Genomic DNA, 72,089 nt, shown 5'->3' with positions numbered 1-72,089 from the left:
ATATGTTGATTTCAATATATATACATATGTTGTGCTAATCCAGATTGATTTTGTAGACGAGATAGCCTCCCTTGAACTTCACTGAGGTATATATATTATGTTTATATTTGGTTTATCTAACATGGTATGTTTGTAGGAAGAATAAGATCAAGATGACTAGAAAAATGGTGGACTAAAGTTCACATTATTCTCCTTACATATCAGATGAGAAACATGGTGATGAGTACTCCCCTGACATAGTAGATACATTAAGAAGCTTGAAAGTAGAGATCAAAAGTTATAAGACAAATAATGACAGGATCATTTAGTCATAGGAAAGACTTGCCAAAGCACAAAAGAAGCAAGCGAAATTTAATGCATTCATCCTTCATAGTTTATCATATTTGTAGAGACAATGACCGCTTAAGATTATTCATGGACAAGAGGAAAGGACTAATGTGGCATATGGAAGCAAGTCTCAATCATGATACAGGTTTGACAAGGATGACACAGTCATAGATGGTAGGTTCTTGGATACATATGATAGAAGGGGTAATGATCATGGGTTCTATTCTCGTTTTGGTTCAAAGAGACATCATCATCATCACTGTCACCATACACATAGGAGGAGTGAGAAGCAATACTTTCCATAGGAGTTCAAGAAAGATAAGCCTCCTACATTTGATGGGGAAATGAAGAAGTCACAAGATGTAGAAGCTTGGTTTCTTAGGATGAATAAGTTTTTCATATTGGATGGTTATTCATAAAATATGAAAGTTAGAATAACTACTTTCAATCTTAAATGGAAAGCAAACATTAGGTGGGAAGATGTGAAGAATGTCAGAGGAATTAGAGAGGAATTGACTTGGAGTGAGTTCAAGGGACTTTTCAGGAAGAAGTATCTATCTGAAATATATTATGATGACAAGTAAAAGGAGTTCTATGAGTTGAAGATGGAATCTATGATTGATGAGGAGTATACTAGCAGATTCTTAGATTTGTTGATATATGTGCCTTATCTTAAGGAGGAGAAAGAAAAGATTCAGAGATTCATCAGTGGGTTGTCGGTATCATTCAAAGATAGAATTGAGTTTGATGAGCCTAGATTTTTGGAGGAAGGAATCATAAAATTTAAGCACTATTATGAGAAATCGAAGCACAAGATTGAGTCTAAGTAGGATTGGAAAGGTAACGAGAACAATAAAGGAAAGTGGGCTAATAAGAGATGAAAACCTCAGGATACAGATGATAAGGAGAATGTAGTGTCGCAAAATAAATTCAATGTAGTTGACAAAGGATAGGGATTTCAGTCTGAGGAGTAGAAAAAGGGTGATGGCAGGAAGCCTTTACAGTGTTGGACTTGTGGAAAGGATCATCGTAGGAGATATTTTCCACAACATTAGGGTGGCAAACCATAGATTTATAGTGCTCAGGAGGCACAAATAGTTGGGGATGTTGGATAAAGTATTCCTCGGATTTATGCAGCAGTTGATGATAGGCAGGTTAATAATTAGGCATATATTATAGAGATGGAAGGTAAGATTTGTGATCAAGTTGTTTCTATTTTGATTGACCCTGGACCTAGCTATAGTTATATCAGTCCTGACCTGGTGGATGATTGTTTCTTGAATAAAGAATTCCATGCAGAGTCTTGGTTGGTGCAGTTGGCTATAGGTACTAAGAAAATAGTTCATCATTGGGTAAGATCTTGTGCATTTGAGTTGAATGGTATGTCTACATCAGTGCATCTAAATGTGCTTCCATTGGGATCATACAATATGATGTTGGGTATGGATTGGTTAATAGGACTAAGTTCGATTGATATGATAAGGATATTGAGTGTTTAGATGATGACAGAGAGAAAAGAATCTTATAGGGTAAGAAGAATACTACATTAGTGAGAATGGTTATAACTGTGTAGGAAAAGCATAGTAGCGGGAAAGGATATGTATTATTTGTAGTTCATATTTCTAGTGACAAAGGGAAGGATGTTGAGGATGCAGAAGTCTTGAAGTGGTATTTGGTTTTACAGTAGTTTCAGGTTGTATTTCCATCAAAGATTTCAGAGTTTCCTCCTCGTAGGGAAGTGGAATTTTCTATTGCGTTGATGTCGGGAGTAGCACTAGCATCGAAGGAACCTTATAGGATGAGCACTCCAAAGTTAGTGGAACTAAAGTTGCAGTTGAAGGAAATTCTTGACAATGGATACATTAGACCAAGTTTGTTTCCTTGAAGTGCACCAATATTGTTTGTCAAGAAGAAGGATGGTACTCTCAAGTTTTATATTGATTACAAGCAGTTGAAAAAGGTGATGATCAAGAACAAGTACCATTTGCCGCGGATTGATGACTTGTTTGATTAGTGAAAGGGAGCAACAATGTTCTCAAAGATTGATTTGAGATTAGGATATCATCAGGTATGGATCAAAGAAGAGGACATATACAAGATTTATTTCCGGACTAGGTATGGGAATTATAAGTTTTTTGTGGTTCCTTTTGGTTTGATTAATGCTCCAACTACTTTCATGTGTTTGATGAATAATGTGTTGCATCCCTATATGGACAAGTTTGTGATAGTATTCATTGATGACATATTGATATATTCTAAGAATGAGGAAGAGCATGTAGAACATTTGGTAGCAATGTTAAGACTGTTGAGAAAGCTTCAGTTGTATGCAAAACTTAGTAGGTGTTGTTTATTTCAGACAAAAATTCATTACTGGGGACATGTTGTCTCCAAGGAAGGTATAGCAGTGGACCCAGAAAAGATAATTGCTATCATGGAATGGGAAACTCCTAAGAATGTGGATGAGGTCAACCCATTCATGGGGTTAGCATGTTATTACAGGCAACTTATCAGGAAATTATCACAAATTTCCTATCATATTACATCTTTACAGTGAAAAGGAAAGATGTTTGAATGGACAAAGGAATGTGCAACTAGTTTTGAACAGTTGAGGCAGTTCTTACAAAGGCCGTAGTCTTGAAGATCACAAATCCAAATAAAGAGTTTGTGGCATGTATGGATGCTTATAAGAGAGGACTTGGTGGAGTCTAGATGTAGGAAGGATATGTAGTATGATACAAGTCAAGGAAATTTAATGAGCATGAGAAAAACTATGTGACTCGTAATTTTGAGTTGGAAACTATCATTCATGCATTGAAGATGTAGAGACACTATATTATTGCAAGGAGGTTCATCTTGACGAGTGATCATAGTGGAGTGAGGTATTTGTTTGACCAACCTAATCTGAAGCTAGACAATCTAGGTGGTTAGCTACTCTAAGTGAGTTTGATTTCGAGATCAGGTACATCAAGGGAAAGGAGAACATGGTCTCATATGCTCTTAGCAGAAGAGTGCAGGTAAATCACATTGCAGTTATGAGTTCATATGGGATAAAATTGCAAGAATGGATCTTGTAGGCAGGATAACATGATGACAGGTACCAACAGCTTGAGCACAGGTTACAACAACATGGTACATGTGAATAGGATGTGGATTATCATCTCACGACAGATGGTTTGGTCATATTTAGGGACATGCTCTATCTATCGAACAACATCGAGCTAAAGAAGCTTATATTAAAGGAATTTCATCTCAAGTCGTATTTAGGCCACCCAAGATATCAGAATACATTGACAACAGTTAATAAGTTCTACCATTGGCCGAATTTGAAGAAATAGGTGGTTGAGTTTGTTGCGAAATTCTTGGATTATCAACAGGTAAAAGCATAGTGTAAGAATCCAGGTGGTTTATTGCAGCCAATTTCGATTCCAGAGTGGAAATGGGAGGTCATTTCCATGGAATTTATTATAGGTTTGTCGAGGAAATCTAAATAACATGATTATATTAGGGTTATGGTTGACAAGTTGGATAAGGTAGCTCACTTCATTCAAGTCAAGTTTACAAATTCAACTGGTGAGTTATCTTAGGTATTCTTCAAGAAGATTGTGAGGTTGCATGGTATTACTAGGAAGATTGTGTCAGACAGATATGTCAAGTTAACTTCCAAGTTTTGGAAAGAGTTGTTTGTAGGTTTGGGGAAAATGTTTTCCTTTAGTACAACTTATCATCTAGAGACATATGGACAGACAGAGAGCATCAATAGGATTCTTGAGGACATGTTCAGGATGCATGTCATTCATAAACAACAGAAGTGGGAAGAGTATCTTCTACTAGTTGAGTTTACGTATAAAAATGGGTATCAGGAATCTTTGAAGATGATTCTGTTTGAGGAACTTTATGGGTGGAATTGTAATACTCCCATCAGTTGGACAGATTTATTGAACAGGGTATTGATTGGACCGAACATTTTGGCCAAGATGGAACAGGAAATGCAGGTTATCAAGAAGAATCTAAAGGAAGCACAAGACATCCATAAGAGTTTTGCAGATCAACACAAGGTATTTAATAATTTTTAGGTTGAGGAACATGTGTACTTGTGAATCAATCCCAAGAAGAGATCCTTAAGGATTGGTTCATGTGCCAAGTTGGCACCTCGATATTATAGGCCTTTCAAGATCCTTGAGAGGATTGGACCAATGGCCTACTGACTTGCACTGCCTTCGACAGTGAAATTCCATAATGTTTTCCATGTGTCATTGCTTAAAAGTATGTGAAAGATGTTGATCATCTGATTAACTGGTTTGTATTGCAGTTGGAACCAAAAGGAAAACTCCAGTCGGAACTTGAGTGCATTTCGCAGTGAAATATGTGCATCTTCTTGAATTGAGCAAGTTAAAGTGAAGTGGAAGCACTCTAGGCCTAATGAAGCTACATGGGAGATTGTTGATTAGATGCGGGCTATGTACCCTTCTCTAATTGTTGGTGTAGAAGATGTATTCTGATATATGTTTGATGTTGTGTTTTGGTTATGTCTATATATGCATATGTATGTAAATACTACATAGAGATGTGTTATAAAGCTCCAATAAGCGGTATGATGTTCATGGTCTCAATAATATGATATGATGTAAATGTTGCATCAAGATATGCTATAAATCTCCATGGGAAGCATGTGTTTTGTTGGTTCATAAGTGTCATTGAACACTGACTTGGACGGTGTTCCCCAAAGGGGGAGGGGTTTGTAACAACCCTTGATTGATTTTATATGTAAATAAAATAAGACCAAGGTCACAAGACACATATTCCAACTTGAATGTTCATAAAAACATAGTGATGGGGTATCACTTCTGATTAATTATGGCTATGGAAATTGGCAAAGGCAAAGTGGAATTAATTGGCATTTTATTTTGAAAATAAAGGACAATAGGAGAAAATGAAGGTGAAAGGTCACAGATTTTCATGAGAGGGAAATTGAAGGAAAATTGAAGAAAATAAAGGCCTCAATGATAAAAATGCTTCCGAGGATTAGTTCATAGCTTTTGTCAATTGAGCTTTGGTCAATTTAGTCTTTGGCTCTCTCATTCATTCCCTCATTCGCTCATACTCTTGCATACTTAGAGCATTCTTAGAGAACTTAGGCATACTTTGGATTTGGAGAAAGAAGGAAAAGGAAAGTAGGAAAGCTCAAGGGAACAAGTAGATCAACAACTACTAGATTTCTTTACAGGTAACAGGTTGCATGTGTGATTTCCTTGTTGATTTATGGATGCATGGTAAATGCATGTGGTTTTTGGTTATGTGTTGTCATTGGCATGGAGGATTGATTGGATTGATAGTGGTTTAAGCCTTTCCTTACCATTTCATGGATAAGCATGTCATTGTGGGTTTTCCACTTGATTGCTTTTTTGGTTGGTGCTCATAATTCCTTATGGCTGTGGGTTGGAAAAAATGGTTTGGAAGCCCTAAAACAACTTGGGTTGAGTTACTAGTCCTAGAGCCTAGGTTGGGACAAACACTTTGGAGCCCTTGGTGGGTGGAGTTACTAGTCCTTGGAGTCGGGTTGGAAAAATTCTCTGGAGCCTTGGAAGGTTTTCGATTGAGTTATTAGTTCCTAGAGCCCTAGATGGCTTGGGTAGAGACCGATTTGGTTGGTGTGAGTGATGTTTAACCATGAGGTGGAATCACTGGTTGAGGATTGAGGTGGTTTGGCCTTTGGAAGCCATGGTTTGGTTTTCTTTGGTTTATTCCATGAGATCCCACATTTATGCTTCAAATATGCTGTGAGGGTGATTGGATGAAAGAGAGATTTAGTTTAGCTCAATCTATGGTCGGGTGGTATGTGGAAGTCCCTGACTTGGTTAGTATTTTCATATCTTAATATTGGAAATTTCCTTATGGCAATCTATGCGTAATTGTAGTGATTATATTGGTGATATTATTGTTGGGTTTTCATTATTTATATGTTGGTTATATATTGTTCATATGATGTGTATCTTCTTTGGATCTTGTCATGAATTGTTTATCTATTAATCGATTAATGAATGTATGGACTAATAAGTGTTATTGCAGCTATTTGGAGAGGGCGTAGGGCCTTCTCAGTGATTATCAGATGAATCTCATACTTTTATGATTAGATATGCATTCATGACCTGTAGCTTACATGTTTTCCATGTGTTTGATGAAATGTTTGTTATGTTCTAGGTAGTATAGGTCAAGTTTTGCCTTCAAGTTTGTATGTTTAGCCTTGTTTTCATGTCATTAATGATTCTGAGAAGTCTCAGGAAGTTTTGGGAAGTGGTCTAGAAGCTCACCTGGAATTGAGGCTCATATCTCAGGACCACACCCTCTCAACTGGACAATTTGGGTCACAATCGCACTTAGGCAAGCTTGTGAGTGTGATTGGAGGAAATCAACCACATGGAGGCCTTGTCATGCATGCGGTTTGGGGTTAAGTTGTGTGAAAAGGAGCCCCAACTCAGGGTTTGGTCACCTGGGGTGGTTCTTTGGACCCTTAGTGTCCATGTAGCCCTGAGGAATGTTATGAGTTGTCAGTCGGTGGTCAGTTGTAGGCCCCACTTTCTTAACTAGAGCTAGGAGGTTGGGTCATGTCATAGTAACTCTGGTCTCATGTTTACCCTGGAAGGTCGATGAAATTAGGTAAATGTGGGAGGGGTGGTTACATCCTGCAATGTGACGATATTGGTTGGATATGCCCCTTTTTTTATTAGATCTTGGATCTGCCACTTGATTTCCTCATTTTCCAAAAGGCAGTGGTAGCATATTGGACCATTAAGGTAAAGGAGTTTCGGGAGTCAAATTGATCGAGGGCTTGACGTGACAAGAGATGGGTACTTCTGTGGGTGAGGAGAATATGTCCCTATCTTGTTCAATGACCTTATCAACTTGCTTCTACTACATAGAGGGACCCTTTCTAGGGGCCATGGATGTGGCCATAATCTTCCCCTTACTTTGAGAACGAATCAAAAAGAAAAAGAAAAAAAATCCCAATCTAGGAGACGATCTTACTACATTTCTTAGTAGAGATCAAAGTGATAGAGGTAGGCAGGTATACCTTTGCTATCCTATATAGTTTCCTAACCAAAATAATAATAATAGTGTGAGGCGTGGACTCATCCACAACATAACGCTTCCACAATTATGGTTGGCTTAATAAAACATCACAAACTTCAAGAGGAGCAACATCACATAGTACCTCATCCATGAAGGGTTTGATGTTGTAGGGAAGGCGACACTGTTGGCTAACATAAATATATCGTCCTTGGTGAAGCCAACCGATGGTATATGGTTGTGGGTGTGGTGTGGTTAGTATGACCAACCGCTTAATGACCTCTATTGAGATGAGGTTCTTTTGGCTCCCACTTTTGACAATGAACTACAATGGAGAACCCTTCACTCGCATTTGTGAGTGGAAGAGATGCTCTCCCTCCTCCGGATCTTCGTGCTTAGTCTTCTATACCTTGGTGTTGGCAACGGTGGACCTAGGTTTTGCATCAATAATCTAATTCCTCTTGTCATTCCCCTTATTGGGTTCTAACTCAGAAGCAGAACATGCATTAGACTTTGAATATTTTAGCTCGACCACCAATGATTTCTTGGCATGACACTCATTTGTGTTGTGAGTGGGGCTCTTGTGGAACTCACACCATTTTCCTGTGTCCTTTTTCATCTTCGTAGTGTTATTCTTTGCTTGTGGCTTCAATGGGTTGTTCCACCTTGGATCTCTCCTTTGTTATGTTGTTATGTCTTGGCAGCATATCGATATGTTGCACCAAGCAAGGATATTTTCAACAATTTCAATTCTTCATGAATGTATTTGTGCAGAAAGTTGTGGTACTTGAGCACAAAATGCTTTTCAGAATATTTGATACCCAACTTTGTGTGTAGAGTATGAAAAATATTTGTGAAATCATGCACATCTTGGTCACTTTGTTGTCGTAGTGTGGTCCATTTTATGCACTTGTCTTCATAGCTCCCCACAGGATAATATTGTTCCTTGACAGTGTCTCAGAAAGAGTTCCAAGAGGGTGCAACTATAAACAGAGAGGGTTCCTTGTCCCTTTTCTCACAGTGATTTTCCCACAAGTCCCTGACATGGGTGGAAACCTTAAGCAATGCAAAAGTAATATTTTCCTTATCAGAGAAACTATGGACCGAAAAATAACCTTCCAATAGATTCAACCATTTATCTACAACATATGCATATAACTGACCTTCGAATATAGGGGTATCAAAGTTAACTTGTACCTTGAAAGGGGAAACACCTCCGAAGTGACTATTGGATGAAGATGTGTCACTTTTTGGCATCTGCCAAAGGATATGGGCAAAGTTGTCAATAATCTTGTTCATTTTCCGCTCGAGGGCTTCTTCGAGCAACAATTTCATAGGATCTCCTGCTCCCCCATCTTTATTTTATTTTGCAATTGGAGGTTTTCGATGTCGATGGGGATGGTCTAAAAAGGGTTCAACTAGTTCAAGTCCCATCTCCTTATACAATGACCTCATTGTGGACATGCGCCAAAAAAACAGAGAAAGAGCATACCACTCTGATACCACTAATCCAGGTTTATGCAAGAATGAAATGAAATACATATTTAAATAGAAACATAGATCTATAATGAAAAATAAACTTCCATTAATTAATAACAAATACTAAAAATTATTTACATACAGAATGGGAACAAACTAGCTTGGGTGATGGTAGCTTATCTCTGAGAAGAGATGTGACGGCTACATGCCTTCTAAACTATGTTATAGTCAAGCTCTAAGGCCTTATTATTATTGAGAGATAATGCAAAAACCTAAACATCCCAAAACTTGACCCTAGGAGATGAAGAGCCAAATGTTTGTGGGCCCCTTTAGGGTTAGTTCGTACTTGAACTTCCTCAGGTCATAACTATGGAATACGATCTCTGTTTGATGCGTAGAATACCTCGTTAGAAATATATATTTGAGGACAACAACTTCAGATTACAAACTCTTTCTATAAGCATTGGGTTTGACAGTTTTCCAAAAAAAATGTCGTTTAGGGCTTCTAAACAACTTAGGAAGTTTATGTCCCAAAAAACTACCAAAAATAGTAAATTATGCTAGAATTAAGGAAAATGAAAGAAACAATGTTGGGGGTCCAAGTGGAATAGTTGGATGGCCACCAATATCCACCTTAATCAATGTCATCCACAGGGGAGAATATCTTTGGAAGGAAAAGAAGAAAACTACTTTTTTTAATCATATTTTTGACTTATCTCCTTGTCGGTTCACTCAAATTTCAAGTGGGTACATTCGTTGGATGCGGGATTATATTTTGCATCCAAGGAGCACCAAATATGCATACTTTTTAGTAGATCCACATCAATAAAATTTCAAAATACATGAAAAACGATGTTTCAAACACATATTTTAATGTATATCAATTTTTTCTCAGCGTGGATATACTTTATGCAAAATCTAACCCCACATCCAACAAGTGTACACACTTGAAATTTGAGTAAAGCTATAGGGATATAAGTTGAAAATACAATAGAAAATTGTAGTTTGTTTTATTTTTCTTTAAAAATTCATGTCTTATTTTATTACTTTTACTATTATTTTATTATTTTCCTTAGGATGCCCATTTTAGACCTCAGAAATCCCTTAATGGTCATCTGCTAAGGGACAGGTTCCATAGACACATCCTCATTTCATAAGCACTTACTAGGGTGCAGTAAGTACTACATTTTGTGTTGAATAGTTGAGTTCACAAATGCATATTTATTTTCAAGGTCAATATTCAATGATTATAATTTAGTGGGATATTCATTGCTATTGAAAAAGGAGAAAACCTTAATTATGTAGCCTAATAGGGTGATTGTGGGAAATGGACCTATTTTTGGGTGTGTATTGATAAAATATTTCTTAGGAGCCCTTGTAAAGAAGGTGAAACACAACTCCGCATCTTGGGAAAATTATCAACATATTTTTGTTCCTAAAGGTGTTCTCTTGAAAAGGGAACCAAATGAACCCTTAAGGATCAATGTGTTATTAAAACACATTCAGGTCATGCCAAAAAAATAAATTGTTGTAATTGTTGAAACTAGTGAATCTTTGGTGTAACTGACATGGGCTTAAATTGCCAAAAAAGTGTGAGTATGAGTTCCAAATGCAGTATCGATCAATTGGCTCATATATATAGGATCAACATTGGGATATGATGTAAATATGATAAATTTGGATCATGAGGAGCTATTCCCTTCAACTTCACCAAGGATTTTTATGAGGAATGATAGACATTTTAGTTGATTGCTTTGAAGTATATCAATGTGACAATGATGTTGAGTTCAGTTGTGTTAGGATGGTGTTGAAGATGTATGTTGGAGTATTCTACAGACATATTTTGTATCTTGGTATTGATATGTAGGTTTTGGATTGCTTAAGGGAAAGTAATCTTGGGAAAGGAGGATTTTAATGTCCTTTTCCAAATTATCACTTTTGGATAATGACTTAATAGCCCATTTGATTCCCATAGGATAGTTAGTAAAAAGGGGATCAATTAATTTAATTGTTTAAATGTCATTTTGGTGCAAAAAAACATGTAAAAGTGACATTAAATAATTAAATTAAAAAGGTGTTGTTAAGTGACTATGGGAGAAAAAGCAATGAAAACTTTATAAAGTCACTTTATGTTATTAAGCGAGAAAAGGTTAAAAGGTGAAATAAAGGGTCAATTGGAAGAAAAATGTTATAAAAGAGAGACTCATGCTATTCTAATGACCCATAGTATTATGATGACCCATAGTGTTCTGATGACCCATAGTATAGACCTATGGTATTCTGATGATAAAAGAGAGATTGGATCTCACTCTTGGGGCATGCATGATTATTTTCTCAAGTCGATTTGGAGAGACCTTGTAGCTTGTGTGTGTTGAGGGGGGTAAAACCCTTAAGAGAATCAGTTTTGATAGTGAAACAAATCCACCCTAATTAATCATAAGGAAGAATCCCTTAGATTCTTCATAGGAATTCATTGTTGAAGAATGAGATTCAACTTTTTGGTCAAAATGATGGTTCAACTAGAATCTAAATGGATTTTGTGTGGATAAATTTAGCTATCAACTATTCATGGAAGCCAGGGGAGGTTGATTTTATCAGTGTATCAACATTCAAAAGGTTGTGTGGGCCAATTTAACTATTAGAATTCCATGGCATCAAGAATGGAGGTCAAATATGCTCAACAAATTGTCCCAACAAAGTGATTTATAGTAGTTTGATAGGAACATTTTAGAGCTACCATCTTCTTCTTATTCCATAGAAAAAATGTTCCATTTTCTAGGGCCATTCACAAGTTCCTAGAAACTGATTTTTTGTATTAAAAAGGGGTTACCTTACATGTTAATAAATAAAATTTAAATGGATGAGTTATTGTTGTGAAAAATTTATTTGTTGGTTGTGTTATTATTGTTACTATGGTAGTTTTTCTTGTGGTATGTTTCCTATAAATGCTTCATATCTAATTACATGTAAAGTTTTTTATGAAAGATGTTATAAATCCTTCATATTTGTTTACATGTAAAGTGTTTTAAGAAATGTCTAAAAGCTAAAGTTCAAGGAATGGCAAGTTTGGTTAGTATATTTCAGTAAGGGATGTTAGAAATTGACCCCTTCATCCTTTTTGAAAATATTAAAATGACATAAATCCTTGCTAGCTTCATGTATAAACATTATTTTCTTTTGTTATTTTTTAGGATCACTTGAAAGGTTGGTTTTTTCTCACTTGGACACTTAATGATTTTACGAAAATGGTTACAACCCTAAGACGTCATGTTAATCCATTTTTTTGTCTCTTTAGCCTCTAAATCATTAACAATAGCTTGGTTTATCTCCTCCACCATGAAGTTAGATGATGATATATACAAAATAATTTGAAAGGTTGGATTCTCTTCAAAAATAGTGCACATTTTTTTTGGTTATTCCAATTGGTTTATATCTACATGACTAAGATTAAGCATGGAGGTATTTTGGGGAGGGTTCCCTCAGAGCCGTCTGCAAGGACTAAAGCTAAGATAACTATAGTTATGGGATTTTCCTCTAGATAGGTATAATATTTTAACTATGATATGAATATTTATGGCCCTTAGGGTCACCATAGTAACATAATAAAATCATAGAAACACTTTTTCCATGATTTCAAGGTCATGTCCTTGAACTAGGAGAGCATTACCAACATGGTAGTCTAGCACTATTGATGTAATCAACTTTCTACCTACACAAAAATTTCCCTATATGATGGTTGAAATTCCAATATTTTGATAAATGTATTATTAGGATTTCCCCTCTTCAAATTGGAGTTTCTATGTAAGTATTGATATAATTTTGAATGTTTAAAAGAAGCAATCCTTCTAATTTTATTTACACCTGATGCACTGGGTAGTTTCAATGTGACTAAATTATCCTAATGAGGATATTAATATTCCTTATTATTTGTATTGGTGGCTCCTTGCATTGGTAATGTGAATCGATAAGGGGCGACAAGAGAAAGAAGTGATATTTAATCTTGAGAATCAACTGGAATATAGATATGCTTGGATATTAGGATATGCAACCATTAATTTCATTGAAGGCTGCACTCTTTTTCAAGGGATTAAACAAGTTATAAAAATGAATACTCAATAAATCACTGTGATAGGAGATTCCCTCCTTATCATATCAAGGATAATAAAAACAAAACTATGCATCGTGATGTAAGACTTGCTCATATAATTACAAGAATTCTCAAGATTTTAAACCATATTCCAAGATCTCATTTATATAATGTGATGAGAGTAAATAGATCCAAAGCCGATGAAAAAGATAATCATGGGACTTTTCTACCTAAGAGAAACCTTGAGTGGGATGATAAATTCATACACAACCCTCCCCCCCAAATTTATTTCATGGATTTTTTAATAAGGTGGCATTGGGACCCTCCCTCCATGTGTATCATGGATATAGAATGCATGTACATGTGACATTTCCTAGAGTCAACACCTAGAAGTTTCATTGCAATTAACAACGGGAAATCTGTAATCATATTCAAACAAGGATTATATCTTACCATCCCCCATCCATTAGGAAGGACGAGTCAATGCATTGAATCTGTGTTGATCATGGAGAATCCAACCTACTAGTTTCTTACAGAAGGAGAGTCTAATTATTATGAATTGAGTAGTCTCAATTAAATAATTATGTAGAAGGAAGATAGTATAGAGAGGCATGATATGGTAAAGTAGTGGTAGTTGGTGAAGAGTTACAGTTGGCTGAATGAAACAGATATTAAAGGATTAGACCTTGTCTCTGCGAGTGTAATTGTTTTGACCTATCGAGTACAAGATCTGTGTTACAAAGGTACATACCAATCTGCTTTGTTACATATTACTATGTATGTGCATCATGATTTATTGTCATCCCCCTGGTGGTGCACTATTATTATTTATGTAGAAGGATTTTCTCTTTTTTTTTTGTCTGAGTTACTCCAGTGTTGTTGGTGTGAGTGGAACACACATGGCCTTCCTAAATCATTTTCTTTGGCTCCTCTATTTTATTCTGAATAGAGATGAGCCCTTGATGGAAATTTCAATCAGTTGCAATCTCACATCAGGACTGGAAATCTCTAGTCTAGAAAAATCAGTGGAATTTAAATTTAGGGGGGCCTTTTATGTGTAGTTTTAAGGCTAGGTCACCATATTTATACACATTACTTATAAGTAATTATCAATTGAAGTGAATATAACTTCATTTCATCATAACCAGGTAGAAAGGAAAGATGTCAAAATTGTGGAAGTCTCTCTAGTGAATGATGCAAAAATGCTCTCAAATCAACATCTATGAGACACTACTAAAGAAGACAACATATGATATGGTTTTCATTTTATCTCTAGCCTTTAAATGTATTGCTACTTTTTTTTCTAATAGATATTTTTTGGAGATGCTATATAAGTTTTTGTGGCTTAATTAGAAATGAAAATGTAAAAAGGAAACTTTTGCTAATAGAAATGGTAGACTTTTTGAACCAAGAATCATGAAGAGAGTCTCTCTTGATATGAATGAAATGTAACTTATGACTTTAATACATAGACTTTTAATATAAAATACTTGGTTATTGTTTAAAATAAACGTGAATATATAAAGATGAAAGATTTCATTTTGCAAATAAAGAAGCTAATGGAATAAATAACCAAAAATTCATCCTCTCATCTCTTTTGTAGGTATGGTGTTGACTAGAAAGTAGAACTATAGAGAATTGTCTGTAAAAGTAAGCACACCCTCATTTTTAATGACTTTTGGAATGGAATCTATGAAGGAGAGGAGCACAATGCACCTATCATGCCTACATCAGATAAGGAGCTAGTCATTTGGAAGAAAATGGATAACAAATCCTATGCCTTGATTATTGAATTTTTAAGTGAAGAGGTGAGCCATCATATTGTTTTCATTACAAATTGTTATGGTGCATTAAATAAGTTAAATGATCTAATATGAATCATAATCAAAGTTAGAGTTTGTTCAAGTGATGGTAAAAGTCTTCAACCTTGAGTTGAAAGATGATGATCCCTTGGCTCTAGGCTTTCAAAGAGAGCCACCATGTATGATATAGATGACACTGGATTTAATATAATAATTCCTCTCATATCCTTCATCAAGGCTCTCTACCCTACATACTCTCACTATCTTGTATCATTGTAAACTAGTAACTAATTAAAGGCCATGATTTTTTACTCTCTCGTAGAGAAAATTGTAGAATGAAAGAAAGATTTCCCGGAGGACCAAAAAAAAAAAATCCTCATCCCCTTCCAGAAAAAATGCTTCTCAAAAATTTAAAAATCAATCACATGATTCTCCTAAAGGAAGTTGTCAGACCAGGCAGTAACTCCTCAAAACAATTCGTTGATTTCATTTAGGTTGGTGTTTATTATATACATGAGGGAGACACTGTTCATTTCATCTCCTGGTGACTATTCATATTCTCTATTATTTATTTACATCATTTTCAGTTATTCACCCAATCCTGATGATTAGGTGTCAACATTCCCCCCATTAATCTGAAGGGATGTTCATGAGTCCAAGCATCATTCTGAATCCTTCAAGCTTTTCTCTTCCAAGTGTTTTGGTGAAGATGTTTGCAATTTGATCGTTCGTGGAACAATGGTGGATATGAATTGTTTTAGCCTCAACATGATGTCGAATCAGATGATATTTAGTATTTATGTGCTTCGTTTGATCATGGAACTTTGGGTTCTTGGCCAACTTTATTGCAGAGGTATTGTCAATCATGAGTGGAGTTGATTGTACTTGTTTTACCTGCAAATCTTTAAGAATTTTCCTGAGCCACACAATTTCTTTTTTTGTCTCAGCTACTGCCACGTATTCTGAGTCTATTGTGGAATCTTCTGGAATTGATTGTTTGCGTGATCTCGAGGAGACAGCTCTTGATCCAAGACTCATAGCATATCCTGAAGTAGATACCCCAGTTTCTTTGTCTCCATTGAAGTCTAAATCAGAGTATCTAATCAAGCTGAAGTCGTCCACTTGTGTATACTTGATTCCAAAGTCTTGAGTTCCCTTCAACTACCTTAGAAATATTTTTGCAGCAGACCAATGTCCCTCACAAGGATTCTTCATAAACTTGGAGAGGATTCCAACAACAAACGAAATGTATGGTCTGGTAGTAGTTAGGCAGTTGAGACTTCCTACAACCTGTCTATACTTTGTTGCATCGTCAAATTCTTTTCCTTCAATAGATGTGAGCTTTAAGTTTTGTTCCATTGGAGTAGTAAGAGGATTGCATTCTGTCATGCCAAACCTGTTCAACAGATCTCCAATGTACTTCTTTTGAGAAAGAAATATGGACTTCGGATGTTGAATTACTTCAATACCAAGATAGTAATGAACATAGCCCAAATCAGTCATTTCAAAATTTTTCCCCAATTCCTTCTTTATGGATGCAATGTAGCTTTCATTGTTCCCTATCATCAAAAGATCATCTACATATACCACAAGATATACAACTTTTTTGCCAACTTTCTTGACAAATAAAGTTGCATCATCAAGATCATAATTTTTGAAATTGAGTTTCAGAAGATGCTTAGTTAGTTTTTCATTCCAGGCTCGTAGTGCTTGTTTGAGGCCATACAAGGATTTCAAAAGTTTGAATACTTCATGTTCATTTCCTTTCATAGCAAATCCTTCAGGCTGGGTCATAAAAACATTTTCTTTTAGATCTCCATTCAAGAAAGCAGTTTTTACATCCATTTGATAGACTTTCCAACCGTTCTGAGCTGCTAGGGCAAAGAGTGTCCGGATGGTAGCCCATTTTGCTGTGGGGGCAAAAGTCTCTTCAAGAAGTCGTAAGTGTATCTTCCTGGGGTATTCAAACACCTCCAAAGCATACCATCTCCATGATGAAGTCAATAAAAAGTTTGTTGTATCTAGAGATGTAATTTTTCTTGAATCATCCAAAACTGACAATGTTGTTGAGCGGAAACTTGATCGCTTGGATAGATTCGCAACTGCAAAATCATTTCAAGAATTTGATAATTAGATTCCACATCTTGAAGGGGGGATTCCTATACTATATCAATGATCTGAATTTGAAACTACTTGTAAATTCTTAGCAAGGTATTCAATTCAGTAAACATACATGTTTAAGTGATGTACATGTCTTGCAGTTAAAAACAAATGAGTTTTTCAGCTGTTTATGACCCTTTTATGTGTAGTAGAATTAATTCATTTCTCTGTTTAACATACTAAAACAGATTTATTCAGGAAAATAACTCAACCACAGATGCAAAAGAAACTGATAACGCAGTTCACCCCTCCTGGGCTACATCTGCCGGGTCCAAGGCTCCCAAATGGGCATGTCCTTGATTTGATTAAAAGCTCAAAATGATTGTACAGCTGAATACAAGCCTCTACAGGCGAAATAGACTGTAAAAATGGATTCAGAACACTCAAATCCTTCAGGATTGACTACTGGTTCACCTCCAATGGGTACCTGCAACCCAATACAGCTCTCACAATGCTGGGCCCTGGTGGCTCCTAGAACTTCCATGGAGAATTTGGGCGGCCCCGCCATAATTGGCGGAGTTAACTTAACTTCCACTACAGTTAGCTGGAGTGATTCTAGGCCAAATTGGAGGAAATCTTCAATGAGCCATAACTTTGGCTAGGAAAGTCCTTTCTAGACAAATTTTTTATTTTATTTTGAGTATTCAGATGATTCTGAAGCCATTGGAACATGTGAGAGAGAAATCAGAGGTAGTTTGTAGGTGTATTTTTTTCGTGGAAGTTCTAGGAGCCACTAGGCCCCAGCATTGTGAGAGCTGTATTGGGTTGCAGGTGCCCATTGGAGGTGAACCAGTAGTCAATCCTGAAGGATTTGAGTGTTCTGAATCCATTTTTACAGTCTATTTCACCTGTAGAGGCTTGTATTTAGCTGTACAATCATTTTTAGCTTTTAATCAAATCAAGGACATGCCCATTTGGGAGCCTTGGACCCAGCAGATGTAGCCCAGGATGGGTGAACTGCGTTATCAGTTCCTTTTTCATTTGTGGTTGAGTTATTTTCCTAAATAAATCTATTTTAGTATGTTAAACAGAGAAATGAATTAATTCTACTACACATAAAAGGGTCATAAACAGCTGAAAAAATCATTTGTTTTTAACTGCAAGACATGTACATCACTTAAACATGTATGTTTACTGAATTGAATACCTTGCTAAGCATTTACAAGTAGTTTCAAATTCAAATCAAGATGGTATCAGAGCAGGTTGTTGCTTCTTTGTATCAAAAGCAGTCAAATAAAGCTATAGACAGAGCCTGAAAAGAGCCAGGAAGCCTTCGAAATGCTCTTGTTATACAATTGCAAAGTAGATAAACGCTCTTTTCAGTCAATCTCTGGTGTAGTTTTCTTTTGATTGTTTTTGTGCAAGGATATTTTGACTGTCTTGCAAGTTTTGATCACAATAGCTTGATTGTATAGCTTGAAAGGAAGATTGGGGATAGCCACTGAATAACTAAGTCTTAGAGAAGACAAAAAGGAATAGCATATATTTTCCTTACCCCAAGGACCTCAGGACAATCCGTGAAGCACAAGAAGTTTGATGCAAAACAGGTTGTTTGAATAAGAGTTTGACTCTGCAATCATTTGATTCAGGAATTTGTTAATAGATTCTGAATTTTGCTGAAGCTCTTTTGTTCATTTTTATAATGACAACTTCCATAAGTGAGTTTTCAAAATCATCCTCCTTCACAAGATTCTTTGATGAAGGCTTGAAGCAAGAATTTTTCATCATGATGAATATGGTGAGAGAAATGTATGAGGATGAAAGAAAGAGCTCTAGACTTCAAGAGCAGTTGAATTCCATGTGGGAAGAGAAGCAGTTGCTTTCTGACCAATTGCAGGAAACGGAAGGCCAAATTCATATTGCAAACATGAATCTGGAAAGGATGCATGAGTTGGAAACACAACTCCTTGTTGCCAAAGAAGCCTTAGCCAAGTATAAGCTTGAAGACGAGGTAAACAATTCTAGTTTGTCTTCAAATTCTTATAAGAATGTTTACGGTTGGTCAAACTAGCCGTTGGAGGCTCTGCTCGGTCTATTTAACATGCTAAGCTGTATCTGTTTCTTCAACTTGTCCTGACGATGAACCACACTGGTTGGTTCGAAACGCGTCGACAAATGAGATTCCATGTGATTTTCGCCGAAATTCTTTCTCTAACTTGATATGGATCACAGAAGCCTAAACTCGATTAAAGAATGTTTATGTTGGTTCTTTTGAGAAACATACCAGAGGCATAGGGTCCAAGTTGATGTCCAAAATGGGATATGAAGGAAAAGGATTGGGCAAACATGCACAGGGTATAGTTGAGCCAATAATGGTTGAGGTAAGGCCTAAGTATTTGGGTCTTGGCTATGGAAAATCTTATGAAGGAAGTTCCAAACCAGCCATGAAGGCAATTGAAACAGTTCCTAGAAGGAGTTTCATTTCAGGTTCTCTATCTCAAGGTTGTAAAGGTTGTATCCTTGAGGAATGCAATAGTTTGAAACATGCTTTGCAGGAAGAAGGTGTGCATAAGCATGCACTTGAACAAGAAAGTGGTGAAAGCTCTAAAACCATTGAAGGGATTGATAGTGTTCCAAAGGGAGCTTCTTCTTCTTTTGATTCACCTCCTTATGAAGGTAATGAAGGTGAAAGAGAAAGGTATAAATCTGATTTCCATCACACTTCCTTTGATCATGTAAAGCATGGAAAATTTCCACATAAGCATTGGAAAAGAATTGCATGTTCTTTTTGTGGTTTGGTTAACCATAATGTTTCTAGATGTTGGAAAAGAGTGGCAACATACAGGAAACTTTTGAAGGAAAGGAGGCAAGAAGCCAAAGTTCCATTGAACAATGAAAATCATGCTGTCAAGAAGATGAGCATGTGCTGCACTTATTGCCATAAACATGGACATACTGCTGAAAGGTGTTGGACTCTGAATCCAATAATGCTTCCACGAAAGTTGAAGAAATTGGAGAAAGAGTATGGCAAGAATGGGAAGGAAGTTTCCATCATTGATATGTGTAAGGATGATACACATGTTGATATCGATGTGCAATTAAAGGAAGCACCTTTGAAATGGATTGGTAAGAAATGGTTAGAATTCTTATCTAATTAAAGTTGCATGTCTTTTGATTGAATGCATTTCTTTGTTAAGGGAATGCAAGTTGCAGGATGGAAAAGCTGAGTATGAGACTCACTCTATCGCAGCGAAAGTTATATTAATTTCAGCTTTGAAAGTAGATGTACATGTGATTGAGGCTCTTGTACTTATGATTGTACTTAAGAGAAAGTTGAAGGATAAACTGCATGCATGAGAATGATATGCATGAGCACGGGGATCATGATGATTTCCTTGTACTTTAAACATGTATGTGTGATTAACTTGAAGGGTTGATTACTTTGTTTTTGACCATCCATGTAATGTAATATTGACTTGGGAAAAGTTAATTTGATCTCCAAGATTGTAAAGAGGAGAAATGATGAAGTGATCATTTTTGTAAAAGCATCGTTTAAATTCTTTTTGTACATGCTTGACGTGAAGGGTCAAATGTTTGAAAGGCATGATTTTGTCGACTTGTGATTTAATCGATCATTTGTAAACATGATGTATAGCTCCAATGTTGATTCACAAGATGTGAAAGACGTTTCTTTTGTTGAAAAAAGAATTTATTCATTAAGTTATTATCTTCTTTCGACATCATCTACAGAAGAAGATTTGCAGTAGCAAAAGTCACCATGATGGAAGCGGCTTGGAAGCGATGTTCAGCTACCTTCTGTAAATCCTAAATGAGTTCAAGGAAGACAGTTTTTGACAGGAGGACAAGTGCATTTAGGAAGGGAAGTGTCGTCTACCTTCGAGTTTTTGTTGAAAGGAACTAGCTATGTAGGCAAGTGTATAGAGGCTGAAAGAAGAGGGTATTATACTCTCATTTACTGTTCAGATCAGTATATCAGTCTTTTGGGGTCCAAAAGATCCTAATGGGGAGGAGTGATCAGATATTGATCCAGGACTTCAGTGATAGCTCAAATTTCAAAGTGTTCAAAAGTGGTTTGAACCTGAATGAAGGGATAGAGCTCGTCCTTCTGATTCTGGCGCCGCAAACGGTTCGAAAAACGGTTGCCGTATGAGAAAGTTGTGCTAAAAAGAAAAATTGCCCAATAACATTGAAATTTTGATTTTTTTCAAAAAAATTCAAAATAGAATATTCTTTGGAATATTCCGTTCTGGGCTGGCCAATAGCAAGCTGCCACGTGGCAGGCTCGGAGGCCACCCCGTGGCTCGGGTGACGTCAGCAAGGGTATGTGTGTTGTTTAAAATTTTGGTGGCGGTGAGGTTTGATCCAACGACCTCCGGTCTAACACTCCCACGCCTTACCGTTAGGCCATTGAAGCACTTGTTGTTATTATGGCGGAAGGAATATGTTAAGAATTTTAAACATATGTGGGGTGGGGCCCAAACGGGGCCAGCCCCCTTTACATGTAACCAAGGGCCGAGAACCGGGCGCCATGCTTAAACCGCCAGCAGAACAGTTAATGGTCAACAGTTATAAACACGTGGTCACATATCCCATTAAGCGCGGGTTAACAAACAGTTCCAACTCCCCGTTTTGCACGCTATTCAATTAAACGACCGACTGTTCACATGGTAGTTATTATAACTGCAGTTCCAGAAAACCATTACGGTTAGTCTGGCGGGATTTTTGGCGTACCGCCAAATTTGGGTGGTCCCGCCATAATTGGTGGAGTTAACTGAACTTCCACTACAGTTAGCTGGAGTGATTCTAGGCCAAATTGGAGGAAATCTTCAATGAGCCATAACTTTAGCTAGGAAATTCCTTTCTCGACGATTTTGTTTTTTGATTTTGAGTATTCAGATGATTCTGAAGCCATTGGAATAGGTGAGAGAGCAATCAGAGGTCGTTTGCAGGTGTATTTTCTCCGTGGAAGTTCTAGGAGCCACTAGGGCCCAGCATTGTGAGAGCTGTATTGGGTTGCAGGTACCCATTGGAGGTGAACCAGTAGTCAATCCTGAAGGATTTGAGTGTTCTAAATCCATTTTTACAGTCTATTTCATGTGTAGAGGCTTGTATTCAGCTGTACAATCATTTTTAGCTTTTAATCAAATCAAGGACATGCCCATTTGGGAGCCTTGGACCCGGCAGATGTAGCCCAGGAGGGTTGAACTGCGTTATCAGTTTCTTTTGCATCTGTGGTTGAGTTATTTTCCTGAATAAACCTGTTTCAGTATGTTAAACAGAGAAATGAATTAATTCTACTACACATAAAAGGGTCATAAACATCTGAAAAACTCATTTGTTTTTAACTGCAAGACATGTACATCACTTAAACATGTATGTTTACTGAATTGAATACCTTGCTAAGAATTTACAAGTAGTTTCAAATTCAGATCATTGATATAGTATAGGAATCCCCCCTTCAAGATGTTGAATCTGATTATCAAATTCTTGAAATGATTTTGCAGTTGCGAATCTATGCAAGCGATCAAGTTTTCGCTCAACAACATTGTTAGTTTTGGATGATTCAAGAAAAATTACATCTATAGATACAACAAACTTTTTATTGACTTCATCATGGAGATGGTATGCTTTGGAGGTGTTTGAATACCACAGGAAGATACACTTACGACTTCTTGCATCAAGTTTGTTTCTATGTACCTTTGGTATCAAGGCATAACAGGTGGAACCAAAGACTGTGAGATGCTTTACCAAAGGGACGTGCCCATACCACATTTCATATGTAGTCTTGTTTCTAATAGCATTAGATGGACATTTATTCTTTATATATGTAGGACATAGAACAACATCAGCCCAAACATTATTTTTACATTTTTGAAGAAGAGCATGGAGCGTACCATATTTAAGATTGTCCTATTCATTCTTTCAGCTACACCATTCTATTGGGGATTATAAGGCACAATTGTTTGATGTTTGATCCCATGTTGGCGGAGATAGTTTTCAAATTCATTTGATGTGTATTCTTTTCCATTATCAGTGTGAATAGACCCAATATGAGATTGTGCATCATTTTCAATCCATTTATGAAAGTTCTTGAATGTTTGAAAAGCATCATATTTGTTCTTCAATAAATAAACCCAACACATTCTGGTGTAGTCATCAATAAATGTCATCATATATTTATTTCCATTTGTAGAAGGAACAGGCATTGGACCACATAAATTTGAATGAATGAGTTCAAGTTTTCTATGTGCTATTGAATGTGAATCATGAAAAGACTGTTTGCTATGCTTTCCTAGAATGCAAGCATCACATTGCTTAAATTTCCTAGGAATTGTAGGCAAACCAGCAACACCATTTTTCTTCAACAAGTGGAGGTTGTCATAGTTAAAATGTCCAAATCTAGCATGCCATAACAGGCTTGATGGAAGTGTACCTTCTTCATAATGAGAGTTGTATGAGAAATGTTGTGCATGAGCAAAGGTACCTTGCAGCTTGAGAAGCCTTTCTTCTTCTATTCCCTTCATGACAAGTGAGTGGTCAGATGCTTTTCTCACCTCAAGCTTGCCATCAAACATATGAATGGAGTGACCTTGCTACTGGATGTGGACCAAGGACAACAAGTTTCTCTTCAGCTGTGGGAGATATAGAACATGATGCAAAAGGAAGTCTGGAAGACCAGGCAATTTAAGCCTGATTGTGCCAAGCCTTGATGGCTTGATTTTTGATTGGTCTGCAAAGTATACTACTCCATCAACATTGTCAGTAAATTCTTCAAAAAAATCTTTTCTATGAGTCATGTGGCAAGTTGCTCCTGAATCAAGCAACCAATCATTTTTCCAAGAAGCAAGTGAAGCATTAAATAAATCTTCATTTACTCCAATATTACATTGTGCCACCACATAATGAGCGGATTCAGGTGCTTTACCTTTGTCTGTATCATTAGTTTTACCTTTCTGTTGGTTTCTTTGCTGCTCAATTTTGTCCCATGGTAACTTGCATGTAGAGGCATCATGTGATCCATTTCTTTTGCAGTGTATGCAGTGAAAATTTACCTTTTATCCTTGAGAGTGTCTGCCCCCCCTGCCTCTGAAATATCTTCCTCTTCCTCTTCGACCACCTCTTCCTCTAGAAGAATCTTGAGTAGGATTATTTTCTTTATGAGCAAGGCACACAGCCTCTTCAGAAGATTCAGGGGTTGTCTTCTTTCCAAAAGCTTTCTCTCTTTCAACAAATTTTTTCACAAGAGAGTCAAAGGTAATATCTTTAATATTTCCATTTGCTTGCAATGACTCAAGATAATTGGAGTAAGTAGGATAAAGTGCCTTGAGAAAAGCGATAAGAGGAATATCCAATTCAAACTTAGTGGCTTTGATATCATGCATTACAGACTTTACTTTGGATGCAAGACCAAAAGGATCATTATTTTGCAATTCAAGAGTGAAGAGTTTAATCATGAGTTGAACAACTTCAAGTGCAAAATGTGAGTCATAGAGTTCTTTCAGCTTTTGTAAGGCTTCGAAAGTAGTTGAAAATGGCGAAATATGGCGACTCACCTCTTCACTTACAAATGTTGCGATTAATGCATAAGCTTTATTGTTCTTATTTTCCCAAATGGCGAGCTCTTTGTCTGAGGTAGGTTGTTCTGGCTCTTTGTCTCCGTCTCCAATACACACTCCTTTCCACAACTCATTGAAAATGAGGGTGTGTTTTATCATTCGGGACCACTCAGGATAGTTCTCCTTGCCAGTGAGAACTATTCCCACAATAGATATGATTGAATGCATACTATAAAATCTGAGTGTTGTAAAAATACTTCTGCTGCTAAAAAATTGATTCTGATATATGATATATGGAGACAGAGGTATGTAGAATAATTTATCTTCAAAGCTATCTCAATCCAAATTCACAAAAAATATCAAAGATATATGTGAACAAATTATTTTCATCTTCATGGCATCTTCGATACAAAGTTTCATGTCATCAATTATTGTCTATGTTGTCAAAGGAATCTACAGAAAACTACTGAGACCTGTATAAGCAATTCCACAAATGAATCAACTGTTACAGTAATGCACCAAATTAGTCAGTCTACAAAAGTCAATTGGCAGTTTTTGCAGCTTCAGCATAACCTTAACTTCTCCGAAATTGCCCCTTTGCAAGCTTCTAGGATACAATGCAACTAGATTTATTGAGTTTACTATCTTATTTAAAGATGAAAATGAGCTTTATCAATGAAGCAAAGACTGTATAGCTGCTACTGCATCACCCTTATGTTCTCGCAATGTTCTCTCAGCCACTTTCTTGTCCAACTCAAGCTCAGTTGCAATCAGATCTACATCAACCAGATCAATTTTGACAGCTGCTGGAAGTCGTGGCAGAGGACTGTGGTATGCTGGATTATACCACAGTTATATTAAAAAATGCAGTAGAAGTGGAAGTGTATTAAATGGAGCTGGTATTAAAAAAATGGGAAGTGAAGGTGTGTGATACAACGCAGCATGGAGTGGTAATGATATCAAGCAATACAATGCAACATGGAGTGGTAATGATATCAAGTGATACAACACAGCATGGAGTGGTAAGTAACATAAAACGCAGCACTACAATGACAGCAGGCCGAGGCTCATGTACTTCACTATCAGGGCTCTGGTGGCCCGAAATGAGAAGCGAATACACATCCTTAAGAATGCATTAGCAATCTGGTTATGTAATCAAACTTACACATTAATAGAAATTATATCAGGTAGTTCATCTCATTAATTTTTAATGAGATATTTATCTTTATATTAGCTAATAATGACATTTCATGTTTTTATCATAAAATTATATATATATTATAAATCAAGAGATAAGTGTATCAACTTATTACTATAATTAAGGGTCTTATGTATAGAATCAAGGCTAAATGTGACTTGGAAATGCATAATTTCTTTATAATATCCTTTACTGAATAATATTTTTTTCTATCTAGATGAGCATGGTATTTTGCTCTTGGTGTAAGATATAAAACTATTTTTAATTGGTTAAGAGCTCATCTTCCTTATATCTAAAAAAACAAGTTAATAGTCCAAGTCTCACATAAACTTGAAACAAGTAGAACTCTACTCTTTTACCTTACATATCATTTCAAATCATTTTTTTAAAATAATAGTAATAATTCAACCTACATTTGCAACTAACAACTAATTATAATTATCCTCACTACAAATTAACATAAATCATGATAAATTTTACCACTTAAAAAATTTATACCATATAACTTTAACTTTATATTTATATATATATATATATATATATAACTAACCTATATCATTTATCTAAATTATTCTTAACTAAATGTGATAATGTAACTTATACCAACATTTATACGTAAAAGCATTTATATGATAATATAAATTTATACCAACATATATATATATATATAAAACTAACCTATATCATTTATCTAAATTATTCTTAACTAAATGTGATAATGTAACTTATACCAACATTTATACGTAAAAGCATTTATATGATAATATAAATTTATACAAACATATATATAGCTACTTAATACATGGTTTTTCTGTAAAAATTAATTGATAATGTGAAATAAAAATGTTTCGTAAAATACCATTAAAATTTTAAACCATATAAAAAATAAAATATAATAAATAATTATCAATGATGATTGTCTTTCATGTTAATTTAATAATTAAATTACAATAAATTTTCGTATATATTTATATATAAAATTAATTTAATAACATAACGTTATTACAGTTTGTGTATATATGCAAAATAAATATATCTAATCGATGGATATAGGTACATTTTGTATATGCAAAATTAATACACTTCCACAAAGAACACAATAAGATTTGAAAAAGGAGTTGTCTTTAGTGCGACTTTTTGGACTTTCCAGTGCAGAAAATTTTGAGGTAAAATTTTGATTTGTGTTATTTAAACAGGTTTTTTATTGTATATATGGATTAATCATCCTGAAAACCCCTAGGGCACTTTGATTGTACAGGGGTTACCCATCCAGTTTGTGATTTCAATAGATTTTTTCCAGATTTAAAAAAAATAAACCAAAAAACCCAACAAAAAAACTTCCAAAAAATTTCACCTAAAACAACCCATTTGAAAAAATCAAATCACATGTTTCAACAAATCCACAACACCTCCAACAAAAATCAAGAATGGAATAACAACCACACCAGCCATGTGACAGCATTGAATTGAATGGGCTCTGGCATTCATCTCCTTGAGGCCACCAAACTAGCGTCAGAGACCCGTGTTTTATGTTGAGTATTAAAGGAGATTTGGAATTCATCTCTAACTTAAATTTATGTTTCAACAAATGCACAACACCTGCAACAAAAATCAAGAGTGGAATAACAACCACACCAGCCATGTGACAGCATTGAATGGAATTCATCTCTAACTTAAATTTATGTTTCAACAAATGCACAACACCTCCAACGAAAATCAAGAAAGGAATAACAACCACACCAGCCATGTGACAGCATTGAATGGGCTCTGGCATTCATCTCCTTGAGGTGGGGGCTCTGCCATTCATCTCCTGGAGGCCACCAAACTAGCGTCGGAGACCCGTGTTTTATGTTTAGTATTAAAGGAGATTTGGAATTCATCTCTAACTTAAATTTACAAGTAACATGTTATTTATAAGCCATTTTGCTGAGATTTTTATGTAGGAGATCTTGCTTGTATAAATAGTAATTGTACCAATATTAAATTTGTGTTAGGTGCAATTATTAGGTTTGTGTTGGATGTAATTTTAATTAATTAATATTGAATAATATACTAGTTTAAATTATTATTATTATTTCAAATATTTGTTTTAATATATATATTTTTAAATACATTATAAAAACTTTATAGCAAATTTTGATTTTAATAGAACTCAAAGTTTTGATCAAAAGTTTAAAACAATATACCTTGATATAATTTTACACAAAGAATATTAATTAAAATTTATTTATCCTTTCTTACATGACAGTTGGATTAGAATTTAGTTAGGGTTCAGTTCTTGATAACTGTTTCTCCCACTCCCTCTTTCTTGCAAATCCGCATACAACAAACTATCCCTAACATAAGACATCAAAGATTTAATAACATAAAATTTATTAGTGGTTAAATTTAATTTGAGTGGTTCAATCAAGATTCAATTGTAACTACCTCACCGAGATTCAATTGTAACTACCTCACCGACTTTGAAGGAAACACAAAAATGTTTCTTGGATTGGTTTTTTGGGATGAATGCTCAAGTTTTTGAGGAGATCCTCCTGGTTAAAAAAAAAAAAAAAAATTAAATTAAATTGTATCCCATACATGGGGGACATGGTGTTATGTTTTTTGGGAAAAAAAAATAAAATAGAATGCACTGACGAGAGTAATTCCGAAGCATGGGAACATGGGAAGTAGGCAGCTTGTTAATAACCTTACAAGATTTATATTAATGATTGCTTGGTCTAACGATTTCAGTGTTGAGGAAAAACTCTTGGAAATTGGTGTTCTAGCATTTTTGGCTCCGTATAAGAAGCACCATAAGAATAACGAGTTAGTAGAGATGGATGCTCTCAACCAAAAGAGAAGCAGCCATTTGAAAAATAAGTATACATGTTGATTACATGCTATTTCTTGAAAAGATAAGTTACTACAATATTTGCAGAAAAAGAAAGTTTATATACATTATGCATAGAGAGGATTTTAATGATGTTTTGTTATTGGGAAAGAATGTTTGAGAATTTTACACATAAAAGAATTTATGTGGAAAGTTAGAGACATGTTATTAATATTTGGGTTGTTTCTATACATTTCATTTTTGAAAAGGAAACATTTCCATACATTATATTTTTGGAAAGAAAACATATAAAAGTTTCTTGAGAAAAGAAATGAATATTAATTCTTCGAAATACTTCCATAACTTCAATTATAAGTTAACCATGGTAACTTTTGATAGGATTTCATGGGTTATGAACTAAAGAAAAATTAATTAGAGTAATCTCTTGAAAGAACCCATAAATCTCTATGCATAAAAAAACAAAGGTTACCCAAGTTGTTGTTTTGAAAAGGTAGTAGGAAATTTGTAATTTTATGAATAAAAAGGAAACTATTATGTTAGCATTCTTTGGGATAAGAATTTGTATTGAATGCAAAGAAAAATAATTACTGTGTTATCATTTGAAAGAATACATTGTTTGGTATTTAGTTATGGTGATAGGAATTAAGTTCCTTGCATGCACAAAGATAAAACTATTATGTTGGATATTTTTTGAGAAGAAATAAATTCTTTGCATGCACTAAAATAGACTACTATATTTGATATTTCTAGAAAGAAATATGTTGTTTGCTTGCATGACAAATATAAATAATGTGTTCCATCTCTTGAAAGGAGATGATTTTTGCATCCATGTTAATTACATCTATGATGTTGGATTCTTTAAAAAGAATTATACATGGAAAGTGTATAATTATTGTGATAGGCACTCTGTATAAGAAGCACCATAAGAATAACGAGTTAGTAGAGATGGATGCTCTCAACCAAAAGAGAAGCTCAAGTCATGTCAGCCATTTGGAAAATAAGTATACATGTTGATTACATGCTATTTCTTGAAAAGATAAGTTACTACAATATTTTCAGAAAAAGAAAGTTTATATACATTATGCATAGAGAGGATTTTAATGATGTTTTGTTATTGGGAAAGAATGTTTGAGAATTTTACACATAAAAGAATTTATGTGGAAAATTAGAGACATGTTATTAATATTTGGGTTGTTTCTATACATTTCCTTTTTGAAAAGGAAACATTTCTATACATTATATTTTTGGAAAGAAAACATATAAAAGTTTCTTGAGAAAAGAAATGAATATTAATTCTTGGAAATACTTCCATAACTTCAATTATAAGTTAACCATGGTAACTTTTGATAGGATTTCATGGGTTATGAACTAAAGAAAAATTAATTAGATTAATCTCTTGAAAAGAACCCATAAATCTCTATGCATAAAAAAACAAAGGTTACCCAAGTTGTTGTTTTGGAAAGGTAGTAGGAAATTTGTAATTTTATGAATAAAAAGGAAACTATTATGTTAGTATTCTTTGGGATAAGAATTTGTATTGAATGCAAAGAAAAATAATTATTGTGTTATCATTTGAAAGAATACATTGTTTGGTATTTAGTTATGGTGATAGGAATTAAGTTCCTTGCATGCACAAAGATAAAACTATTATGTTGGATATTTTTTGAGAAGAAATAAATTCTTTGCATGCACCAAAATAGACTACTATGTTTGATATTTCTAGAAAGAAATATGTTGTTTGCTTGCATGACAAATATAAATAATGTGTTCCATCTCTTGAAAGGAGATGATTTTTTCATCCATGTTAATTACATCTATGATGTTGGATTCTTTAAAAAGAATTATACATGGAAAGTGTATAATTATTGTGATATGCACTCTGTATAAGAAGCACCATAAGAATAACGAGTTAGTAGAGATGGATGCTCTCAACCAAAAGAGAAGCTCAAGTCATGTCAGCCACTTGGAAAATAAGTATACATGTTGATTACATGCTATTTCTTGAAAAGATAAGTTACTACAATATTTTCAGAAAAAGAAAGTTTATATACATTATGCATAGAGAGGATTTTAATGATGTTTTGTTATTGGGAAAGAATGTTTGAGAATTTTACACATAAAAGAATTTATGTGGAAAATTAGAGACATGTTATTAATATTTGGGTTGTTTCTATACATTTCCTTTTTGAAAAGGAAACATTTCTATACATTATATTTTTGGAAAGAAAACATATAAAAGTTTCTTGAGAAAAGAAATGAAAATTAATTCTTGGAAATACTTCCATAACTTCAATTATAAGTTAACCATGGTAACTTTTGATAGGATTTCATGGGTTATGAACTAAAGAAAAATTAATTAGAGTAATCTCTTGAAAAGAACCCATAAATCTCTATGCATAAAAAAACAAAGGTTACCCAAGTTGTTGTTTTGAAAAGGTAGTAGGAAATTTGTAATTTTATGAATAAAAAGGAAACTATTATGTTAGCATTCTTTGGGATAAGAATTTGTATTGAATGCAAAGAAAAATAATTATTGTGTTATCACTTGAAAGAATACATATTTTGGTATTTAGTTATGGTGATAGAATTAAGTTCCTTGCATGCACAAAGATAAAACTATTATGTTGGATATTTTTTGAGAAGAAATAAATTCTTTGCATGCACTGAAATAGACTACTATGTTTGATATTTCTAGAAAGAAATATGTTGTTTGCTTGCATGACAAATATAAATAATGTGTTCCATCTCTTGAAAGGAGATGATTTTTGCATCCATGTTAATTACATCTATGATGTGGGATTCTTTAAAACGAATTATACATGGAAAGTGTATAATTATTGTGATAGGCACTCTGTATAAGAAGCACCATAAGAATAACGAGTTAGTAGAGATGGATGCTCTCAACCAAAAGAGAAGCTCAAGTCATGTCAGCCATTTGGAAAATAAGTATACATGTTGATTACATGCTATTTCTTGAAAAGATAAGTTACTACAATATTTTCAGAAAAAGAAAGTTTATATACATTATGCATAGAGAGGATTTTAATGATGTTTTGTTATTGGGAAAGAATGTTTGAGAATTTTACACATAAAAGAATTTATGTGGAAAATTAGAGACATGTTATTAATATTTGGGTTGTTTCTATACATTTCATTTTTGAAAAGGAAACATTTCTATACATTATATTTTTGGAAAGAAAACATATAAAAGTTTCTTGAGAAAAGAAATGAATATTAATTCTTGGAAATACTTCCATAACTTCAATTATAAGTTAACCAGGGTAACTTTTGATAGGATTTCATGGGTTATGAACTAAAGAAAAATTAATTAGAGTAATCTCTTGAAAAGAACCCATAAATCTCTATGCATAAAAAAACAAAGGTTACCCAAGTTGTTGTTTTGAAAAGGTAGCAGGAAATTTGTATTTTTATGCATAAAAAGGAAACTATTATGTTAGTATTCTTTGGGATAAGAATTTGTATTGAATGCAAAGAAAAATAATTATTGTGTTATCATTTGAAAGAATACATTGTTTGGTATTTAGTTATGGTGATAGGAATTAAGTTCCTTGCATGCACAAAGATAAAACTATTATGTTGGATATTTTTTAAGAAGAAATAAATTCTTTGCATGCACTAAAATAGACTACTATGTTTGATATTTCTAGAAAGAAATATGTTGTTTGCTTGCATGACAAATATAAATAATGTGTTCCATCTCTTTAAAGGAGATTATTTTTGCATCCATGTTAATTACATCTATGATGTTGGATTCTTCAAAAAGAATTATACATGGAAAGTGTATAATTATTGTGATAGGCACTCTGTATAAAAAGCACCATAAGAATAACGAGTTAGTAGAGATGGATGCTCTCAACCAAAAGAGAAGCTCAAGTCATGTCAGCCATTTGGAAAATAAGTATACATGTTGATTACATGCTATTTCTTGAAAAGATAAGTTACTACAATATTTTCAGAAAAAGAAAGTTTATATACATTATGCATAGAGAGGATTTTAATGATGTTTTGTTATTGGGAAAGAATGTTTGAGAATTTTACACATAAAAGAATTTATGTGGAAAATTAGGGACATGTTATTAATATTTGGGTTGTTTCTATACATTTCCTTTTTGAAAAGGAAACATTTCTATACATTATATTTTTGGAAAGAAAACATATAAAAGTTTCTTGAGAAAAGAAATGAATATTAATTCTTGGAAATACTTCCATAAATTCAATTATAAGTTAACCATGGTAACTTTTGATAGGATTTCATGGGCTATGAACTAAAGAAAAATTAATTAGAGTAATCTCTTGAAAAGAACCCATAAATCTCTATGCATAAAAAAACAAAGGTTACCCAAGTTGTTGTTTTGAAAAGGTAGTAGGAAATTTGTAATTTTATGAATAAAAAGGAAACTATTATGTTAACATTCTTTGGGATAAGAATTTGTATTGAATGCAAAGAAAAATAATTATTGTGTTATCATTTGAAAGAATACATTGTTTGGTATTTAGTTATGGTGATAGGAATTAAGTTCCTTGCATGCACAAAGATAAAACTATTATGTTGGATATTTCTTGAGAAGAAATAAATTCTTTGCATGCACCAAAATAGACTACTATGTTTGATATTTCTAGAAAGAAATATGTTATTTGCTTGCATGACAAATATAAATATTGTGTTCGATCTCTTGAAAGGAGATGATTTTTGCATCCATGTTAATTACATCTATGATGTTGGATTCTTTAAAAAGAATTATACATGGAAAGTGTATAATTATTGTGATAGGCACTCTGTATAAGAAGCACCATAAGAATAACGAGTTAGTAGAGATGGATGCTCTCAACCAAAAGAGAAGCTCAAGTCATGTCAGCCATTTGGAAAATAAGTATACATGTTGATTACATGCCATTTCTTGAAAAGATAAGTTACTACAATATTTTCAGAAAAAGAAAGTTTATATACATTATGCATAGAGAGGATTTTAATGATGTTTTGTTATTGGGAAAGAATGTTTGAGAATTTTACACATAAAAGAATTTATGTGGAAAATTAGAGACATGTTATTAATATTTGGGTTGTTTCTATACATTTCCTTTTTGAAAAGGAAACATTTCTATACATTATATTTTTGGAAAGAAAACATATAAAAGTTTCTTGAGAAAAGAAATGAATATTAATTCTTGGAAATACTTCCATAACTTCAATTATAAGTTAACCAGGGTAACTTTTGATAGGATTTCATGGGTTGTGAACTAAAGAAAAATTAATTAGAGTAATCTCTTGAAAAGAACCCATAAATCTCTATGCATAAAAAAACATAGGTTACCCAAGTTGTTGTTTTGAAAAGGTAGCAGGAAATTTGTAATTTTATGAATAAAAAGGCAACTATTATGTTAGTATTCTTTGGGATAAGAATTTGTATTGAATGCAAAGAAAAATAATTATTGTGTTATCATTTGAAAGAATACATTGTTTGGTATTTAGTTATGGTGATAGGAATTAAGTTCTTTGCATGCACCAAGATAAAACTATTATGTTGGATATTTCTTGAGAAGAAATAAATTCTTTGCATGCACCAAAATAGACTACTATGTTTGATATTTCTAGAAAGAAATATGTTATTTGCTTGCATGACAAATATAAATATTGTGTTCGATCTCTTGAAAGGAGATGATTTTTGCATCCATGTTAATTACATCTATGATGTTGGATTCTTTAAAAAGAATTATACATGGAAAGTATATAATTATTGTGATAGGCTTTTGAAGAGAAACCAAAATTTGTGTGTAGAAAAGAATAATCATTGTGTTAGACCTTGGAAGAGAAACAAGAAATCACATGGAATAAAAGCATTAGCTTTCTTTTGTAAAATACACATATCCACATGCAATAAATAATGACTAACACATTAGTTTTGTTTAGAGCAACACATGTCTTTCTGCATACAATAGAATTTGTAAATAACTCTATTTTGGGAAAGATGCTTTACGAAAAGGGACTTGCATTTGCATGTACAATAATGATGTTTATCATGTTAGTCTTCCCTTAGAAGAGGGCATGTATTTTTATGTATTATAATAATATCTATTGTATTGGAAAGATTACTTACTTACATGCACAAAGAAGAAGCTAAGGGGTTAGCTCTCTTTGAATAAGTTTTTATCTAATTACATGCATGGAAAACAAAGATAAGTTGCTAGTATCCTTTAAATGGAATATGAATGGTTACAGTGGTATCCTTTGGATATGGTGCGAGAATGATCATAGTAACGTGGTAATTATTTTGACATACTTGATAATTATTTGTTTATACATGCACAATATTGTTAGAAGAAGCGAATCATAGATATAGCAACAATTCATCTGAAACGAATAGTGTCCCTTGATCATCTCCATCGCTCTGATGCGAATTCCTGAACACTGCAGCCAAACCCTAACTAGCCGCCGCCTCTGACTGTTTACCCTGCTACAGCCGCCGCTCCCCTGCTGGTCGATAGCAATGGACATGGCGGGAGGAGGGGAGAGCTCTGCTCCCCCTCCAAAACACTCTGCGAGTTCTGACAATACCCAGCACTCTCAGCCTCTGCACCCTTCTGACGCTGGCCCAGATGCAGGACAAGGCGAAAATCGGAAAGCTGAGGCAAGGATTCATACGGCCCCGACAGAAGAAGATGAAGCTGACAAAGAGACCCATGATAAAGCCAAGGCGACTCAGCCTAAAGCAACCTCAGCCACTTGTATCCCAAAAGCTGCTGAACCCATCAAGGTGGACCTGCCCAGCCACCGCATCAATGGTGAAATCCAGTACATGCAAGATCATGCACTCATAGGAAAATTTTTAGGCTTCTGGCCTACGGAAAAAGCCTTACAAGGCTGGATAGCCTCAAAGTGGAAGCCCAAAGGACAAATAACTCTGCAACTAGGACCAAAGGGCTTCTTTACAGCTATATTTCACTGTGTGGAGGACAGAGTGAGGATATTCGAAGGAGGGCCGTACTTCTTCAACTCTTCAGGCCTCTATCTCACCGAATCGAAGCCCAAATTCAATCCCGACAAGGAGGACTTCAGCTGGGCACCCGTCTGGATCAGGATGTACTCCCTCCCTGCAGAATACTGGAAAGAAGAAACACTGGCGGACATAGGCAACAAACTGGGCACCTTCATCCGAGTTGCAGCGGAGACAAAAACTCGCAAGTACACCTCATATGCTAGGATCTGCGTCCAAATGCATCTGACCAAAGCCCTCGCGGATACGGTAAAGCTCTATCACGATGATTATGAATGGACTCAACCTTTAGATTATGAACATATTCCCTTCCGTTGTCGTAAGTGTCATGAGCACGGCCACCTATTCCGTGACTGTCCTTTAAATTCCCAGTCCAAAGCAGCTGCTGTTGTCTCTGATATAGACTCTGAAGGTTTCATCAAAATCCCCAACCGCCGCAGGCATGCCAAAAAGAGTCAGCCAGTTATTGACAACACTCTCAAAGTGGACCATCAGAACAAATTCTCTGTTCTTGCAACGCATGAAAAAAATGATCATCCCAGTTCTGAATCCCCTCACAAACCCTCTGCGCCATCTTCCTCCCTCCCTCACTCAGATCCCTTGCAGTCCTCTGACCCTGATCCAATGAAACCCACTCCCAGCCCTTCTTTGGAGAAAGGTAAATCCATATCAAGATTCAGTCCCCTCTCGTTCTCTAAAGAGCAAACCTCAGTGGATAATGAGCAGCAGGACGCCGATATGGAAACCGATACTACTCTGGCTCTCAGGCTTCAGCAAGAAGCGGATGAGGAAGTTCTAGGTGAAACTACTGTTATGGAAGAAGATCAAGCGGATGTCACTATTGATGGACTAGATATCTTTACACTTGAAGCAGCATGCAAACAAAAAGAATACAACTCCATCCAACCTTGGCAAATTGACAAGCTGGAAGGAGTCCTAGCCAAGGCGCAGCATAATAAAAGCCTGGGCATCCAGGGAGGCAGTCCATGGGATGGAAAAAAGTTACTCAAGGATCTCAAGAAAAGGGGACGAAAGACAGACCTCCAGCGCACCATAGCAATAGGTGAAATACTTATGGAATCAGGGAGATTCCCTAAGTTGACAAAGTTCTACAAACCCAAATCACAGTTTACATGAAGTTAATATCATGGAATGTGAGAGGACTCAACAGTCCCTCAAAACACAAAATGATCAAACATTTGATTCAGCAAGAAAAACCAACCATAGTTTTTCTGCAAGAAACCAAAAGCAACACTGATGCTATTGAACGAATCCGTGGCAAAGTTTGGGTAGGAAGCAGGGCCATCTCTGTTGATGCCTCCGGAGCCTCAGGTGGTTTAGCTATCCTATGGAACCCTCAGATCATCACATTATATGACTTCCACGCCACACTCCATCTCATTCAAGCCTCATTCCACCTCGTGGGCACCGGCATACATGGTCATCTCACAAATGTTTATTTTCCTCAATTAGTTCAGCAAAAAATAGAACTTCTGGAAACGCTCGCTCTTCTCAATGAAAACAGACAATTCCCGCTATGGATCGGGGGCGGCGACTTCAACATAATAACTTCCATGGCAGAGAAACAGGGAGGCCGAATCGGGCTCGACAGTGACAGTGAAAGCCTCAAAGATTTCATTCAAACCAATCACCTCATGGACATTCCTACCTCTAATGGAATTTTCACATGGACAAACAAACGACGAGGCATTCAACACATAGCCTCCCGCCTTGACAGATTCTTTCTCTCTGACAATGCAATCCATCTAGGAGGAGATTTCAATGCTTCCATCCTTCCCCATGGCGGGTCTGATCACTGGCCAATTTTGCTACAATGGTCCAGACCAGGCAATCAATGCAACAGACCCTTCAGATTTGAAGCGTTCTGGCTCACAAATGCCACTTTCAGAAAGGTAGTCAGCGACGCTTGGGCAGCCTACATTCCGCCACAGGGGGCCAAAATGTATCAATTCCAACAAAAGCTAAAAAATCTGAAATATGTCCTCAAAGTCTGGAATCGCACAAGTTTTGGCAACATTCAGGAGAAGCGTTCCCAATTAGAGCAGCAAATGAGTAAACTCCAACAAAATCTCATTCTCCAAGGCAGAACAGAAGAACAAGCACAACAGGAACAGGAACTTTGGAACCAAATCGAAGAACGCAGGAAGCAAGAAGAAATACTCTGGCGGCAAAAATCGAGAATCAACTGGCTCAAAGAAGGGGAGAAGAATACAAAATTCTTTCACAAGACCACCATTCAAAGGCGAATGCATAATAATATAGCGTTCATCAACAACCAACAAGGCGAAAGAATTGAAAAGCATGAGGACATGGAAAAGGAATTCACAGGGTATTTTAAGGAAATCTTAACGGAGCCCATTGAGAACAGGGAAGCAGCAATTCGGGCCATCACGCAGCACATTCCAAGCATCATAACTGAGGATCACAACAACAGATTACTCCAGCCCACGACCCTGCAAGAAGTTGAAGAAGCCATGGCTCAACTCAAGGACGGAAAAGCGCCTGGTCCCGATGGCTTCACGGCCAATTTTTTCCACGAATTCTGGGACCTCATCAAGAATGAAGTATGGAATCTGGTTGAAGAATCCAGAAGTATGCATTGGATCCTCCCGTCCCTCAATACCACCTTTCTAGCTCTGGTTCCCAAAGGTGAAGAACCCAATAGGCCGGAAAACTTTAGACCTATCGCACTTTGCAATGTCATATACAAGCTAATCTCAAAGGTTATTGCAAACAGGCTCAAACCTCTCCTACCCCTGCTCATATCTCCGGAACAGACAGGATATGTGGAAGGACGGCAGATTATGGATGGAATCATACTATCAAATGAGGTTATACACTCTTTAAAGATCCTCAAGAAATCAGGTATGATTCTAAAACTCGACCTCTCCAAAGCTTTTGATAAGCTTAGTTGGAATTTTATTCAAAAAATGCTTCTAGCCTTTGGATTCAGTGCAACATGGACCAGGTGGATCATGAATCTTATTACCTCCCCTAGCTTTTCAGTTCTTTTGAATGGATCTCCCTCTTCTCCCTTTCGGCCCTCCCGTGGCATAAGACAAGGGGATCCTCTCTCTCCTTTTCTCTTTGTTTTAATGGCTGAGGGTCTCAGCAGACTACTCAAAGCAGCTATAGCCTCTCACAAGCTTAAAGGTATTTCAATACATGGTCTCAATCCGCTGTCCCATCAACAATTCGTGGACGACACCATGTTATTTGGCCATCCATCCTCAAAAGAAGCCTCTATGTTTAAATCGCTCCTCTCCCTCTACTCCGATGCTTCTGGTACCTCCATCAATGCCTCCAAGTCGCAGCTTTTCTTTTTCAATACCCCCCCCTCCACACAAAGGAATATTGCCAGAATCTTGGGATTCACCATTTCCCATCTGCCTTCTAAATATCTTGGAGCACCCCTCTCAGCTTCAGCTATTAAAAACGCTTCATGGAGATCCCTCCTTGACAGGCTGGAATCAAAACTCTCTTCGTGGACCTTTCGTGCTCTCAACATGGCAGGTAGATTGGTCTTGATCAAGTCTGTCCTTCAAGCTATGCCGCTGTACCTCTTCTCCACCCTGGCAGCTCCAAAATGGGTCCTCAAAGCCATTCGCAACTTACAGCGCAACTTCCTTTGGGGCTCCACGGGCAGAAATCGAAAATGGGCCCTTGTGAATTGGAAAGATGTGTGCAAACTCAAAACAGAGGGCGGACTAGGGCTTCGAGATCCACTTCAAAGTAACAACACTATGGGAGCCCGACTGTGGTGGAACTGGCTCTCCAAGCCTCATTCACCTTGGGCTCGCTTATGGCAAGCAAAGTATGCTATGGGAAGTCAATGGCAAGATCTAATCAGAATCAACTCCAGCGCCCAAGGCTCTCCAATCTGGAATGCAGCTAAGATACACAGCCGTTTCATACAGGAACATAGTTTTTGGGAAATACACTCTGGCACGTCAGCTAAGTTCTGGGAGGATTCGTGGCAGCAGCTTCCCAAGCTGGCAAATCTATTCCAGATGCCACTCTGGCAATCGTATATGCAGCAAGAAAACCTCATTCAAGTGCAACAATTCTGGCAGCAAACGCAGCATCAAGACTACCAAACATGGAGACCCGCAAACAGCTGGCAAAGGGACTGGGAAGGCGAAACATACTCAGACTTGGACCAGGAACTCACACAACGCAGAATACGCTACTCCAACCAGCAGGACAAGCTCAGATGGGGTCACAAGCACAAAGGCACATTCACCACTAAAGAAGCACATCAGCTGCGCTACTCAAACAACCAAGAGAATCAAGACCAAATCTGGGCACGAGTCTGGCTTCCAGGGCTTTGGCCCAAAATTTCAACCTTCCTATGGTTGCTCAGTAAAAGGCGTATACTTACTTGGGATAACTTGATAAAACGAGGATTCATTGGGCCCTCTAGATGCCCAAACTGCAATCTTCACACTGAGACAATCAACCATCTAATGGAGTCCTGTCCACTAGCAAAGCAGCTCTGGGAGAGGGTGGAGTACTGCAATAAAAGAGCAGCACCAAGAGGCGAGGATGTAACGGACAATATTAGGAACTGGGACAAGAACCCGTTCCGAAGCCAACTCCTCAATACCTTATGGGATCTTATTCCAGGTTTTCTGTACTGGCTTCTCTGGAAAGAGCGTAACTCACGCATCTTCAACAATACCTCCCGGACAATAGACGCTCTGTGGCTTATCTACAAAAGAAATATCCAGGAAACCTTAGCCATAAGAACCTGGTTTGACACTGATATGCCAGAAGTGCAACAAGAAAGGGATATTTTTAAAGAATGGAATCTTGACCTTTCAACCTTTGCAAAGGTCATCACACGTCCCCCTCGCAGCCCCACCTCCCCGTCCTCATGGTCCCCACCAGCTCTCAACTCTTTCAAGCTCAACTTTGATGGAGCAGCAAAGGGTAATCCTGGTCCGGCAGGCTATGGAGGAATCATAAGAAGTCATACAGGCGCACCCATGCACATCTATTATGGCTCTCTCGGCAAAGATACTAATAATGTAGCGGAAATGGAAGGACTTTGGCAAGGGATCTGTTTCGCAGAGCAACTTCACTTCTTTCCACTTGAGGTAGAAGGCGATTCTCTCATCCTAATCAATGCAGCCAAGAAAATCCAAGCAGGAACAACAGCGGACAAAGTAGCAACCAGCTGGAGACTTTTGAGCAGGTTGGAATCCTTGGAAGCAAAGCTTACAAATCCACATAGCCTTACCTTTCAGCATGTGCGAAGAACAGCAAATCAGGTAGCCGATAGATTGGCTAACCAAGGAGTTTCTCAGACATCAACATACTTTTCAGGTCCCCTGGACATAGTTGAAGATGAACAACTCAAAAAAGACTGCATCACTTTGGTGCAAAAGGATCTTTCCCCCCCGGATGCGGGTGGTTGTTAGATACATATGGCTCATGGCTTGTCAGCAGGGCATGTGTCCGCCCGGACAAGCCACGTATACCAGGAGGACTCGCCCTAACTATTCCGGCATGCAGCATTTAAGGAGAGGAGTTATGGTTCACTGCAGAGACGTCCCTTCGACATTCACTGCTCGCCTTGAGAAACGGAACATGGCGCTTCATAGCCGGAAGTTCTCAGACATTCTCCCGCATTTCTCGTCTGCTCCTGTTCTTGTCTTGAGGGAAGTGGCGGAGGCTCATTGTTTCGGCTCTCATTCAGGCTCTGAGAGCGACTGGGATGGTTTAGAGGCCATAGCCTTGGGCAATTGGAGAGCTTACGGGCAGTCTGGTTGTGAACCTGGGAGATTGGCGGTGTTACAAACCTGCCATCCGCATTCTGGTTGGGGGATTGGGCGTCTAGTTCAGAGGGACAATCCGTGTGTGCACACTCGCCACCCGCTCACTTTCAGTATGCAGCGTGAACGCCAAAGGGGAACAAGTCGGCGTGGCAGCTACAGTGGAAGAGCCCCTTCGCCCTCTTCCTCAATTGAAGAATCGTCTGAACGCAGAAGACCGAGGGGAAGGCCCCCGGGCAGAGGAAGAATGGCAGAACCTCCAGAGAGAATGGAATGTGGGCACACTGAGCACCCAATGGTAAGATACCGCCTTCCATGTACTTTGTCCAATTCCACTTTCTTCGTAATTGTTTCAGTGGAGCATTGCAGCAATCCGTGGGGTGAAGATGAAGCTCCTCGTGCCAACCCTCCGCGTAATCCTGGGATTGTTCCCACAGTGGACATGGAATTTCCCGCCATAGATCTGCTGAGGCCTGTACATGATCCTGGAGCAGGCCCGAGTGAACCTGTGCAGCGTAATGCTGGTAAGGCTATACTCCAGCCTCCCTGCTGCAAGATGGAGGATGAACCGCAGACTACGGAAGAAGATTAGCATGCCCAGCTCGCGCTCCAGGTTTCACTGCACGAATTTTTCTCTCTGTCAGCTCCCTTCGCGATCATATATGTGTCTGCTCTTTGTCACTATGTATCTCTGTCCATCTCTGTTATGGTGTCGGTTATCTGTTATCTCTGTCATGGTGTCGATGTCCTCCATGTGTTTCTGTTGTTTCAGTCCCCTATTGCTACAGTCCATGTGTCGGTTACATGAGTATCAACTTGGTTGCCATCTTTTGTAATCCTGGAATGAATACTCCCGAGTTTACTGTCTGTCCCAGGACAAGTTTTACAGGGCCTCGGCCCTGTTGTAATACTGCTGATGTAATTTTGCTCTTGCTGTAATATAATAGTTCAGTCTTATTTAGAAAAAAAAAATATTGTTAGAAGAAGCACGTTGTGATACTATATTTACATATCATGTGTGCACATGAATAGATGTTAAAATATTTCTTTTAAAAACTGATTATTGATTGATTAATACTTTATCTAATCTTGTCACCAAAGCTTGTTGACGACAACAATGACAGGAAATGATGGCGATTTGTGTCAAAGACAAATTAGGTTTAACATTGTGGCAGATAAGAACTAATGGTCCATGTTGATGAGTTTGAGTTGCAGGATGGTCCACGGAACAATCATGCCACAAGGATATAGAGAGTGGTGATTTGTGGGTAAATGGTTTCATGACGTTTGTAATAGCTTTTAGCTAGGTATGTTTTATTTTAATGATATTTCATTGTAATATTTTATAACAATGGATAAGGGATGAACTCCCTTATAAGCCATTGAGTGAGGGGTGAACACCCTCACAAGCGTTTAACAATAAAATTAAACGTTTGGTGGTTTTCACCCTACAGGATTTCCAGGGTATATCGGTGTTCAATGATGTGATTGTTTATTATGTTAGTTTGATGATGTGATTCCTTGCATTGATGTGATTGCTTATTATGTCAGTTTGATGATGTGATTCCTTGCATAATGCGATGTTGATAATGTCGAGTATGTGATTAATTAATGTGGTTAAAGGAATCATGAACTGGATGCAAGGTTACATCATATAGTTACTTTATGTACTAATGAACATTTTATTTGATGGTTTTGAGGAATGTGGAATAGTGATTTGGATAATATCCAATGGGTAATTTGTGTAAAAAAAATTCTGACTCCCTACATTTTCATGTGAGGTTATCGGGGTATGTTACATTATTGTTCTTTGCTTCTATTTTAAAGCTCTATCACTAACATGGATGGTGTGATTATCATTCTTTTATTTTATTTTAAAGCTTTATCACTAACATGGATTGTGTGATTATCATTCTTTGCTTTTATTTTAAAGCTCTATCACTATCATGGATTGTGTGATTAAGTCAGAGATTCATTTTACAGTCTAGAATGAAGGGATGTGTAAGTTTGTCCGTTTGTCCATCCTCCTTTACAATAAACTTTAAACTTTAAAATTTAAAATTATGTTCTAAATAGAAAAATAATGTCCGCTATAATTAAAAAAAAATATATGAATTAAAACTTATACTTTTCAAAAATATTTCAAAAAAAGATTTAAAGAAACTTTTTGAGGGTTATCAATAAAATATTTTAATAAGAATTAATATTGGCACATACTTCAAAATATATTAATAATAGAAAACCATTTTAATTTGCATAATAAAATGTATCATGTGCATGTAATGTAAAATATTTTAATGTAAATTACATATATATTATATATCATTTAATTTTTTTTGTATATATCATTAAAATAATTAAGTTTTATGGTTAAAACCTTTATTTCGTCCTAGATATACTCTATTTAGCATTTAAAATACAATTTATGAAACAATAAAAAATAACACATTGTATTTTTCATTCTAAAAAAATTTTCACATGAAGAAATTTGATCCCTCTCGACTCATGTTAGATCATATTTAATCATATATAATTTTATAAATTTAAATTTATTTAAAAATTATTATTTGTCGTTTTTGAGATTTAAGGTCTAAATCTATTTTGAGTTAAATTTAAATAATAATAATAATTATTATTATTATTATTTGTTTCTACTTAAACTAATTTCCTTAAAAAAAACCTATTTCAATTAATTTATTGATAATTAAAAAATGTAATTTTTTATACCTCTAAACCATTATATTGAATATTGTATTTTAGAAAAATTCTTAAATATTTTTTTTAATCTTATTTTAAAATTTAATTATAATATTTTTACTAATTATTAAAATTTAATTAATATATTAAAATTATTATAAATACTTTATATAATATATAAAAAGATTATATATAAATAATTATAAATTAAAAATAATAATTTTATTACCATAATGAAGTATTTACTCTACATAATTTATATATAAATTTAAAATAATAATTTATATATAAATTTAAAATGAATAATTTATATATAAATTTAAAAATTAAAACTAAAATGATTAATAATTCTATATATACAGTTATAGAATTTAATTTTTAAGAATAATTTTTTTTTATTTCAAAATGTTATAGTTAAAGGTTTGGTTGAGGTAGCTTAATTGGTAATGGTCATGGAAATGAAATCTTACTGAACCAGAAGACTGAATTTAAATCTTGTACTATCCCTGATAGGAGAGAAATCAGAATCATACTAAACTTACAAAAATATTATAGATAAAAAGTGTATGAACCATTTAAATCAAAAATCACTTAAATTTTGAATGTATAATATGTTCATTTGATATATATATATATATAGATAAAATTAATTTATTTTCTAAGTACATTTAATATATATATATAAAATAAAATGTTATTATTTTGAGCTGAAATAAATGATGCAAATAAATAATCAATAAAATATTATTATTTTGAAGTGAAATCAATGATGGCCAATGCATGTAGCAATGGTTAGTAAAAATCACCACCCTTAAAAAAAAAATTATTTTGGTAAATATAACTTATATAAACCATTTGGTGAAGGTTGAGTGCAGGTTAACATTTTCCCTTGATCAAATTGGTTAGTAAAAATCTCCACCCTAAAAGAGAAGTTTATATTTTACTAAATATAACTTGTATAAACTGTTGGGTGAAGGTAGAGTGCAGGTTAACATTTTCTCTCATCAAATCTTAATTAAGTGATTTAAGTTATTAAATCTAAATTTCTCTCATTAAAAATTTATATTTAATATCAAAATATTTAATATCTAAAAAGTTTTGAGTAATATTGATATGTTGATCCTAAAAGCTTTAAAAACTTACCTTTCAAAATCCTATGAAACTATATGCTGAATAAAAATGGACATCAAAGAAAGTAAAAATGAATATGTAAAGTCCCTCCGTGGATATTCCTCTATGTTAAGTCTACCTATAGTATCTTATGAAATTAAAAGCAGAGATTATATGCTTTATGTATCTATATTTTCATCGAAAAACCCATACGTGATTCAAAAAGTTTTAGGTATAAAGATGGATTTATGGTGGCATGCTATCACATTATTTCTTCCGTTTCCCTAAACTTGGGCACACTTCTCAATGTTACATATAATAAAGTGGAACTATCCTATAATGACACCTCGTAAACTTATGAGTGCAGATATTGTGGTTTGATGATTAGGCAACCAAAAATTGCCAATGCCAGGGTAGGAGTACTGCTTTAACATCCAAATAGATGATTATTTTTGTGATTGATGGTATTAATAAAAATTATTATAGTTTTTATTTTAGTGGATGGAGTTATTATTTGAAATGTCGGATAGATCACATTCTTTACATAGTATTAGTTTAGAAATCTCTAATAATCGGCAATGACATAATAAAATAACTGATTTAATATTTAAATAGATAATTTAAAAATTATTCTTGAAATTGATGATATTTTTTAATGTTTAATATTTTAGATGTAAAATTTGAATTGGATATATTTTTTGAGTTTTTATCATTTTATTTTTGAATTCATAAATAAATTTAATAGGTTAAAAAAGTCATGAATTTAAATGGTATAAGGATCAAATATATAATTCCATTAAATCTTAACTTGACAATTTGATTAAAAAACCTACTAAACATAAAAGAGTTAAACTATAACCTATTTGCACGGCTAAATGCTAAATTTAGCTTATGACAGGATCGTTGGCAGCCACCAGAGAGAGTTGAATGCTAATTATGGTCGTGGCCACAATTAATAATATCAAACAGTCGCTCTGGTAGATATCTTGGTTTAGTTAAGGATATTTTAGTCTGTAGATAGGAGAGGTGGAGCCTCCATACACAATGTCGATGGCAGCTTTGGCCTCTTTCAATGATTGAAGAGGCAGAGTGGCAGATTAGCTTTTCAATTTTATTTTTATTTTTTAATATTATTTTTTAGGTTTATAATTTGTTAGGGTTTTAGCACATTAATTTTTTAGATTTATTATTTTTTTAATTTATAATATCAATTTTTTAGATTTTATTAGTTTAAGAGTTTATATTTATATTATCTGATTTAAAATTAAATAATAATAAATAATTATTATTAATTATAACAATTTATAATAAATATAATATCAATCTCTAAATTTTATTGGTTTAAAAATTCATATTTATATTATTTAATTTAAAATTAAATAATAATAATAAATAACATTTAATATTAAATAATTATTATTATATAAAAATAATCAATGTTAATTATAATAACATTTTTATTTTCAATAAAAAAAAATTGTATTATTATTTATGTTGATTATATTTATCCAATAAATATAAATAAAAATTTAAATTATATTAACCACATTAATATTGTAATATAATTATGCTAATTTAATAATTTAATGGGTAGACAAGAGAGGGGCAGCCTCCATACTGTCAATGCCAGCTCCCGCCCCTCAATGATTGAAGAGGATCAGTGGCAGACCAGCTCTTCAATTCCTATTTTCTCTCTTTTTTTTTGCCCGATAGTGCGTTCGGGCAATGCAATCCACGGTCGACTTTTTTTTTTCAGAAGAAAAAAGCAGAATTTTCATTCATATGGATATATCATAAATACATCAAAGCAGGATGTAGTGCAAGGATCAACTACAAAGTAGTTCCAAACCTATCAGTCAGGTTGCCCAGTGTCGTATCCGCACCAAACCTGGAGCATCCGCATCAAAACAGGAAGAGTGAAATAGAAGCGACATATAAGCAATACAAAATCATAAGAAACAAATAGATCGCCCAGGTAATTTCATAGTTCCAGCATCATGCCAGATTCCTCCATATGAATGTTGACATGGAGACCATCCATAAGCTCCTGAATGCCCAATGGATAATATGAATGTTGACATGAAGACCGTCCATAAGCGCCTGAATGCCTAAATTGGATAAACTGTCCGCCTCCCTGCTAAATTTCCTGCTGAATGGAGGATAGAGTTGGGGGCGCCATAGAGTCTTGATGCATAACGCCCTGTAATCAAAAAAGGACGTGAAATTGTTGACCAGTAGGCAGCAGGAAGGAAGCCAAGCCGATACATCCTGTGGAAAAAAACAATACATCATCTGTTGTCCAATCGGCAGCATGAAGGAGGGCGAACCAGTAAGGACCAAGAGGAAGCGAAGGAGAGTCTGTAACCATAATGAAGAAGCATTCCAGGAGGGAAAGGGCAAGCACATCGGCGGAAGAAAAAAGGACAGCAGGTTCAGGATGGATCAATCATAGCAGAAATAAGGGGCAGGGTGGAGGAGAGAGGAGCCCTGTAATCCTGGAAGATGCAGGCGTTCCGCCATTTCCACAAGGTCCAGCACGTGAAAATGAATAAGGATCTCCATGTAGGTCTCTGATCCGACCACCACCTGAATGCATCCGGAACAGATGAGAAAATCTGTAAAGGAAAACCATATAAAGAGGAGAGATTGAGCCAAATTTGGGACGTAGCCGGGCATTGAAAGAACATATGGAAGTTTGTCTCAGGCGCTTGGCAGCACATGCAACATCTTCCGGGGCCAGTCCAACCTTTTCTCTGGAGAACCTCCCAGGTCAGGTTCCTGTTATGGAAAACCAACCAAGAGAATAAAACAGCTTTGAGATGAACAGAGGATTTCCATAATTTGAAAGGAAAAGGGGGGCCTGGCAGCGCCGGGAGAGATGAGGGGATAGAAGCATAAATATCTTTGACACGCACGGCCTGGTTGGTGTTCCCACACGACCAGACTAGCTCATCTTTATCGACTTATGATCAGGTACCTCGGACCACCCACTAGTTTTCTGGAATTTAGCTTGCTGGATTTGGAATTAGTTTTGGTAACGTAAATTTCTCGCACATTTTTGCCCCGATTGTGCGTCGGGGTGGTACAACGCAAGATCGACTTAGGATGGGGACATCGGGCTGCCCACTACCTGGAGGAGTTGTTTTTGGAACTTTTTTCGGTGGTTTTTTCTAGTTAAATTTTTCTAAAATCCGGCAGCAATTTATTGAAATCGCAAGTTTGATAGCTAATTTCTGCACAATTAAAGCGTCTTAGGGGTTTTTCAGGGTGCTGATTCCAAATATGCAGTTAAAAAACCATTTTAAATAATACAAATCAAGATTTAACCTCAAATTTTTCCGCCAAATTCCGTGACCAAAATCTCCAGAAAATCGCACTAAACAGAACTCCGTTTCTGGATTTTAGGTTACCGGACTTTGAAATAGTTTCGGCGACGTGATAATTTTCGATGACGCTTGAAAATGATGAGCAGGCGTATGCACGCTGCCGATTCTGCCTGACGTTTCTTTAGCATTTTTTTATTTTCCGGTTTTTATTCAAGAACGGCCACATAATGTGCGCCTGCATGGCGTTTTTGCTTAATAATGGATGTGCAGGCAGTTATCTGACTTTAGTAACACCTGGTGAGACTTTAACTTTGTTTTATTTTTAATTTTGTTTTATATGAATTTATTTTTAGTATATTAGAATAGATGGTTCCAAAAGTTGGCTCCAAAACAACTTCCGAAATTATTTTAATAAAGATTATATATATAATAGGTTCCATACAAGTTTTCAATTACAAATATTACTTTTATATTTAAAAATAATAATTATGAGTATAATTTTAACTAGTTTATATTGTTCATCTATGTCACGTTGATTCTTCATTCTATTTAGGAGGTTTTTCACTGTTTCTAAATAGATTAAGTGAATCACTCAGTTATTTTTTACAAAATAAAAAATCAAAAATCAAAACCAAACAACATTCGAGTTAGATAGTACAAAACATAACTTAAAACTAAAGAAGCTAGCGGAGTTGCAGACCATTAAGAGTCCAAGGAGGAGACCCACTCTAGGTCCTTTGCACTTGAAACGAGAGGAGCAAGAGTAACAGAATCACATTGTAGATGTACTTCTATATGTATCAGCCTTGCATCCAATTTGTCAATGAAGAAGTGTTGGTTTCTCGTTATTCTCTTGATGTCTTCTAATGAAGCAAACACATTGTACCTTCCCACTTGCTTATTTTTCACCACCATATCGGGCAGAGTCTCCATTTACCAGTGCAATGCAATTGACCCCTGGCGTGACCTTGGTCAAGGACCTAGTTGGAGACCTCTTCCAATATCTCAAAGTCAGAAAATGCTTGCCTCTCAGCACCCACCACGATTTCCAGATTCTAGATTTATCACTAAGTCTCATGAGTGACCATGTTGAAGTATGCCTCAGGTTATTATCACTGAAATTAACGTGCCCTATCCTATCATTGGGTACTTTTGTCACTACCACCCCTCTTACTATGCATACATTGCCTGGGTGACATGGAACACATGTGAGCACCTTCTTACAATAACCACACACCACTATCAGGGGGTTGTGGTATGCACCAACCTATAACAAAATCACTAAAAATACACTACCTAACAATACACCAATTACATACTCCAACCTTATAACACCACTAAAGCCAAAAACTGACCCACACTTTCCAAACTCACAGGGGTAATAATCACATCCAGCCTTGTACACTACAACACTTTGAGCTCTAAAACAAAGCCACAAATAGACCCAGAAAAAGAGACATACCAGAATTATATCCCCCTCTTTATCAAAAATTCTTCGGGCATCAGACACCGACAACATGTAACTAAACATAACTTTCCAAATAGAAATATGAGACCCATGACCCAAAGATGACTAGGACTAAAACCAGATTGCTGTAAAAAACCCAAAGCTCAACAGATAGAGAGTGATTAACAGACTGACCCAATTAAACCACACATTAGCAAGCAAATGGACAAACAAAAGGAAATGAATTACCAAAGAAACCAAGGCCTAAGTAGCTAAATTTAAAGTGTTCGAGAAAAGCGACAACTTCCTATAGTTAATGATAGAGATTCGCTCCTACAAATTCACCCCACCTCATAACTCCTCCACCTCTTGAAAGTATTCATTTCAAAGAGTCCACCATCCATGGCTATCTTCTTCACCTCATTGATATCCACCACTCTCGACTAGCTCTCACAATTCAGGCCAAGCTCTTCAAAATTCGGGTCGAATCCACACTGAGACGCCAACTACAGGGTATTCGACCCCCGCACCCCCTCCCGCTTAGGTTCAAACCTATCTCACTCAGACGCCAGCTGCAGGGTATTCGACCCACCTCCCGCTCCCGCTTAGGTTCAAACTTATCTCACTCACCACTGGACTCATAGCTCTCATCTCCTCCCCACATTGAGGATTAAAAGCCATCTATACATCGGGGACGAGTCATGTCCTCTGGCCTTTAATGCCCATCATATCGACAGGGTGGCGGGCTCACCCCACGAAACCCTCCCTCAACCTCGAAACCCATCCTCATTGGAGAACAATTTTAACCAATTTTAAAATAATCGATATTACTAAATTAAAAAAAATAATAATAACAAAGAGCTTTAATTTGCTTAAAACAAAACCTCATATACAACATAACTAATACAACCATATAAATTAAATGGTTGGTAAATGCCAATAGACAACAATCCATAATAAACACCAAGACACCTGCTCAAACTTACTAGATAATACATCTCATGTTGTTAAAATTTAAAAAATCATAAAAACTTTATTTAAATAAATTATTATTATAATTATTAAATAATAAAAATAATTAATATATAAGTTAAAGATATATACATACATTTTAAAAAAGCATGTAACAAGAATCTTAAGTATGAAAATTTATCTCCACTTTATCATGGAGATTCTTAATTTATAAATAAGTTTTGTTACAATACTATGATTTATCAATACCACATGCCCAAAAACAATAGCTCACTTTACATTTTTTCATATGACATTTATTTTAATTAATCGATTTAATTAAAATGGAAAAAAAAACATAAATATTTTGTAAATAAATGTGAACCTTGGATTTGTGTATACTATTATGAATATTCTGTAAAGATTATATATTTATTATCTAATTAACAGTAATTAATAATTAAATTCAAATTTGAAAATTCTCATATAAAATTCTAATTCTAATTTTAATAATTAAAATTAATACTTAACCCTTTTTAATTTATTAAATTTAAATTTTTTAATATTTTTAAAAAATTTTACCATGCTTTTCCTAAATATCCTTAATTTTAATTATTTTTTTGGAGATCAATTTGTTATTTATTATACCAAATATTAAAATATTAAATCTTGTATATTTATATTTTCTATTTATATTAACTTGTAATGTTTTAAAACAATAATTTATATATATAAGAGTAATTTCGCTCATATATGTAAGATGTATGAATATCGATTCCTTGTGGAAAATCCATCACGTCAAAATCCAGAACTAATCGAGAGAAAGCACTTTCCCTTGGGAAGTGGGCGATAGGAGAAGATAAGAAATTGAAAAGAGATACATTGAGAAATGTTAAAAGAGTATAATACCCCACGATGAGTGCAAGAGTGGGGATACCAATCCGGAGTGGATAATCATGGTCTCCTCTTTAAACATGCAGCTTCTAGTATAACCATTTCCTTTAATGTATCTTTGTTGAACATATTTATATTAGCAATTGTCCCAAAAGGTGCAAAGAGAGGCTGATAGAAATGTTAAATTGAAAGAATTGTATTTTGGTTCAAAATAATAAATATTATAAGGTGACGTAAAATCTGTGCACAGATGTCAAGCAGGACTATACCCAGAGGTCGAGTAGGAAACCATGCCAGATGTCTCAACGAGAATGAAAGTGTTGACGACAGTGGCTTGCCTATAATGCGTCTAGGCTCTCCCATTGATTTGTGAACATTCCATCTTACTTGCAATAGTGCACTGTATCGCTCTTATACTTGTCATTTGAATTACTTGCTCATTGACCTTTGATATTGTTCTATCTTTTTGAGCTCAGGTAAGACGTGAAGGTCCGGAACCTTCCTCGACCAGAAGGAACGAATCACAAAATTGAAGGGAAAAAAAACCTGCCGATGATATGTTGCAAGAATCCATGCAAATTATGAGAATAGTTTGATGTTCATTGAAATTTATTTACATCACAAAGAGTATTAGGCAAACTTTGAATACATAGTTTAATTATTATATATATAAAAGCCCTGAACATAATTTCAGGAAATAGCATACAGAATCCATCCCTAGACAATAAACTACAGAAACTTTAAACAACATAGTACCACGAAATTAACTTATTGCTTGCACCTGCATATGAGCTTGTACGCACACGCAAAAACACCTATTTGAATTCCTCTGCATTCGCCTTAATGTGATCGGCTGCTATGGGAAAATCCTCCTCCAGGAATATATCCCAATGCCCGTCCCATCTAATGAAAACTCAGTATCCGTGAAATACTGCACCCTGTGCACATCAGGTGCAAGAGTATAGAGATATCCCCGGGGCCCAAATCGAAGCACTGATTCTTAGTGAAACATTCTTGTGTTCCTCCACATGTATCTGTCGGAAACATTCCAATGCTTCGCCATGAAACCCATTATGCACAAGTCCAGCAATCATAGCTGTCCATGTGACCACATCTCGATGGCGCATTTCCTCAAACACTTGGTTTGCATCCTCCACAGAACGGCACCTGCAATACATATCCACAAGCACACCTCCCACAAAGACATCAAGCTCATAACCGATCTTGATAACCTGCCCATGAATCTCCATCCCCTGTTGCAGGTCCATTAAGCTTCCGCATGTCTTCAGCATGATTGAGAACGTAAAATTATCAAGCTCCGTGCTAGATAACTTCACCTGATTATAAATCTCCATAGCCTCGGTTTCACAGAACCCATTCTTAACATAAGCTCTGAGCAAAGCATTCCACATAAACATAGTCCGCTCAGAGGCTTCATCGAATGCCACCCGCACATCGACAATGCTTCCACAGGCAGAATAAAGATAAACAAGCTTGGCAGCCAAGTAGGGATTCTGATGAACCCCTGTGATTCTCATGGGGGCGTGGACTTGCTTGCCTTCTTCCAATAATTTCTGGACAGTGCAGCAATACAGGAGTATATGGTAGATTTGGGTATCCACAGGGATTTCTCTACTGAAGTCCATCGAGTGTAGAATGCGAAGAGCTTCATCAACCAGCCTTTCTCTGCACAAAAGAACAGTGCTTGCCAAAATTATATATAATATTTTTTTTTTCCAAAAAAATAGTAATTTTTATTATCATAATCTTTGTGCATTTAAAATACTTGTTAATAGTCAATCTAAAAAATAAAAAATAAAAATCTGATTAATAATTCTTGAAAATAGAAATAGAGATAATCAATATAATTAATTTTAAAAAATAAAAATCTGATTAATAATTCTGGAAAATAGAAATAGAGATAATCAATATAATTAATTTTAGTTGTCGCTCTTACTGGAAACCCTTTATGAAGGACCTATTATCTCTTATCTTTTTAGTGCTTTTCCAAATGCCCATAGCCTATAAAGAGTCTGTAAAAGATATGTAATATTATATTAATATTAATATTTTAAATAAGTTTAATAATTAAAAATATAATGTTTATAGGAGTAGAGCATTGAGTAATAGGTTATTATGTTAATGTACTTTGTGATGATAAAGTTATTGTTTTAAAATTTTATGGATACAAATTCAACACAAATTTAATTATGAGTATTAGTTTGTATGACTTAGGTTATTGATAACTTAGATTTCTCTTTTGATTTCTCAAACCACATATAGTCTCACTCTAATTGCAAAAAAACTAACACACAAAAAAGAATATAAATAAAAAACCTTTAAAAAAAATTATATATCAATTTAATATTAACCTATTTCATCAATGAGTAATGAGTGATCTTAACGGATTAAATGTCCCTCCTATTTTCCCCAACCCCAAGTTAGTCCCATTTTAATGGGGAAAAACTAACCAAAAAAGCCAGATAATTAAAAATATATATATATAAAAAAATCATTTAAAAAATTATATATCAATTTAAAATTTAATTTATTTCATATATTAGATTTACCTTGTTATCTTCCTATCTAAATTTAATTCCTAAGTGACTAAACTTGTTGTAATGGATTCTAACCTTATTATTGAGTCTAAATAGTCCCTTAACACTATAACATTTATATTTCTCATATAGAATATAAGATATTTCTTTTCAAAAATATATATATATTAAAAAACAACAAAGTCTTCTTTTATATATATATATATATAATTAAAAAATTGAAATAATATATTATAATAAAAAAATTCAACTCAATTAGTGAGTGAAGTGATATGAAATAATGTAAACTAAAAGATCCAAGGTTCAAACCCTGAGGAAATAATCCAATCTATAGAGAGGAGGACAGGTTGTATGCCCCCATGCCACACAACTAAGAGACTCATCCATTTGTTGATTCCTTCGGTAATATATATATCTATATATATATATATATAGCCAATAGAGCAACTCAATTCCCGATGGTCAATGTTATGAAGTATTATGTAAAACATGATACTCAAGCCAAAAATAAAAATAAAAAAAATACAATTGCATAATGATCCATCAAAATCTACCCCTTCATCAAAATTAACTCTTATCACAAAATTACAAAACTAAAAATAACCCCTATTATCTAAATATAAAACTAATAATATAAAATCAACTAAATTACCTACTCTACCCCTTCCTTCATCAAAATTGACCCTTATCGTAAAAATACAAAACTAGAAATAACCCCTATATATACATATAAAACTAATAATATAAAATCAACTTAATTACCTACCCTACGGACCATTTCATAAGTCACTGAGATAAATGGGTCCTCTCATCTTTTTAACTTATACAATTCACTTCATATTCTTTCATTTCAAGTGTGGAAAAAATATATTCAAAATATACCTAAAGTAATTTGAAATTCATATTCGCGTTAAATTAAATTTTAAAAAATAATAAACATTTTTAATATTAAATTTATAAAAATATATATTTTATAAATTTTATATATATATAAAAAAAGTTAGTACTTAAAATAAAATATGGAATTTCATAGTAAAATCTTATAATAATTTCAAATTATTTGATCTCGGAATAATAGATATTAAATACAGAAAAACAAAACAAAACAAAATAAAATAAAATAAACTTCTTAAATTTAAGAAGATTAATTTCTTGAATTCTTGAATTCAATTTCTTGTGATAAGATCAATTTTTTGAATTTTTTATATACTTGGAAACAGAAATTATAAAATCTATGCTTAAATCAAACAAATTCAACAAAGTTAGGAAAAAATCCTAAAAATTACTAACTATAGATCAATAAAAATTAGGAAAAAAATGCTCACAATATTCTAAAAGCTAATAACTAAATATCATAATAATTATTAATTATAAAATTTCTTAACAAAATTAAGAAAGAAATGCTCACAAAATTTTAAAAGCTAATAACTAATCATCATAATTGTTATTAATTATAAAAACTGCTTAAATAAGAAAAAAAAATATGATTTAGAGAAAAAAACAAAAAAATATAAGTCAAATTATAAAGTAAGAAATCTAAAAAAAATATTGGGAAAATATTTTTTAATTATTTTTCTTCTTTCAAATTTGTCATTTTAGAAAAAACCATAGAAAAAGACAAGAAAAAAATATAAGTCAAAATTAAAAGTAATAAAACTTGAAAAAAAAAATAACGGAATTGTTTTTTTATTTTTTTTCTTTGTCATCTTAAATTGAAAATATGGAGGAAAAACTATAATTCATGAAAATGGAAATAATAGAAAAATGAAAAAAAAAAATCAAAAAGTTAAATAGAAAGGAAATAAAATTAAAAACAAAAAATTAGTAATTAATAGAAATGAAAGTTAGTAAACAACCCACAATAAAACTTCAATCAATTACCTTACAAATAAATAAATCTAAATAACAATTAAAAAAAATAGCAAAACATGAATTCTCAATATTAAACTATGGATAAGTGGCATATTTTTTTTTGTCAAAAAAACTAATAAACAGTCAAAAACAAAACTGAATAGTAATACCATGCCTGCGTATAATAACATTATAAAACTAATCACACAATAAACTAAATGCATAATACTATACCTACTTAAAATAATATTATAAAAACAATCACACAATATACAAATATCTTGATAAAAACTAAAAAATAAATAGACCTCATTTTCTTTTTTTCCATTTTCTTTGTAGACAAAGGCACTGTACTTCTCAAATTAATCTCTTGTAAATGCCAAAAATGGAGATGTCAAGAATGGAAAAGTCATGGTTCAAAATGTCAGCGTAATCAAAGAAAGGTTTCAAAATTGGTCTCTATATACTTATAGTTCCAACTACCTAGAATATAAACGATTTTAAATTCTCAATTACCTAAATATGGGTGATACATTGTTTAATAACCAAGGTCAATAATTTTGTAACCCTTCACTCTACCTACTTAAATTATACTCTTTCCTACGGTCCAGCTAGGAGGAATATCTTGTAAAAGTAGAAGACGCATATCATGCTTCTAGCAGTCCATATCCATATATCGATTCACCCATATCCCTCAATATGCATATGAAAGAAAGTGTATGGAAAATATTTATTCATTTTAAAATACATAATTTTTAAATGAAAATATTTATTCATTTTAAAATTAGTTATTTCTTTTAACAATTTAGATGATAAAATATTTTGATATTCCATTTATGAGTGATTTTTTTATTCTTAAATATGATTTGATTTTTAATTAGTTAAATAGGCAATTCACACCAGTAGTTTAATTGTCTATAACTATTTCAAAATGCAAGTGTTTATGGTTCATAATTTATATCAAATTTGTGATCAAATCATATATAGATTTACAAGTCCACATGTTTCGATGATGATGAATTATTTCAAAATGCAAGTCTTTATGGTTCATAATTTATATTAAATTTGTGATCAAATCATATATAGATTTACAAGTCCACATGTCTCGATGATGATGAATTACAGTAAGTGGTTTTAAACTAGTCGACTTGTAAATCTATATGTGATTTGATCCCGAAAATGTTTTATATATATATATATATATAAATTTTCCCTTAACAATTTTTAACAATTTTATTTTTTTTTAAATTATTTAATTTCATATTAAATTTTATTATGAAATATAAGATAACAATAAAAAAATTTGTTTAAAATATAAACTCGATTAAAAAAATTAAAAATATATATATTTTTTATTTACTTATAATTACAAGCATTCAAAATATTATTGATTTTAAATCCTTACTCATCTAAATAGATTTTAAGTCCTCAATTATCCAAATAGGAGTGATACCTTGTTCAATAGAAAACCTCAATAAGATTCCATCCTACCGCTCTACGCACTTGTTCTCTCCTAATCCAGCTGTATACTCTACCCACTTATTTGCGCTCTCCGAATCCAGCTCTATAAGAATATCTTGGGAAAATATATATATATATTTACCAGCATTCGGAATATTCTTAATTTTAAGTCCTCAATTATCTAAATAGGGGTGATACCTAGTTCAATAGAAAACCTCAATGAGGTGCTACCCACTTGTTTGTGCTCTGTCCTAATCCAGCTCTATAAGAATATCTGGTGGAAAATCAAAGAAATATATCATGCTTCTAGTATTACATATCCATATTTCCTCGATACGCATTGTCAAAAAAAAATCCATGAAAAAATAATTATCCATCTCTAAATCATATATATATATATATATATATATATATATATATTAATTATAGCATTTTTATTATTTAAATAATCTTATATATATTAATTACAGCATTTTTATTATTTGAATAATCTTATATTTTTATATCAAAAACTTATTATATTAATAACTTTTATATTTACATATCAAAAAATGATTTGATGTTGAACATTTAAGGAGGGATTTCTTTATTTTCAAATAAAATTAAATTTTTAACTAATTCAATAAATAAAAAGGCAATCAATGAACTAACATATAAATTTATTTGATTTTAAATTTATGAAAATTTTTAAAGAGTTAAATTTTTAATTTAACTAAATAAAAAATCAATTAAAAAAATAATTATATTTTTCAAATAATTTATTATTATAATAGATATATATTTTTAATTTATTGTATTTTTATTTTGTTCATTAAATAAAATTAATACAGTGTTTAATAAATAAGATAGAAATATAGTAAGTAATATTTTCTCTTAATATTATCATTACTTCATAACAAAGAATCATGTTACAATATACTTACCATATACCCCCATTATATGCTTTAATGTGCAAAGTGCATAATGACTAAAACATCCTAAAATACTTTGTGAAAGTATTTAATTCCTTTAAAGTAAAAATACAGTTTGATTATTGTATGATACAATATTCTTTAATATATATATATATATATATATATATATATATATATATATATATAATTATAATATGTTTTCTCTAATGTTCTATTTAACCATATATTTATGTTTTCTCAAATACCCCATTCACATAAGAGGTTTTTTCTAATACATCCACCCTTAGTTTGAGAAATGAAATAGAAATCTTTAGACTATTATAATTTATTATTTTATTTTTTTTAATATTATTTTTTAGTAATGTTCTTTTTGTGTAAGGTAAACTTTAATTTCCTAGAAAACTAGTGGATAACCTCAAGATGAGTATTTTTCTTTTTAGTCTCTCATTTGGGAGACATGACCATAACTAGAAGAAAATTCTCCGTAGAGAGGAAAGATATAACTAAAAAAAAAGACTACATAATTGAAAAGATAAATGAAGGATTGTCTTAGGTTACACTGCCTCGAACTACTAATATCATAAGACATACATAACATAAGCTTAAGATGGCTACTATGAGGAACCCTATTCTTTGATGGATCTGAATTCGAGACTACAATATGAACAGGCTCCTTTGAGCCTTCATGAGTTGTTCCCATCACAGGGGGTATGCCAAGGTGCTTCTCTATTATATCTAGCATGTGATCCACATTTCTTAGGTGGTTGTGAATGCTCTCCACTAAATGAATGGTATCCTCTTTATTCTCTTGTCAATTCACTAGTGTACACCCCAATAAAATTCCATCTACCAATACAAGTATATGGTTTGCATATACTGGTTGAACTGATGTATGCCCAACATTAGGGATCCAATCATCCCATTCTAATAACACCTCAATATCTAGGAGAGGGGCTTTGCGTATGGATACCTCTCCCTCAGCTTAAGTAATTTCTTCCTAGATAGCGCCTGGGGTAAGTCCTTGGTATCAACCACAAAGCTCCTCCAATTGATGATGCATTCGAGCGTGCCCCTTTGGGTACACTCCTAATAATATGCTTCTCCCCTCCTAAAGTGTGCCCTTTGACATGGTATTGGTCCTAAAGTTAATTGTATGGTAACCTGAAAAAAGGAATGAAGACAATTGATAAATTCTAAACCCCGGAGAGCCTGTAGCACCAAGCATCTCTTAGATTGAAGACCTGTACTAGATAAGGGGAGATTTAGATAGATTACTAACCAAGCTTGTACACTCTACACACCACTTCCTCCAAGTTATTTTTCTCCACCATAAACCAATACTATCAATGATTCCCCCAAAAAGCCACAATTTCTCTACAGAACCAGTGGTCTAGAATATCAAACAATTAATTAACTATAGGAAGTAAGGGATACAATAATATAGCCAAATTCTATAAACTAAAGAATGCCATGCATGCCAAAGTAGATGACTTGATTCCTCAAATTCCCTACAACCCACAACTAGATACACCCCAACACTGCTCTCCACCCTTGACCACTAACATAACCCAAATGGTTGTTTTTAATAATTACTTAAATATATTTTTTATTACAATTTTCCATCGATATATTTTTTATTAAATATTTAATCAATTTCAATCACTTTTACAATTTTATATAATTAAATGTATATATAATAATACTTGTCTTTATCAATTTATTATTTATAAATTATTTCTTATTGGTAAATACATTGATAAACTTGTCTAATATAGATTGATGTTTAATTCAAATAAATATAATAGTTACATGCATATATAATGAAACATACTTATCTTCACCAATTTATTTATTTATAAATTATTTCTCATTTTTACTCATATTTATAATTAATTATATTTATCTTCATCAATTTATTTATTTGTAAATTATTTTTTATTATTAATGATATTCATATCATTCACTCCACAACAATATATTTATCAAACAAGCAACATATAATATCGCCAGATACACAAGCTTTCTATGTTGGATATTTTAACCCCAATAATGCCCTCCGATCAAGGGTTTGTTCATAATAAAATCTATCGAAGTAAAATTAAATTCATCTAATTAAATTCATACCTTTAATCACTTTCCAATTATTGATCTTAGGAGATTCTCAATTTTCTTGCAACCTTTCCTTTTGTTGAAGTAGTTTCAAATCTATTTGTTGCAGTAGTTTAATAGTTCTACCCTCTCTCCTTCTCTTCATTGTAGACAATATCTCATAAGCATGAGGGAGAGGGAATGCCTACCATGTTTTATTAAAAAATACCTATTTTTCTCTCTCATCAAGGGAGATGTGGAGAATAGGGATTTCTCACTCATACCGTTACAAATATTGTTAATTATTTTAGACAACTACTACCCATAAATCTTGATATATATGGTAACCATTTTACAATTTTAGCCTTAGTAAAATTGTTTTAAAAATATCTCACATCGTCCTCATATATATCAAGATTAATTTTGGGTTGGAATCTTTAGATATCGAATGGTCACTTTTAATTTCTTATAAAAATAACATTTCCTTATATAATTCAGGAAATACTTTAACTTTTATCCAAACTAAAGGATACCACTAATAATGGATCATGGATGTTCATAGTATTCTTATTTGATACTAAGACAATTCCATGGTTACAAAGCTAGCACCATCAATGAACTTGAGAGTTTAACTTTAGGTAATTCTTTATACAAGTGGTGTAAGGGAAATGCACATCCCTTATGTAGTTTAGCATGTGCATTCTCAGGTTCATCCTACTTCATACACATGGTATTTCATCTTGACATCTTATGAAAGACCACCATGTGAAAAATCATTACCAACCTATTAGGATAAAGGTTTATTGATGTGGAGTCAAATTACATCCACCCCAAGCAAATGTTAATGAGTACACATACTCTCAGACAAACTTTAGACATATCCTCATTGCATATGGACAACACTATACATGTACAAAATGAGATGCATCATGAACTTCATTATAAGAAAAATATAAATAACAACAAGATTGTAATGAAAAAAACATCATGGGGTAACGCCCACTCAAATAACATAGTATAAAAACTCTATCAATCCATATGTCTATGAATGGAATTAACAAACCTAAGCTCACCAATGAAGTTATTCAACCACATCAATTGACAAGTTGCCTCATAACAACTAATGTACTCAACAAACTTGGTTGGGTCAGCCATAATGGAGTGCTTAGAGCTTCACCGCGAGATTTTTCCATGAGAATGTAAGAAAATATATCCATAAGTAGACTTTACACTATCACGGAAACCAACAAAGTCAAAATAAGAATAACCAACCGCCTCAAGCTCGATTTCTTGTAGACCAACATGAAATTATTTGTTCTTTGTAAGTACCCTAGTACCTTCTTTATAGCCTTCCAATGAGAAACTCTAGGGTTCTTCTAGTATCTACCAAGAATACCCACAACATAATTAATATTTGGTTGAATTAAAATCATCGCATACATAAGGCTGCCAAACATAGAGGTGTACTCTTTCACATCTACTTGGCTTTTCTCAGTTTGATTTCTAAGGCTCTACTTCTAGATAAAAAAACTCCCTTGACTATTAAGGCCTTCCTAGGTGCACAATTATGCATACTGAAATACTTGAATACATTATCAATGTATGATTTTGGTGAAAATCCCAATAGTACAACTTGTTTATTCCTATGAATCTTAATCTCCATAACATACTCTGCATTTCCCATGTCTTTCATATTGAAATCCTTTAACAAAAAATGTTTTGTGCCATGCAGTAGATGAATGTTGTTTCTTGCAAGAAAAATATCATCAACATAGAGTACAAGAATAACAAAGTGGCTCCCACTCACCTTGAGATATATGCATTTATCTACAATGTTTTCTTTGAAACCATATCTGATCAGAACTTGCTCAAATTTCAGATACCATTGTTTTGATTCTTATTTCAAACCATATATAGACTTCTTCATCTTGCAGATTAAACTCTCTTTCCCTTGGATCACGAAACCCTTGAGCTAAGCCATATAAATTTCCTCCTCAAGATCACCATTTAGAAAATCCATCTTTACATCCATCTAATGCAACTCCAAGTCATAATGTGCTACAATGGCCAAAATGATTCTAAGAGAATCCTTTGAAGATATTGGTGAAAATTTCTTAGAGAAGTCAACTCCTCGATTTTTCTTGAAACCCTTAGCCACTAATCTAGCCTTGAACCTTTCAATTTTTCCTTCAAAATCCCTCTTTGTCTTGAAAACACATTTGCATTGAATCATTTTTTTATTTTCTAGAAGAGTTGCAAGATCCCAAACATGTTTATTCTCCATAGGTTGCAGTTCCTCTCTCATGGCTTCTAGTTAGTATTGAGACCCACTACTCTCCATGGCATCCCTAAAAGTAGAGGGATCATCTATGTCAATATATCCATTCTCACCCTCTTGAGCATATACTTCGTAATCATCAGGAATAGTCGATTTGCGCTCTTTGGTAGATCTCCTAGGAGGGACTGGTTTGATAATTGGAGCCAGTGTCGCCTATTGAATGGGGCCCTAAGGGATAAAAACCTCTTTGCCTACTCTAATAGGGTCATATGGTGTAGAAATAGGGTGAGGTAAGGAAACATGTAGAGAGAAAACTAGATATCTCTATGACATTCTTGGAAAGCAACCTTTTTACTCTTCAAGATTCCATTGTCCTTATCATTTTCAATGAACTTGGCATGACAAGTTTCTATGATATCCATTTGTATTGAACGAAAAATAAAACTTGTAGTCCTTTGACCTCTCAGGATATCGAATAAAAAGGCAAGTTATATTCCTCGGATTAAGTTTCTTAATTTTTGGGTTATATAATTTGGCTTCGGCAAGACAACCCCAAGCATTACGATGACCAAGGTACGAATTTCTCCCATTCTAGAGTTTGAAAGGAGTCTCAAGGGAATCCTTACAAGGAACTATATTCAAGATATAACCAGCAATATTCAAGGCTTCACCCCAAAAAAAATAGGTAGATCTAAATGACTCATCATGCTTCAGACTGCGTCCTAATAAGTGTGATTTCTTCTCCTCGTAACATCATTTTTCCCCGATGTCCCTAGAGTGGTGTACTAAGGAAAAATCCCCTACTATCTCAATTATTCCACAAAAGGTATATGATTTACACCATCATTGTCAATTCTGTCAAAATATTCCCCTCATCGATCAAATGGAATAGCCTTGATTTTCTTATCCAATTGCTTCTCGACTTCATCTTGGTAGATTTATAACACATCTAGAGCTTTTAATTTATGGTGGATCAGATAAACATATGAAAATATGGAGAAATCATCGATAAAGCTAATAAATTATCATTGACTACGACAAAAAGGAACTAGGAAAGGTCCACATATATTTGTGTGTATTAAATACAATAAGTATAAAGCCCTGGAAGCCTCAAACTTTCACTACTTAGTCATCTTACCTTGATACAATCCACACAAATAGTAAAGCCAAAGAAATCCAAATGTCCTAGAATACCATGTCTAACTAAGGGCTTTAACCTTTTCCCAGAGATATGGCCTAATTGTTGGAAATAATACTGAGAGGGGGGGTGAATCAATATTAGTAACTCAATAATTTTTCATTTCCATAGGCAGATTTGTATACGCTACTTTAGCTAAGTGAACCAGTGTGTACACGCGACTGTTATTAAAGAAACCAGCGTATATGCAGAGAACTTTTGATTTACCCAATTTATCATGTATTGAAATTTAACCAGTATGTTAGATATTAATTAGACAGTGCAGTAAAGGCAGAATAAAGCATAAGCATCACACATGAACACCAAGATATAAGGTGGAAACCCAATGTGGGTAAAAACCACCTGTTGTTGTCATCTCTGTCTTCTTTTAATGATAAGAAAATTCTATTTATAATTTTGTACTGGTGCAGACTTATACCAGTACATAGGCTTCTACCTGCAGAAGGATACAACCTTCTCTCGTTCTCCAGCTTCTACTGGAAGGGAGCTACAACCCCTTAGCTCTTGTACTAGCTGATATGTTTACTAGTACATAGGTGCTGACCTACAAAAGGCTACGACCTTCTTTCTTCCTCCAGGGACCACGTTTCATAAATTTTCAGATTGGATCCATCAACAACATCACAAGTGTATATCTGCATCAACCAATCACCTTTTGAACCAATCACAACTGAATCAATCAATCACTTTGACAACCCATCAATCTGGTCATTCAGAATACTGTCACCAGACTACAGTAACCAGAACTCAAACTAGAACCCAGAACTCTGCAACAGCAAACAACATCAACTAAAACATATTTTATAAGGTATACGCTACTTTCATGTGTTGAACATGCATGTATACACACTTTTCTCAAAGCCAACTGGCATATACATCTGCAAATATTAATTCATAATTCTGTAGCTATTCCAGACTTCAGTTAAACCTAGATCATATCATTTACAGAATAATTTATGCATCAGTATTCAGATATAGAATATTCATGAGCAAAAACACATAATGATAGTTCATTTTACGCCTTAAGATCCTGGTCCATCATTAGATCTAGTCCCTCATCATCCGCTAAGGTTCATCCTTGGTTCAGATCCAGTAATGCACCATAACCCAATAACCTGCATACTAGATCTCACACTTCATCAGATATTCGGTACTTGCACACCTTGGCCTAATGATCTTCTCCTCCTTTTATGGTTTTAGGCCTTTCTCAATACCAAGGACCAAAACCACTTAGGACCAATACCTTGGACCAAATAACTAGGGTCAATACCTTGGACCAGATACCTTGGACCAATACCATGGATCAAAATACCATGGACCAAATACTTCGGACCAAAAACTTAGTTTTCCAAGGTATACACGCTTTTCCTTCTGTGAAAGTGTGTGTGTACGTATATGTGACTTGTATATAGTGAACATGTGTGTATACGCAGCTTGGTCAATGGTGAGCATGCATATACCTCTCTTTCTTCATTCTGTGAAGATTGATCTATAATTCTTTGTTGTTTACCTGCTATACTGTGATCTTTCATCTGAGTGAGTTGCCATCAAGGACAATACCTGTATCATAATGCCAACAATCTCCCCCTTTGGACTTGATGGCAACAACCACACCAAGTCACTCTCCCCCTTTGACATCAAGGGAAAAGGGTCATGCTCCCCCTGAGTACATGCTGAAATCTCTGATATGTTGAAGTGTACTGATTGAGCTCCCATGATCGAGTCCATGCTCCCCCTGAGCACAAGCAAAGTCTGCAAAAAGATTTTCTAAAAGAAGAACATGACTCTATACCAATTACCTTCCTATCACGAATGAATCATACATACATCCATCTCCCAACCAAGTGGAGATATACCAAATTTGACTCATCCACCCAACCAAGTGGGGATATACCAATTGTTTATACATGACAAAAACAAGAAACATTACATCATCCATCCCATGCATAGTGGGGTTAAAAATTAGGTCTTTTCATGACCTTTACATTAAATGATATGCATGACATATATAACAGAGACCAAATAGCTTAAACAAGACCATGATAGTCATCAGCAACTATCATATGATCTGTATCATCAGCGGCATCTATCAACAACATCCAGTCCAGCAACTTGTATATGTCCATCATTAGTTCCCAAAATATCATCAACCTGTGTCAAAGTATGTCGGCATATATCAACTCATCCTCTTGATCTCATCAAGATCAACTTTCTACGTTCCCTTATCATAACCTTCCATGAATCAACTAAGCATATGTCATATCTCCAATCGGTAGCATAAACACCATAGACATCATTATCAAGAACTACATGATCTTTTCACAAGAACCTTCATTATATCATCACTAGGGAACATCCCATATCATCAACCATGATAATCAACATATGTGATTATCAACCATGTTCTCCCCCTGAACCTGTTCCACCTGTTCACTGTCAGATCTGATCATTGCATATGTCAGTAAGAGGTATCAAAACATCATCATCAATCAGATATACATCAAGTTATCAACAACTTTATGAGGACCAATATATTTCCACATGTTATCAACAGATTGTAACCATCATCAAACAGAGCAGATAATTGACAGAACCATAGCAGACCCCTTTTTCATGAGTCCGGCCCACTGATTTTCTTCAAACCAACATATACGTGACTGCGACCACAGAAACCCACGTATGTACGTGACTACACTTCATGAAACTCGTGTATAACAACCTTTATTTGGAAAAATAGGATTTAACAGTAGGATGATGCAGTAACTACTCCCAACTTTTGTCTGAGATATTCAAATGTCTTTCTGGGTAGTGGTTTAGTGAATATATCAGCAAACTATTCTTTGGAGGGAACATACTCCAATTTGACCTTTTGTTCAAGCACTTGTTCACGTAGAAAATGATATTTGATGGGTATGTGCTTGGTCTTGGAGTGCATGACCGGATTCTTTGAAATACCTCCCCATCCAAGGTCATTGGCATCTAATTCAACAATTTTAAAAGCATTGTCGTCAGAAACATATAAAATAGGAAGAGATTTTACTTTGGCTTTGATGTTTCTTACAACATTTGTATGAGCATCAATCCAGGGCATAGGATTTTTCTTCAATCTCTAGTTTAACAGATTTCAGTACTTAGCACAATCCTGATAAAAATTGCTGACGTAATTTAGACAACCAAGAAACCTTTGAAGTTGTGTGTTGTCTGTAATTGTATCTGGAAATTTGTCTACAAAATCGAGGGCATGCTTCTGTAGAGATATCTGGCCATTATGGATTGTATGGCCAAGGAACTTGATAGAAGTTTGAAATAATTCAATCTTCTTTTTGCTCAAAACCAGCCTTTTTCTTTTGACCACTTGGAGGAAGATTTGTACATGCTTGAAATGATCATGAATGTTCTTAGAGAAAATAAGCATATCATCTATATATACTAACATCCAATCAAAATAAGGCTTGAGATGGAATCCATGACTTTTTGAAACTTTGATGGGGCATTTTTTAAACGAAATGGCATGACATTCCATTCATAGTGTCCAGCAAGCACACTGAAAGCTGTCTTGAATTTATCTTTTTCTATTATGCCTACCTGCCGGAATCCTGACTTGAGATCAAATTTTGAGAAAAATTTCACTCCTGCAATTCTGCTTAAGAGGTCACCCTTATGGGGTATTGGATAAGTATTGTATGCTAGAACAGAATTTAGAGGCTTGTAGTCTATAACCAACCTATGGATTCTTCTAATTTGTTCAGACCTTTCGTTAACATAGAATCCATAGCAATTCCAAGGACTGTCAGACTCTCTGATCAATTTCTTATCCAACAATTGTTTTATTTATTTCTCACAGAGGTCTCGGTAGGTCTCGGTATTCTTTATTCATGGGAATAGCTTTACTCTTCCAGGGCCTTCCTTCATATTCTAATTTATAAGGAAGTTCAACAGAAAATTTCATTCTATGCCAGAATGCGTTTGCTTCTTCGGAACAGCATTCTACTTCAATTCTTTTCCTAATTTCAGAAATTCTCTTCTGATTCAGAGGATTCTTTAATTGTTTTTCTACCCGGATTGAAGATTTCAACTCTTTGAATTCAAGCAACTTAGACTTAGCCTTATCTAGTTCTTGCATGGCTTGAACCATAGTAGATACTTTAGGACTTGAAACATATGGCATTTCAATTCTCTTGGCTCCTCCATGAGAGGTAGGGACAGTAATGAAGTAGCCGATTTTATTTCCTTTTAACCGAACATAACCATGTGGTTCTACAGCTGCTAAGAAGAGATTTCCTAAAATACAATCAACAGGAATGTCTGCTACTGCAAATTTGAGTTTAATGCAGTGATGATCAAAACATATGGAGGCTTTAGGAACCTCATACTTGAGAGTTTTGTTTCCCAGGCCAATAACCTTTCTATTGGCTGCAACCCAATACTTAGCTAGGATAACTTTAGTATTGAGAATATTCACATCTGCACCTGAGTCAATTAGTGCAGTCAGAGAAAATATTTCACTTTGGATACAGATATCTATGAGAACATGGTGTTGTTGTATTCAACCATTAGGATTCTCATTTCTCTAAAACCTGTAATGGCATCCCTTTGCCCTTCACCAATCTCAACCTTTGATTCACTAGAAAATGGTGCAGTATGTAATGTATATGCATTTGTATGTGCAGAAATATTTTGTGCCAGGGGCTATTTTCCTTTCCAATAGTTCTATTTTAGATTTTAAAGTAGAGATTTCTACTTTGAGATAATGGATTTTTCTGCTTACCTCCCCCAAAGTGAGTGAATGAACTTTGTCCTACGGTTGATGTCTCTGAAATGATTTGATGTTCCTTTCATAGGAGGCGTCGACAAAGAGCGGCTTCTTAGAATTTTTTGAAGGCTTTGAATATTGAAGCTGGTCTACAAAGGCCTCAAGGAGTCTATTCTTCATGTCTACTTCTTCCATAGCATGGATTTGTGCAAGAAGATTTAGTTCTTCTTCTTCTGTTTTCTGGGCCATCAGTACTTTTTCTTTGAGCTGTTTGGCAGGTGATTCATCAATAGAAAGATCAGTAGAAGAGTCAGAATCATAGTCTGAGGAGTAATGACATTGACAATCATCTGAATCTAAACAAAAACATGGTTGAATATGAACATTAAGCTCTTCAACTGATGACTCATAGGAAGAGGAACTGAAAGAGTCTGCAGATGAATCTTCAAGCTGTTGTTGTTGTATTTGTTCACGGATTACAACATTGGGACAATGATCCGTTTTATGACTTCTAGACCCACATCTCATGCACAACATTTGAGGTTCTGTTTTGACAATTTTCTTCTGGACATTTAGAGGTTGTGATTTCTTGCCTCTGTTTCTCTTAGATTCTTCGCCAACTGGACATTTGTTTGAAGTATGGCCTGTCTGGCCACATAACCAGCAAGTTAATTTATTCCATTTCTCCACTTTGGAGCTATGGAGATGGATGTCAGATGGCTTGTAGTAATGGGTTTTTGGGATATACTTGTAATATCCTCTTTTTGACTTCCATGGGGACTTTCTCTTACCTTTGTCAAACTTGGTTGTCTGTTTCTTTGCCTTCTTTGCTTTTCTTTTGGCTTTTCTCCTCTTGACTAGAGGATCTTCAACATTTAAGCCATATTTACTGCAGATGGATTTAATGTCAGGAAATATTGAGAGTTTTTCTAAATATTTATTTACTTTAGAACTTGTGCAAAGACCAACCAAAGATTTAGTAATGATATAATATATTTCACCCCAAAAAAAAAGATTCAAATGGTAACTGGAAAACTTCTTGTAGACGAATATAATCAATAAATCTCGAAGGAAGAGCTGCAAGATATACTTGTTTCCAGAGCAGATTTTTGGAATCTTTTACCTCATAGATGTGCTACATCCAATCTCTGTGAAAGTCTTCATATTGAGACATCTTATTGCATTTAAGATTCATTAGAATTATTTCATGTTTGTCTGCAATTTCTGTCTCTGAGCCACATTGATGTTCTAGGATCATATAGGTGAGGGCTCAAATCATATTATTTTGAGGTGTACCATCAATGTTATGATTTATATCTCCAACTTCATCTTTGAGCAATTCGTTTTCCATTTTTGCTAGTAGAGCTGAGGATGATTCAGTTTCCCACCATTGTAGGAGGGTTCGCGTAAAACACTGGATGATAGTTTTGCAGGATTCTATTTCATCTTTCCCTCTCAGGCACATAAGCTTTTACTCAGTAGACATCATATCAATCATTTTCCTTATTTTTCCCACACTAAGATTATCAATATTCCATTCTCTATGAGAGTCTGGAAAAAAGGTATGGGTTTCTGGAACTTTTCCTTTACCACTAAGATCAGGAGCTGAATATTTGTTGTATTGACTTTCCAGTGGCTCATATATTGGTAAGATTTGAGATTCTGGTTCTTTCTCTGGTTCCTTGAATAAGGAGGCAATAGAAATCTGGTCAGAAGTATCAGTCTTTTCTTTAGAAGATTTTGGTAAACACTGTGAGACTTCTTTTGGGAATAGATGAGGAAATTTGTCAATTGGCTTGACAGGATCTTGGATTTGAATATTCCTTTTATATAGGAAGGAAGTAGGAACTGGCTTCTCAGACTTAGATACATGTATCTTATCAAATTTTCCAGCTAAGTCTGTTATGAGTCCTTTTGTAGAATGCATTTGATCTACAATTTTGTCTTCTACTTCTTCCAATTTATTTAGGGATTCTCTAACATAACTCTTTACAACTGAAGAGGAAAACTGTACATCATTCAGACAATTATTTACACTGTTGATTGAAACTTGAAGATTATCAAACTGTTCTTTTACAATAGAATATTTTGCAAAATTCATTTCCAATCCTTTGATGGTTGTGTTAGTCCAGTTTAGTTGTTCACTCACCTTTTGAATTCTACCATCAATGCCTAAAGCATTATCATCCTTTAATACTAAAGGGATAGCCTTTGTTGAGTTCTAAGCTTCTCCAAGGATGATTACCTTATAAGGTGGAAATGTGGAGGGAGTTTCAATATTACTACCGTCTAAGGCAGACCAAGAGTGTTGTACTGTAGAGGAAGATGCAGCTTCAGTCATCAGAAAATTTTCTGACTGATTCATGTCTTTCTAGACATAGAAGGATATCCAAGTCTTCGTTTTCTGCATGAAAGTTTTCCATTCTTGGGATATCTTAAGTTCTCTTCAACTGTATAGGTAAGATCAAAACTTTTTGCCTTTGGATGGGTATAGATATCCCAATTTAACATTTCTTTCATCCATTGAGAATCTATTTTGTGCTTTTTACAACCATCCATCAAAGTGAAAAACTTATGCATTTCTGGGGCTGACGGCTTCTTGCAGTCATCTGGAACAGTGTTGAACCTTGAATCAAGGATTAAGTCATTCATTTGTTCAAGATAGCCTAGACCATATCGTGGCATGTTTGTTGGTCTCATTTTGTTGAACATATCTGTAACCCGAGGATCTTCATTTTCTAATGACGGAAGTTCATGCATCATCATCGCATGATCATTTTCATGTGGAAAAGGAATATCTGAGCATTTAGGATTTGGACACAGATTAATTGTTGTGGAAGGCGGGGCTTCTGCTGTCCTGAGATGATGGTTTGCATGGATAACCATTTCAGAAAGGCTACTTAGATTCACAGATGATTTACACTCGGGACAGATAACTTCTAAAGAGGAAAAATTTACTATTTGGGCAAACTCGAACACAGAAATATGTTTACAGGAATTTGAAGCTGAACTTGAACAAGAAGTATCAATGTAAAGAGGATCTTTGTACAATGGTGAACTTCTGCATTCTTGGTCAATCCTTCTGTGGTCAATAGTATATATTCTGGGAAAGGAAAGAATGGCAGAGGATTGGTCTTCTTTGATATTTGTAGAGGTTATATTTTTCATAGCAGGAGGCTTAGGATTTGAAACAACCCAATGTTCAGGGAAAGTAAGATCTTCCCATCTAATTGTTTGGTGTTCTATCTTTTGGTTCTTTGAATCAATTAGAACTACCACACTTG

General features: G+C 34.5%; 2 protein-coding genes across 2 annotated transcripts; one reads left to right on the top strand and one right to left on the bottom strand.

Moving 5' to 3' along the window:
- The first annotated feature begins 34,974 nt into the window (after positions 1–34,974).
- Positions 34,975–38,332, top strand: LOC149260853 (uncharacterized). The gene is made up of 5 exons (XM_089461186.1): positions 34,975–35,730; positions 35,854–36,544; positions 36,775–37,554; positions 37,831–38,066; positions 38,240–38,332. Exons 1-5 carry the CDS (start codon positions 34,975–34,977, stop codon positions 38,330–38,332), a joined length of 2,556 nt encoding a protein of 851 aa, XP_089317312.1.
- A 14,319-nt stretch (positions 38,333–52,651) lies between these two features.
- LOC149260852 (pentatricopeptide repeat-containing protein At1g71460, chloroplastic-like) lies at positions 52,652–53,350 on the bottom strand. The gene has a single exon (XM_089461170.1). The coding sequence runs from the start codon at positions 53,348–53,350 to the stop codon at positions 52,652–52,654; it is 699 nt and encodes a 232-aa protein (XP_089317296.1).
- Between the last annotated feature and the right edge of the window lie 18,739 nt (positions 53,351–72,089).

The sequence above is a fragment of the Pinus tabuliformis genome, chromosome 6 (assembly GCF_031772625.1).
Source record: "Pinus tabuliformis cultivar Carrire ecotype Pingquan chromosome 6, CPIR1, whole genome shotgun sequence".
NCBI lineage: Eukaryota > Viridiplantae > Streptophyta > Pinopsida > Pinales > Pinaceae > Pinus > Pinus tabuliformis.
This window is presented reverse-complemented; position numbering and strand designations above follow the sequence as displayed.

What these genes read in the sequence shown, in the direction of transcription:
- LOC149260853 (XM_089461186.1), top strand. Translation starts at nt 34,975, where the DNA reads ATGGACATGGCGGGAGGAGGGGAGAGCTCTGCTCCCCCTCCAAAACAC. An exon ending in CCAATTAGAGCAGCAAATGA is followed by an intron (nt 37,555 to 37,830) that starts GTAAACTCCAAC and finishes AGGAATTCACAG; the next exon opens with GGTATTTTAAGGAAATCTTA. An exon ending in GGGACCTCATCAAGAATGAA is followed by an intron (nt 38,067 to 38,239) that starts GTATGGAATCTG and finishes TATTGCAAACAG; the next exon opens with GCTCAAACCTCTCCTACCCC.
- LOC149260852 (XM_089461170.1), bottom strand. Translation starts at nt 53,350, where the DNA reads ATGGACTTCAGTAGAGAAATCCCTGTGGATACCCAAATCTACCATATA.